Consider the following 69,715-nt stretch of genomic DNA (forward strand, 5'->3'; position numbering starts at 1 on the left):
TGTGTTGCACAGCTCCTCTGCCTGGCACCTACAAGCTATAGGATTTCTTTAGCACTCCATTACTGCAGTCGAGGTAACCCTTGGGTCCCTGATAGCTGACTCATTGTATGATGTGTTCTTGTGATCATCCCTGTGGGCTTGACTTGAGAGGTAGAGAGTGCATAGTCCCTGGTGTGCACATAGAGCCCTACAGCTCCAAAGCCTGTATTCCTTTCCATCTCCCCCAAAACTGCTAGAGCTTTTGAAGTCACCATGGAGATCTTTCTGACCCCCAACTTCTGTGCCTAGCTCAAAATCTATACTGGTAGTAAAGTGGGAACACAACTTTCTCCAAACCAGTACATGCCCCAGACCTCAGCGTAAACCTGATTCACTTTGGGAACAGGTGTTTATATTTATACACTACCAGGTGTTGCTTTCTTTCTATCTATCACAGCTTCTTTTTCTGTTTTTTAGAAAGTAGGGTCTTGATACTATAGCTCAGGCTAGCCCTAAACTTGTAATCCTTCTACCTCAGCCTCCTGGATGCTGAAATTACAGGCTGCAGCAGCACATCCAGCTTAACTAGGCTTTCATGCCACAGAACTCCCCGATGGTCCATCTCCAGACACCTGAGCCCAGCACTACTGTCCACATTTGGAATCTCAGGCCTCTGACAATCATCCTGCCCCAGGGAAAACAACCACAACTGGGATGGTCACGGCTACAAAGTCGGTGTATAAACTGAGGCGAGAGGGTAGAAAAGCAACAATGATTAGGCAGTTCAGGGTGCTTGGCAGGGGCCACTCTGCACAAGCTCAGTGCTGAGATCCAGACACAGAGAGAGCACATCTGTCACACTCAATGTTTTATTTCAACAGACATCCCTGGTTTTTAAAAATAAAATTAAAAAAAAAGAAAAAAAAAAAAAAAAACACCTGTGGGAGAGTTCATCTCATCATGACAGAGCAAAACTCCCAACCAAGAACTCAGAGCCTTCAGGCAGCACTCGAGTCTCTCCAGCCCCAGTGCAGAAAGGAGCTGGATTTTCTAACGTGTTAAGAAAAATCTATCAAATATGTTCTTTCTCCCAGAGGTGAGGGCTGAGTCCTCAAGGTACAGGTCCTGGACTTAGAGCAGCTGGGGTCCTGAAGGTGAAGCTGGGGGCTGGGCCAACTAGGCCAACAGGAAATCCTGGGCAGTCAGTTCCTGGGCCCTAGAATCCGTATTTGGCTTGGGTCTGCCGGCGACTGAGCTTGTTTTCTGACCAGGTATTCTTCAGCTCCAGCTCCCGCTCCTTAGCCTGGAATATGAAGGGGTAGGGGGTAGTCGTCACAGTGAGCAGCCTGACCACTGACAGAATGACTAGGAATCATACTCTTTGTTCATGCTAGGTTCACACTGCATCATTGTACATCCCAGACCCAGCCTTTTTTATTTGTTTATTTTAAGCAAGGCAGATAAAGTTGCTATTAAAAGAGCCTGCTTGGGTGACTGGCAAGATGGCTCAGGAGGTAGAGGTGCCTGCCACTGAGCCTGATGACTGAGTTCAATTCCTGGGACCTACATGGTGAACAGAGAAGACCAGTGAAAGCTGGGCATTGGTGGCACACACCTTTAGTCCCAGCACTTGGGAGGCAGAGGCAGGTGGCTCTCTTTTGAGTTTGAGGCCAGCCTGGTTTACAAAAGCTAGTTCCAGGACAGGCTCCAAAGCAATACAGATGGACGCTGTCTTGAAAAACCTGGGATGCTTAAAACTCTGTCTCAAAAAACATCAAAAGAATACTACAACAAATCATGTCACCTCTTACATAAGATAGTTTCTCTAAGCACCTGTACCAGGCAGAGTGGACAGATACTAAGGACACAGTCTCCCCCTAGTGGCCATATGGAGAATTGGGGACTTTTATTAGCTCCATTTCACATCCCCAGGCTTATTGCACCCTGTGAGTGGAGCCCTGAGCAACTTTACCTGATGAATCAGATACGTGATCTGGTGTTTCCTTCTCTGCTGGCCAGTTGGCTGCTCACCTTTCTTCTACAAGGAAAAACAAAAACAAAAAACACAGTCCTTAGTCCACAGACAGAAAGACAAATTTCTCCTGTGCCCAGAGCAGTGTAAGGATGGTGAACTGAGACGCTAAACACACAACCCAAATCTCTGGGGGGAAAGTCAACTTGGAGCTGTTTCTGTGTTTATATACTTTACAAAGCAGACATTTTATTGGTGCCACTATGAAAAACAAATCTAAGCTGAGAATACTTGCTAGAAATAGCCTGTTAATTCCCCCAAATGACTGGCTAAACTTTGAGGTCAGGACTGGGGTTACTTTGTCTCTGGTAACCCTACTCTACCTCTAGCCCAAGCTGTGGGTTCTGCCTGTGGACACTGGCCTGCACTAAGTCTAGGACAACTTTCATGTCATGGGCATGATCTGATGACCTCCTCCAGACCTCCTTACTACCCACTACCCCTCCATCCATCTGCCCCTTAAACCCTCTAATTTCTCTCCCCTTCTCCCCAGTCTGGCCACATATCTAGTCTGACTCCTACCTACCACTTAGCAAGCCCTTCCAACCATCACCTTTGACCCAAACTCTACGGTCTCGTCCTAGGACATGTCAACCACTTCCTTGGGGTTACAGAGTTCACAATCTCACTCTTCCTCGATCCATCTTCCAGCCTCCACCAGTAACTACATCTAACTCCAAACCACACTTTGATGCAAACGATTTACTGTCAAAATCTATACTGGTCTGAGCTTTCACTGTGTGGTTTTCTGTCCTCTGCCAGAGCTGTCTCAAGCTAGAAGCTTCCTTGCCAGCCCCACCCAACTCTCAAAAACTCCTCCCCAGAGTCTCCTCAGCACTTATGTAATCAATTTGCACTGTAATCATTTACACTCAAGTGTCCTTAAATCTCTTCCCAACTATGCTGTCAACTTCTTGGGGATCGGGGAATATATATTTTCTTCTCTTTTAAAAAACAAGCTCAACAAAATGAAATGGGACAAAAACCTGGAGCTGGGAAAAGACCAGATTTTAATTGCTTGTTGCTACTGAATGTCATTAAATGTTACAATTAAAGATGATATACATAAAACATTCAGTCCATTCCACAGTGAGCACTCATACCAGCAACTACTTGTGTAACGATGCCTCTCAAGCCCAAGTTAGCAGAGCCCTTTCTCCTAAGTGGTTTTTCCAGTAAACAGTGATAGATCTAAACTGCTCTAACCACAATCCTTTGCTCTATCCTGTATGACCGCCAACATTCAGTTAATATAAATGATGGGGGTCTGGATGGCCATCTGTGACCATAGAAACAAAGAAAAATCAAATGGGGGGAGGATAAAATCCTTGACCTTGGTGCTGCTGGCACGAAGCTCATACTCAGCCACCCCACCCATGGCCAACTCATAAGTGTCCACACTTGCTGTGTTCAGTTGCTAAGTGAAGACACATTCACCACACTGACTGAAGAAAATGAGCACAGGGAAGGCGGGTGGTGTAAGAAACAGGGAAGAGAACATTCAGAGACAGCAACTGGTTATAGTGAACTATGACAGAAGGTCTTCTGTGCTCACTCCCCTAAAACAGACTGAGCCAGTTCCCAGATTAACAGACAGAGACATGTAATTACAGGGAGAGCAGCTGTAGATTCTGGCCAGTGGGAAGAACCACACACACCAGAGACCTTCCCAGTGAGCAGGACAAGACAGTCTTATAACCTTCCACGTGGGCCACCCACATGGTCTTTCACACTTACTTTGCTGAAGGACTTCATGGTCTTTTCTTCTGTCAATGACTTGGTCATCCACTGCTGAGCTCCACTGAGTTGGTCATCACCTTTGATCTCCACAAAGTTGATTTCCTCCCTCCCTCGGTTCCTCTTGCCCTGCAGCCGCTTAAACTGAAAATAAATAAACCAATAAAAGCAGAATTACAGGAGTCTGGAGTGTGGGTGAGGAGAGCATGAGACACTGCTAAAGATCCAGAGTCTCTAGAGCGCCAGTTCTCAACCTATGGGTCCAGACCCCTTTGGAGTCACAGATTACATCTACGGCATAGCAAATATTTACACTACAATTCATAAGAGTAGCAAAATACATTTATGAAATAGCAACTAAACAATTTTACGGTTGAGGGTCACCATAATATGAGGAACTATATTATATTAAAGCATCCATTGCTCTAGAGCAACACCGGGACTGCCAGACACATGCCCTCTCTCTGTGAAATACTTCCTGTTCCACCCTGCCATCTACCAAACTTCCATGGTGCCAGGTGGCACGGCTGCTTCTCAGGAGGTCTCTTGGAGTCAGAGCCAAGAGTATTTGTAGAGACCCAGAAATACAAACCAGGTAATTAGCCCCACCTGAAAAGTCTATCGAAGCTTTCTTCCTGTCTGTGTTTGGACAAAACCACGATGGTCTCAAACTCAAAAATCCTCCTGCCTCAGCCTACCAAGGACTAGGATTACACTTTTTAAATTAAGAACCAAGGGTAGGCCAGGCTGCAGTGGCACACCCCTTTTATCCCAGCACTTGAAAAGCAGAGGCGGGTAGATCCTCGTGAGAGTTCAAGGCTAGCCTGGTCTACAGAGCTAGTTCCCAGGATAGCCACATCTACACAGAGAAACCTTGTCTGGAAAAAAGAAGGGAAAAAAGAAGGAAAAAAAAAAAAAAAAAAAAAAAAAAAAAAAGCGCTGAGGGTAAGGGGCTAAAGACATGGCTCAGCAGTTAAGAGCACTGACTGCTCTTGCAGAGGACCTAGGGTCAATTCCTAGCACCCACATGGTGGCTCACAACTGTCTCTAGCTCCAGGTCCAGATGACTGAAGCCCTCTTCTAGTGTCTATGTGCAGTGGATGTACACGGTGCAGACATACATGCAAGCAAAACACTCAAACACATAAAAATAAATAAAACCAAAAGTGTGTGTGTGTATGTGTGAGTGTGTGAGTGTGTGTGTGTGAGTGTGAGAGTGTGAGTGTGTGAGTGTGTGTGTGTGTTGCTGCTGTTGATATTTTCAAGGAATTGAAGGTAAACTGACTGATGGCTGACACCGATAGCCCCAAGTACTTGGGAGACAGAGGCAGGGGGTCATTTTGTTGTTGTTTTTATTTTGTTGCTGCTTAACATTCAAAACAAGGCATTCATGTGGAGATCTGAGGACAACTTGTGGGATCAATTCCCACAAGTAAAACTCAAATCATGAGGCTTGGCTACGGGACCTTGTACCCACTAAGCCATCCTTCTCATCAGCCCTGAATCCAGGAGTCTAAAGAATCACAGCCAGACCAGACCCTGAATCAAAAAATAAAAATCTACAAGATTTTTCCTGTGAAAATCAATCGTCTTTCAGGACTGGGGTGTGGTTCACTTACACAGTGTGCACTAGGCCCTGGTTCCATCCACCTCCCGGCACCACACAAACTGGCTCTGATGGCACACACGTGCAACCCCAGCATTCTGGAGGTGGGAGAATCAAGGTGACCCTGGCTACATAGGAAGTTCAAGGTTAGTCTGGGCTCCATGAGACACTGTCTCAAAGCTAAACAAAAAGCAGAGCCAGCAGCTTTCTTCCCACCCCTTCCTTCTCACTGAACTGGTATCATCCATCACCAGATTCCACCCCAAAGAGTCCACCAAGAAAGAGAATGTGGGCTGGATAGTGACAGAGCCTCAACTGGCCAAAGAATTCTCTTTAATATTCCTGTTCTTTTATCGTCTGGAACAAAGTAAGGGAAGAAGGAAGGGAGGGAGGGAAAGGTTAACTGAGATTAAGGAAAGTTAGGGAGAGAAGGAAGAGAGAGGCAGAGAGGGGTGGGGCAGGACAACCACCACCTGGGCACAGCAGTGCATGCCTGCAGTACCAATACTGAGCGCAAGGAAGGGGGACTGCCGGGACTTTAAAACCACAGCCCCAACTGGGAGAGAGAGGGAAGGAGGAAAAGCCCAGACCACCTACAACAGCGGTGAACTTGGGTGAGCCCCAGGACCAGGTCCGACCACTGGTGAACTTCTATGCTCACTTAACTATAAGAAACTGACCACGACTACTGAGTGCATTTCTGCTGCTTCCTCAGCTGAGAGACTGAAGGACCCAACCACTGAACTTGCCTAGAAGGCAATACCCAAGGGAGTGAATACACAGACTACCAATCAGAACACAGGTTAACAAAGGACAGACATACACCTTTCTGGGGCAAGCGAACAGAGAATTATTTTTCCTAAGAACCTCCATCTCTTTTTTTCTTTTTTCTTTTTTTTTTTTTGGCGGGGGTGGAGGGGGTGGGGGGTGTTGTTGTTTGGTTGGTTGGTTGGTTTTTGGAAACAGGGTTTCTCTGTGGGAACCTGTCCTGGAAATCACTCTGTAGACCAGGCTGGCCTCACATAGATCCACCTGCCTCTGCTTCCCAAGTGCTGGCATTAAAGCCATATGTCATCACCAACCAGGCCCTCCATTTCTTGTAATAAGCTGCAACTTCCCTGAAATGACAATCGGTCATACCTTGATTTTGAGCTGAAGGCCACAACACATACTTCATTTTGCCTGTCAGTCAAGTTAAACCCATCACAGCTGCCAGGTATCTTTCAAAATCCATTCTCCCCTTCTTTGGTGTAAATGAACCAGTAATCTGGCCAGATTATCATTCAACTAAAACTTTATTTCACCAGAACTAGATCTGACCATGAGAACAGACCCTTACCTAGGCATAAGTCGTAAGGACAAAAACCTAAGGAGTTTTAGAAGTCCTCACAAGAAAAAGGAAATATCTCTCCTTTCTTTCTGGCTCCCATGCAGATGTTATGGTAGGCATTCCAGCTGCTAAAATGAGAGAATCAAGGCCAGTCTGGAGACAGCAGCACAGCTCAGAAGAAACCAGATCTCTGATGATTTTGTGGGGCTGTAACACCAGCCCTGGCCTGCCTACCCCAAACCTTCTTTCATAAGGAAAAACTTATTGCCATTACACAAAATATTGTTGTTTTTTTGGTTTTTTTTTTTTTTTTTGGTTTTTTGTTTTTTGAGACAGGGTTTCATGTGTATTCATGGCTGTATTGTAATTAGCTCTATAGACCAGACTAGCTTCGAACTCAGAGATTTTTGTCTGCCTCTGCCTCCTGAGCGCTGGGATAAAAGGTGTGTGCCACCACCGCCTGGGCTCAAACTATTGTTTCTCACTCTCATGTTGCCAAACATAATCATAATTGATGAAGTTAAAAATAAGAATTAATGAAAATATTATAAAAATAAATGCAAAACTCAATTTAAAATGAAAAAAAAAAAAAGTTAAAAACAAATTTCCTGGGGCAGCAAGCTGGTTCAACCTGTGTTCTATCCCTAGAACCCACATGGTAGAGAATCAGCCCCTACAGGTTGCCCTCTGACAGCTGTGATGTGCATGTGTGTGCTAGTTACTTTATGTCAACTTAACACAAGGTAGAGCCATTTTGGAAAAAGAAGCCTCAATTGAAAAAAGAAGAAAGAAAGAAATCTCAGTTCAGGAAATACCCCACCAGACTGGTCTGTGGACAAGCCTATGATAAACTTTCTTGACTGATGACTGATGGGAAGGACCCAGCTCACTGTGGGTGTTGCCACCAGAGCTGAGCAAGCCATGAGGAACAAGCCAGTAAGTAGGCAGTTTTTCTATGGCCTCTGCAACAGCCCCAGTCTTCAGGCTCCTTTTCCTGCCCCGTCTTCCCTAGATGACAGACTACAAGTTATAAAGATGAAACAAACCCTTTCTTGCCCAAGTTATTTTTTCAGTCATGGTGTCCTATCACAACAATAGAAACACTAAAACAATGTGCCTATACATATAATGTACAACAACATAGATGTAATATTCTTTTTAATTAAAAACAAAATATCACTGATCGTGGCGATGTACGAATGCCTTTGATCCCAGCACTCAGAGGCAGGACGATCCCCATGAGTTCAAGGCCAACCTAGTCTACAGATCGAGTTCTTTTTTAAACATTTATTTTATGAATATGAGTGCTCTATCTGCCTGTACAACTTTATGCCAGAAGAGGGCATCAGATACCACTACAGATAGTTGTGAGCCACCATGTGGTTGCTGAGAATTGAACTCATGTCCTCTGGAAGAGCAAGCAGCACTCTTAACTTCTGAGCCATCTCTCCAGCGCCAGAGCTAGTCAAGGCTACACAGGGAAACCCTGTCTCAAACAAACACACAAATATATATAAAGAAATAAAATAATGCTAATAAACTCCTTATAATCCCAGCAGTCAGAAGGCTGAGAACAAGAAGCCTGCCAAGTTCAAAACCAGTCTGGTTACACAGGAACACCCTGCTGCCTCAAAATAAATAAAACCTAAACAAGCTTTCCTTTAGCTTCAGTTTTGAAACTTGGTGCCAAAAATTGTCATTTGTGGGGCTGGAGAGATGTCTCTGTTAAGAGTAAGTACTGCTTGCCAGGGAGGTGGTGGCATATGCTTTTAATCCCAATCCCAACACTTGGGAGGCAGAGGCAGGTGGATCTCTGTGAGTTCAAGATCAAAGCCACAGAGAAACCCTGTCTTGAAAAAAAAAAAAAAAAAAAAAAAAAAAAAGGAGTCAGGGAGTCAGGACCTACATTTAGTTCCCAGCACTCACTCAACATTAGCTCACAGCTGCCTATACTCACCTCACCTCTAAAGGATGCTGACTCCTCTGGTCTCTCCAGCTACCTGCACTTACGTGCATAACCCTGACACAGATATACAAACATATACATAACCAAAACTAAATTAAATCTTAGGCCTAAAAAAAAACTACTTGTGGCTGGCTCAGTAGTCCACTGTTATCCAGCATACACAGGCCTTGTGTTTGCTCCCTAGCACAGAAAACGAAAGTCATTTTGGCTATCTCCCTTAGGCTCAGGTATTTGAACATGGTCCTTAATTTGTAGCACTTATTGGGGAGGGTCTAGTCTTACTGGAACACTGGTGGTGGGTTGTGAGAGTTTAAATTCTGCCCCACTTCCAACTAGCTTTCTCTGTTCTCTGCTTCCTGTGTGTGAACAGAGATGTGAGCTCTCAACTTCCTGCCTGTCCCTACTGTGCGCTGCTTGATTCCATGCCCCTCCACCATGACTGTCTCCCATCCCTTTGGAACTGTAAGCCCAAATAACTCTTCTCTAGGTTGCTTTTGGCCATGGTATTTTCTCATAGCAACAGAAAAGTAACTAATACATTTTGTTAACTCACTGCTTCATCATCAATGAAGGAGGCATCTGGGGCAATTTCCTGGGGAGGGACCAGAGCCGGGTCCGGTGCAGGATAGTAGCCACCACTGTAATAATCCTATAGTCAAAACAGAAAACATACAACTGAAGGCACAATGAAGACAAAACAAAGCAAACTACATGGAAAGGGCAGGAAAAATACCCAAACAAAGCCCCTTAGATGAAGCAGCAGAGATCTGAGGGCTTTGATGAAGCAGCAGAGATCTGAGGCCTACCCTCTGGTTCACCAACAGTGCCTGCAGCTCCCTCCTCTGCACCATCCAGGCATAGGGGCATTTTTTAGGGAAGGGTGACAGAGAACAGACATTCTCTCCTGCTGTGCCTTGCTCTCTTAGCTACTTCCCAAGATAACTCACACCCCACCTCTCCAGTGCCCTTAGCCAGCCTGACGTGTTCCTAAGACCCAACAAGCGCTGCCATTAGCAGGGATGAAGAGGCCTAGCACGTTTCCTCCTTGCTGCTGCTGCTTGTTTGTGAGACAGGATCTTGATATTATATCGCCCAACTCCCTCCGTCTCTGCTTCAGGGCACCAATACACTCAAGTTGCTTATACTGTCCTTTGCCTGAAAGGTCCCTAAGAACATGCATCCTCTAATGAACTAAGTGGAAAACATCCCTCATATTCATCACACAAAAAAGTATAACATAAAATCCCAAAACAAAGCTGTGTGTGGTGGTGTCACAGCACTGGAGAAGTTGAGGCAGGAGAATTTGAACTCAAATTTGAAAGGACTATAAAGGAGGGGAGAAAAGAATGAAGAAAAAAAGGAGGAAAAAGAAAACACCCACTGTGAAAAACTCTTTTTTCCTATCAGTGCTGTTAGTCCCACGAGGGCCCATAGTCCCTAAACTTCCCCGTCTCTTCTCAATTAGCCAATCATATCAGACTGTGAAGCCGAGTGTCTACCAATACGGTAAGACACAAGTCACCACCTGAGTTAAAGACAAAAGACAAGGGGCCATCTAGGCATTGTGTGCTGGCTAGTTAGGTAGGCTAAAGGGCACACATTTTGAAAAACGAAACTGCCTTAAGAAGTTACTTTTCTGCCGGGCGTTGGTGGCACACGCCTTTAATCCCAGCACTCAGGAGGCAGAGGCAGGTAGATCTCTGTGAGTTCGAGACCAGCCTGGTCTACAAGAGTTAGTTCCAGGACAACCTCCAAAGCCAAGGAGAAACCTTGTCTCGAAAAACTAAAATAAATAAATAAATAAATAAATAAATAAGTTACTGTTCCTTTGTTCCTATGATCCTTTATGTGACAACTGCTACCCAGAGTCTTACACCAATCTTCCCTGTTCCTCAATATGCACATTCAAACAGGCATCTCTTAGTTCTTCAAAATGCTATGATTTGGATAAGTCACCAGCCTGTGGTACTACTGGGGAATGGTAGGACCTTTAAGACATGGAGCTGGGAGGAAGGGAGGAAGGGAGGCAGGGAGGCAGGCAGGCAGGGAGGGAGGGAGGGAGGGAGGCAGGGAGGCAAGGAGGGAAGGACAGACGAAGGGACAAGGGACGAAGGAAGGAAGGAAGGAAGGAAATCAATGATATGAAACTGTAGGAAATGGGATCCCAGCCCCTTTTCTCTTAGCTTTCTGTGCTACAGTCTCATGATACACTTCCCAAAAGCAATGGAGCAAAGCAACCATGAACTAAAGCCTGAGACCCCAACCAAAATAAACCGCTCTTCTCTAACAGACACCTCAGGATTGCTATCACAGTGACCGAAAGCTAACATGCAGAATGAAAGGTCAATGACATGTTTTAAGACCTAGTAGGTATAAGAAAACCAAGCAAAGTGACACAAAGTCATATCACTGGTTCAAATTCTCCTTCAGTGCCATTCCCAATAGTCTTGGGCCTGCCCTCTGTGTCCTTACCCACCTGATAATAAGCACCAGCGGCATTGGCATCGCCATATGTGGAAAACTGATTGTAGCTGTAGTCATCCCCAGGCTTCGGCATCCAGGGAGCCCCACTTGACCCTGCTGCCATCTTAAACTCAAGGGGAGCATTGGCGGCATCGTCCTGGAAAGCTGGCTCTGGTTCCGTGCCTGGAGGCAGCTCTTCAGGGACGGTGGGGACAGGGTAAGGGTATGGCTCAACTCCAGGTGGCTCAGCCTTGTCAGGGAGGGAGAAAAAGTTCTCAGGAGTAACTTCCTCATCACTGTCATCGTCCTCTTGTGTGATCTGCTTCGTCACCTGCAGGGCGGCACTCTTGGCAGCAGCCTTGATGGCAGAGGGTGATGGAGTGGTGGTTGTGGTGCCCAAAACAGGAGCAAGTGAGGCAGGCTTGGTCTTAGAAGCCAGTCTAGAGGGCTTAGCATCTGAGGAGACATCTGCGGGTTTCCGGGAGAAGGCATGGGGCAGGAGCAACCTGTTAGTCTCTTTCACAGTCAGGTTTTTAGGTTGGGGGAGCAGGGCAGACAAACCAGTCCCCTCGCCGGATCCCTAGTGAGCCCAGGTTTGGAATGAGAGGGAAGAAAGACAAGTGAGTGAGACTTTGTTATGCACTAGCAACAATGACAAACAAGATCATACTTCTGTGATCCCCTTCTCCTGAGACCCCACAGCCCCCAGGCTTTGTCATCCATGCACTCAGGCCCCCTGATCTGGAACTTACTGTAGTTGTTCCTTCCACAATGAGAGGCCATGTCCTGTCCCAGCTCTGTCCAGCCTAGTTCCACAATTACCTGCCACAGATACTACCCCAACTTCATGTCTTCAGGAAACACAGTGCCCTCAAATCTCACATTACCCCTCTACTTAAAAAAACTAAGTCTTGGTGATGGAGAGATGGCTCAGTGGTTAGGGACACTGACTGATCTTACAAAGGACTGAGGTTCAATTTCCAGCACCCACATGGCAGCTTATAATTGTCTGTAACTTCAGTTCTAGGGGACCCAACACCTTCACACAGACACACACGCAGGCAAAACACCAATGCACAGAAAATAAAAATAAAATTAAAAAAAAAACTAAGTCTCAAGGCCAGAGAAATGATTCAGGGATCAAGAGCACTAGTTCATCTTCCAGGCAACTAGGATTTAGTTACCAGCACCTACGCCACAGCTCACAATGTCTGCTAACTCCAGCTGCAGGGGATCCAATGCCCTTCTTCTAACCTCAGCAGGTACCAGGCACATGTGTGGTGCAAATATATATACATGCATGCAAACATACATACACATAAAATGAAAATAAATCTAAATAACAAAAAACAAAAAAACAACTGATACTCAACTTCTCCCTCCTTTGAACTAGTAATTATTCAAGCTTCCTCTGCCAACCCTCACAAGGAAAGCCCTCTACCTGCAGGGTACATCAACTGGCTAATGCCAGAGTCAAGCACTTGCGTACACTAATTGGCCCCACCCATCCAGAGTTCCTCTGACTCATATGAATTGCTTGGATTCTGCTTTCTGTATGCTGAAGGACCAGTTTGTCCTAAGTGTAGGGAGGTATCAATAGGAAAAGGAGTGTGGAATAAGGTCACTGTGTCACTGTCCTGGAGCACCAGGGTATCTTCTCAGCCAAGAAATGCACAAAACAAGTTAAACAAGACTTCTGAGACAAGCAGGTCAGGCAGAGGAGAGGTGTTCACTTGGAGAAAGGCCCTACTCACTGCTCTCTAAGTTTACAGTATCAGAGGGAGGTGCTGGGAGTGGCGGGTTGAGAGCGCTGCCTAGGCCACCTTAGAAGTGCTCGACTTCTTAGCACCATCCCTCTACAGGGCCAGGTTCCACTCTACTTTCATGGGAATCCGCTAGACACAGGTAAAACATAGGACGGTAACTGGTACAAAATAAGTGCTGTTTGAGTATCTATTTTCACGTTAGAAACACAACAGGAAGAACAGGCAATTTTACAACCCAAGAGCTCCTTATCAGTATCTGACCAACCTACTTACACCCTCCTTAAACAATTCTTCTGCCTGAAATGTAATGGACTGAATTAAGTTACAGTCCTGTTCCCACCATTGCCTGTCCTTCCAGAAGTCAATTCCATCGTGCTAATGCCAGGAAGAAATGAGAAAAAGAGGGGTGCATTTGTCTCAAAGCTACATCAGAAACCAAGTCAGACCAAAACAGTCCTCAAAAACTGCAAACGTGCAACCCTCAAATGAATACCTTTGGGTACTTCAAGTCCTATCTTTCTAGAAATAATACAGAAAGAGAAGAAAGAGCTTACCTGCAGGACAGTTTTCTTCTTTGCAGGTTCATCTTCCTCTGAATCTGACTAAGAGAAAAAGAACCAGAATAAAGCATAACTGTTTTAGAACAGTAGAAGAAACATTCAACAAACATCTATAAGAGACTGGACAACAGAGGCCATTATGTGTGTGCCCACCTCTGCAGAGCTGAAACCACGACAGCCCTAGCCAAACAACAGTGCTCTCCCTGGACACTGCAATAGCTACAGAGAGAGTTAAACTCTGTTAAACTGAGACTATTTCCTCCATTTGGTCCTTGGTGCAAAGAAACACTATACCTATTCTTATAAATGCATCCACCCACAGTCTCACCCAATCTCAGCCTCACTTTTAAAGCCACTCACACAGACTGCATAAACCACACAGCTAGGGAGCTCCAGTGGGATTAAGTGGTGTGTTAACTACTTCTCTATGAGGCATTAAAGGTCAAAATCGTTGGAGAAATCCATTCCCTCTCCAAGTATGATCTATTGTCTGTTAGCCACCATCACTCCTGGCTGGGAAGACAGGTTCTGGCTGAGAAAGGAAGCCACTAATGATAACCTTTGGACTCGACTGGACTGGGCCACACTGAAAAGACCTGCCAGAGCTTTTTGCCGAGTGTGATGCATGCCTTCAATCTCAGCACTCAGAAGGCAGAGGTGAGCTCTTAGCCTGCTCAACATAGCCAGAACTACAATAGTAAGAACCGGTCTCAAAGCAAAACAAAAACAAAACCTTTACCATGTTGTGGTGGCAAATACCTTTAATCCCAGCACTCCAAACGCAAAGGCAGGAGGATCTCTGAATTCAAGGTCAGCCTGGGTCTATAAAGGGAGTTCTAGGACAGCCAGAAGAAACCCTGCCTCAAACAAACAAAAACTTGAGTTTTTCATTTATTTTGAGACTGGGACTCACTATGTAGCACTGGCTCTCCTAGAACTCACTCTGCAGACCAGGCTGGCTTCCAACTCACAGAAATCTGCCTGCTTCTGCCTCCTGGGTGCTGCGATTAAAGGTGTGTGTGGTGTCACTACACCGGCTACCCTTGAGCTTTAATTAGCTCACTATCAGTTTCTTAGCACCTTCGTGTTGAGGAAAGATGAAAGATAAAGATGAATAGCAAAGGTTTTTACTTGTTTTTTAAGACTTTTACAATCTTGCCAGGCAGTGGTGGCATACACCAAGAGGCAGACAGGTGGATCTGTGTATGTTCCAGGCCAGCATGATCTACAGAGAAACTTCCAGGACAGCCTCTCTACACAGAGAAACCCTGTCTCAAAAAATAAAACGAAAGCCAGATACAATAGTGCACATCTGTAACCCGGCATTCCTACAGAGAGAATGGAGACAAAAGAATTGGTCTGAAGCTCCCAGGGGGGAGTACACTGTGCAGCAGCAAAACAACAGATACTTCCTCAACAAAGCAGAGACTACCAAGTTATTCTCTGACCTCCAATGAGTGCACACTGACACACACATATACACACTAACAAATAAAAATGATTAACTATGTATTACTAATGGGGGACACACATGCCATACTCACAGTGTGGAAGTCAAAGGACAACTTTCAGGAGTTGGTTCTCTCCTTCCACCTTTACACTGGCTCCAGGCATTGAACTCACTCAGGTCAGGCTTGCAGAGCAAGCACTTTACCTGCTAAGCCATCTCACCAGGCCCAAAATAAAATTTAAATTAAGGGCCAGTGAAATGACTCAGTCAGTAAACATGATGGTTACACAAATCCAGCAACCTAAGCTTGATCCCAAAACCTATGTTAAAGGGAGAAAATAGACTGCATGAAGTTGTCCTCTGGTCTCCACACACCTACCATGTGCACACACACACAAAACGAGCAGGACACAACTCAGTGGGATCTGCTCAGCATGTATAAATAAACTAATAAATAAGGGAATGAAGAGATGACTCAATTGTTAACAGGTGCTTCCTGCTCTTGCAGAGCACCTGAGTTCAGTTCCCAACACCCACATCAAGTAGCTCAAACTATCCGTATCACAACTCCCTGTAACATTCTTCTGGCCTCTAAGGGTACTGCACACCTACTCAGACACACACACCCACACACACACCCACACACACCTAAAAATAAAAAATAAAACACATCTGGTCAGGAGGTGGTGATGGTAGCATACGCCTTTAATCCCAGCCTTCAGGAGGCAGAGACGGGCAGATCTTTGAATTCAAAGCCAGCCTGATCTACAGAGTGAGTTCCAGGACAGCCAGAGCTATTACACAGAGAAATCCTGTCTCAAAAACACAAAACAAGCAAACAAAAATCTTTAAAATAATAAAACTTAAACAATTAAAAACTTCTTCCCAAATAAATAAGAATACTACCACCACCACTGATAACAACTACAACAATAAGAAAGGACTTTTCAAATCCACCTTTCCATGGTGTTGGTCCAGGCATCTGTAAAGGTGAGGCTGGACATGATGTAGTACACCTTTAATTCCAGTGCTTAGGAAGCAGAGGGAGGAAGAGCTCTATGACGCCAGCCTGACCATATTTTTACATTAAAAAAAAAAAAAAGAAAGAAAAGAAGTTCCCAACAACGGCCATGGCAAGGCCTAGGCATCAAGAGTTCTACACACTGGGGCTGGAGAAATGGTTCAACCCTGAAGAGAACTGGCCGTTCTTCCAGAGGATCCAGGTTCAATTCCCAGCACCCATATGGCAGCTGACACCTGTCTGCAACTCCAGTTCTGATACCATTGCACATAAAATAAAAATTATAAAATATTAAAAAGAGTATTAGACACTAATCCTCAAAGACAGAAGGTAGGCCATTTATTTTAATGTGCATAAGAATTTTCTATGTGTCATGATCTGCTCAAAAAGAACTTAGATGCCAACAAGCATGACAAGTAACCAAACAACTGTAAAATTAGGTAATTAAAAAAAAAAAAAAAAAAAAAAAAAAAAAACAGGGGTTCAAGCTTCCCTCTCTCAGTGAGGACAGCCATTATGGAAAACCATAGCACCTTGAATGTTTACTTGTGCTTTGTGAGGTAGCTCTTGCTATGTAACCTTGGTGGCCTTGAACTTGTAATGATCCTCCTGCTCCAGCCTATGAGAACTGGAATTATGGCTTCAGAAGCTTCTAATAAACTAAAAGCTCAGGGTGAGGTTAGAGCACATGGTCAGCACATGCACGGCCCTGGGTGTAATCCACACACCTAACAAGAGACCTGCCATCTATTCTGGAAAGCTGTGTATTGAAGAAAGCACACCCACGTCCACAGCAGCATCATCCACAATAACCATTACACAGACAACCTCAGTGCCCATCAACAGGTAAATGGATAAAGAAAATACAGTATCTATAAACAATAGATAGTAGCCTTTAACATAAAGGGCTGAGGGAGACAGCAAGATGGCTCAGCAAATAAGGGTGTTTGCCACCAAGGCTGATGACCTGAGTCCGAATCCCTGGGATCGATAGGATGGAAGAACTGACTCCCACAAGATGTTCTCTGACTTCTTTTGACGCTCACAAAACTGTTTCAGTCCTTAGCCAGGCCAAAAGGAAAAAAAAAGAAGGAAAAGAAAGAAGCAGAAAGGAGAGTGACCATTATAAAGTTGTGAGATGGGAAGAGAGGACAAATGATGATGCTATGAACTGAGTACTTACATTTCAGAACTACTAAAATAATAAACTTCACATCTCAACACAAAAATAAGTATTTGGCACAATGGGCATGTTAATTAGCTTGATTATATCACACTATTCATAAATTATGATATCCTATGCTTCAAATAATACATACAATTAACTATAAACTGTCATTCTGCAGTATTTTAAGCCCTTCCTGTCCTCACTAAATCCTGGTACCAAAATCACTGGTGGCTCTGTGTTCTTTCAGTATGCTTTGGTACCTTGTTCCTGACTCTGAGATCCCAAGGAGCCTCTTTCACTGAGTCCCTATGTCATTCATTTGTCTGCAGTGACATCATACCAACTTGCTCATTAGTGCTTACTGTGTAAATGTGACATTTTTCCACATTTTTCTGTCTTTATTCTGACAGCAATGACTGTCATCTTACACAGGAACACCACCACTTGGCGATGATAGAAGCAGTGATGTTAATTGCTAACTGGTGCAGAAACATTAAAAACAAAAAACACTTAAAAGGGAAACCTGTCTTAGACCTAAATGTGAAAATTAAAGGGCAGCAAAGGAGAGACCCACCACTGACCGGCCAAGTGCCTGCTATATATTACCAGTGACTTTTTGGTTTTTTGGGTTTTTTTGTTTTTCAAGTCAGAGTGTCTCTGTGTACGTTACTGTCTGTCCTAGAACTCATTTTGTAGACCAGGCTGGCCTAGAACTCATAGATCTCCCTGTCTAGTGCTGGGACTAAAGGCATGTGCCATCACTGCCCAACAGTGACTTAAGTGTGATCCCTCCAGTAATGCTTTGATCTTGTTTGTTTGAGACAGGATCTCATGTAGCACAGGCTGCCCTTAAATAAGTAGCCAAGGATGATCTTAAGTTTCTGATCCTCCTGCTTTCACATGCAGAGTGCTGGGATTACAGGTACGTCATCATGCCTTGTAAAGCATGTCCTAAGGTTAATAGAAGTGGAGGCCAGATCAGCAGTGAGAAGAAATTTAAATTTCTCTTTAAAAGTCACAGACTGTTTTCAATACACTGACAAGCTGAAGTTTTTATTATTTTTTTTTTGTTATTGTTGTTTTGTTTGGTTTTGTTTTTTTAAACAGGGTCTCTCTGTGTAGCTCTGGCTGGCCACAAACTTAAAGGTGTGTCACTATCGCTTGGCTCTGAATTTACCTTTTAAACCCATATACAAACCACCCTGAATGACTGACCGTTTCTAATATGCCACTATTTCTACATTTAAAACTTGTTGACTACTCATATACATCTTTCTCTGAGCTTCCACTGAGAGCCCTTTTGTAAGTTATCCTGTGACACAGATCACCCTGACAGACTCCCAAAAACATAACATCAAGGAAGTTAAATATATATTAAGGGGCTGGAGAGATGCCTCAGTGTTTGTCCATAACCCCAGCACGATGTAAAAAGCCAGGCACAAGTGCATGAGCTTGTAACCCCAATACCACTGGGAGGAGAGACAAGCAGTTCCTGGGAGCTTGCAAACCAACCAGCCATGCAAACACTGAGTGTCAGGTTTAGTGAGAGACCTTGTTTCAAATAATAAGATGGAATGTTGATGAGATGGCTTTGATGTTAGTATTCAGGCATCTGTACTGGCCTGCCCGTGGAGTTCTGAAAGATACACCCTCAGCTGCAGCCACTAAGAGCACCACCTGTGCACACTCACTATGTTCCCTTTAAAGGGACCTTACCCACCTCCCACCCTCTCTCCCTCTCTTTCTCTCCCTCTCCCCTTTTTATCTCTCCTGCTGCTCCTGTCTCCCTCCTTCCCTTTTATGATCCCTTTCCAAAAAGAGAAAACAAAACAAAAAAAAAAAAAAAAAAACCCTCAACCCCTCTGCTTGAACCCTGTCTCTCTTGAACTACTTTTCTTAAAGTATAGCATTAACAAGTAGAAGCATCCAAATACAGGCATACACACAGGAGTTGAACCCCTAAAGCACTGCAAAGTCGCAGTGTTTTTGAGGCAGGTAGAGAGATAAGTTTGCCTCTAACAACTGACAAACCAGGCTCAGAGGCACCATAGCCTCAAAGGAAGACCAGAGTACCGTAGCTGAGGAAACAATATACACACCTCCTGCCCCTTCCACAAACCTCACCAACCTGACCCCAAACATGGCTGCAAACGCCTGACTCTGTGGTACACTACAGAAAGAAGCTTAGCTGCCACCTGCCACTCAAAGCACTCCTGGGCATGAGGAAACCTGACCACAGACTAACAGGAAACAAAAGCACAGAAAGGAATTACCCCAACAACTTAAAAAAAAGAAAATAACATTCAGTGCCGGTAGTGACACATGCCTTTGATCCCAGCCTTGGGGAAGGCAGAGATCCACCTGTCTCTACCTCCTAAATCCTGGGATTAAAGTGCACCACCACCTGGCCTCACACATCAAGTTTTTAAAAACTTAACACATTTATTTGTATTTTTTTGTGTGTGTCACACACACACACACACACACCTCTCTACATATCCCTGACTTTCCTGGAACTCACTCCGTAGACCAGGCTGACCTTCTCTCCCTCCCAGTGCTAGGATTAAAGGCATGTGCCACCATGCCCAGCTCAACTTTTTTTTTTTTTTTTTTTTGGCATATTTTTAAAAAGACTAGCCTGGCAACAGTAGTAAATGCCTTTAATCTCAGTACTTGGGAGGCAGAGGCAGGCAGATCTTTGAGCTCCAAGCCAGCATGATCATTTCCAGGACATCCTACATAGAGAGATCCTGTGTCAAATGACCAAAAAATAAATTAAAAATAAATAAATAAAGAGCTCACAAGTTTCAGGAAGTTCCTGAAGTTTATCAAGTTCCCAAGACCACCATTCCCCAAGGTTATATAAACAATATAGATAGCACAGATTGCTACAAAGTAACTTTGTAACCTATGGCACCGCCCATAAGTCATACAGAGCTCTGGGTGTGAACTTTTGTGAACAGTGATGATGGGCTCTCAGTGACACAACTGCTTCTGAGTTGTGAACAGTGCCAAACCCCAGTAAAGCCAGTGATTTAGCAAGCGGAACGTTGGCCCTTTATTTGGTCTGTTGTAGGTTCCCTACTTGGGATAAGGAGACATTTGCTCACAATCCCCTAGGAATAACGTCAAACAACTGGAGGCCAACCTGGGCTCCACAATGAGCTCTTGGCCAGCTGGACTACTGAGTAAGACCAGGGCAGGGAGTGCTATTATTACATTTCTTTTTAGCCTCACAAGAACCTAAACCTCAGTGGCCACACTGTCCTCTCCATCTGCCAAGAGTGACACTATACACACCCAGAGACTGCTGAGCAAGGACGGAGACAGACACGCTCCATTAGGCTAGGTCCAGGGGGATCTTCTCATCTATAGTGCCTCCTCGTTCCCCACGGCAGCATCCCTCTTATCTTCTCAGGCTCTGGTTCTGAGACTCTCTCCAAAAAGCAATCACTAGCTATCAGGGCCAGGAGCCAAGTAGGAAATCAGGGTTAAGAACAGACACCCCACCTCTCCAGACTCCAAATGAATTATACCATTATCCCATTAGCTAGCGGATTCATCAACTTCTTTAACTCTTTGGTCTCTATTTGCCCTTTGGTTAGGATTTTGTTTTCTCTATTTTCTTTCTTGTCTGTCTTCCTCTCTGATTTCTGCCTGACCGTGGACCTTCTCCTTACCTTTTCAGTAAATACCAAGATAGAGCAAAGCACACCTAGGTTCAAATATAACCTCTGCCACTACTTCAGAACTATGTGGTCTGGGGCAACTTGTCTGTGTTCTCTAAACCTGTTTCCTTCTAGGTAAACTGGAGGTAAGAGCCTAGCACAAAGAGGCTGAAGCCGAGCATGCACAGGCTGGTAATCCTAACACCTGGGAGGTGAAGGCAGAAGAGGAGAAGCTGAAGATCATCCCCCACTACATAGGGGAGTTGTTGATAACCTAGATAGACTTTGTTTTGAAGGGGAGAGAAAAGAGCTATGCCAACACCTTCAGCAGGTTCCCACAAACATTAGCAGGTCCCAACCCCTAAATGTACTGTTGTTGCTATTTGAAACAAGGTCTCACTATGTAGACCAGGCTGGCCAGGAACTGAGCTCTACATGCCTCTACATCCTGAGTGCTAAGAATTAAAAGTGTGTGGCACCATGACCCACAAGGAACTGACCCTAAAATTTCTATTTGTGTTGGAATATACAATATGAGGGGAAAACTTTCATATTAGACTTGGTATACTATTTCTGTCTTTTTAGTATCTTCATTCCCTGGTCCTGGAAAAATTAACCAATGATATTTCAATAAGAACAAGAAGAGCAAGAAAGGGAAAAAACAGACAATCACCTATTCCATGGTTAATTTCCTACTTAAGTCAAGAGTTGAGACAAGTTGAGCTTGTGGGCACATACCTACAATACCAGCAGTAGGGAAGTTGAGGCGAAAAGACCTTGAATTCAAGAATAACTGGGAATTTGGCCATACATACACACAGTAAAACCCTGTCTGTCTGTCTCTGTCTCTGTCTCTCTCTCTCACACACACACACCGGGGAAGAAGAGAGGGGATGACAAGATGATTGAGGCTGGCTTTGGACTGGGCCTCTACATGCCACTCCTCTCCCCCTCGATCCCCATGATGTTGGACAATTGGGTAACCTGGAAACTAGAATGAGAGCTAGGCTACAGTTTACTCTGAGCTGCTCTATAAAAAGAAGGAAATACAAATCAAGATGCTGTAGGTGGCTTTCCCCTGCAGCAAAGGTAAGATTCACCAAATTATAAGAAAATGCTTTCTTTAAAGCAGTGAGCTTATCCCTGTGTGATGGTTTGAAAGGAAATGGCGCCCACAGGCTCATAGGGAATGACACTATTAGGAGATGTGGCCTTGCTAGAGGTGAGGCTTTGTTGGAGGAAGTGTGTCACTAGGCGGTAGGCTCATGTCAGTCCTAGTGAGTCTGTCTCTTCCTGCTGCCTACAGATCCAGCTGTAGATCTCTGGGCTATCTTTCCAGCACCATGTCTGCCTGTGTGCTATCATTCTTGCTGACATGACAATAATGGACTAAACCTCTGAAACTGTAAGTTAGCCCCAATTAAGTGTTTTCCTTCATAAGAGTTGCCCTGGTCGTGGGTCTCTTCATGCCAATAGAAAACCATCTCCACCCAGCTAAGAAATCCTGTCTTGAAAAAAAAAAGGGTTGGGGGAGTGGGGTGGGGGTCAGTCATATACACCTGAGCACCTTCAATATTCTTAGGCTGCCTTTCTCCACGAGTTATGTTCAAAGAACAAAACTACCAATTTGAATAGAACCAGCTAGGGGCTGGCACTCCAGTGGACAGCTCCATCCCTCCACACTTCAGAACCTGAGTGGGTCACATGAGTCAACAGTCCTCTTTCCTGACACTTTCACCAGCTTAAATGGGAGAGTCTACAACCTCTATCACAAATCTTTTTCTCTTTTTTGTGTATTTGAGACAGGGTCTTGCTATGTAGCCTGTTGGGCATTCACTGTGCCTCAGGCTCTCAAGTGCTGGGATTACAGGTGTCCCACCAAGATGCTCTCTCTGATGCTACCTTTGTGAAGAAATGAGCCTCTCCACAGCCATCACTGTGGAGAGAAGCTGCTGGCTTAGATGTCTCCATCCCTCATGCATTCCCCCAATATAACAAGCTGAGGCAGTCTGGGGAAAAGAGGGAATAGGAAAGCAGCAGCCAGACTGCGTTTCTGTTCCATTTAAGGATGGACCTTTCTTTGGCCTCAGTTAAATCAAGACCCAGGTTAATTTCAATGGCAAAACAGAAAGCTTTTGTAACATCTTAGACCAAGCAATGACAGATACTGTTGAAGGAGATTGGGAGAGATTTTAGGGGAGCTTTCCAGAAGAATTCATTTGAGTTCACTCATTCAGAAAATAAAATCTACAGAGTGCTCCCCGACATCAAGGAAATTTCTCTTTACAGCAGATGGAGACCACCACAGAAATCCACAACCAATCAAAGTGCAGAGTTATGAAGCTCGGATGGATACATCTACAAAACAACTCCTAATCTAAGGCTCAGAGAACATGGCAGAAGGGGCAGCTATGAGATGGTGTCTCCTAGTAAATACCATCAGAGCCTATACCCATAACGTTTCCCCTAAACATGAGCTGAACAAGGACAATAGCAATAACCCAGGAGGCCTCAACCCTACACAAAGAACTACAGGCAACTAAGGAATGTTGAGAGTGAGAGAACTAGTCTTCCCCAAGGAAGACCACACCCACGGTTGTCCAATACCAAATGGTCAACCCTAAAAACATGTACACAAAACACATACAGTCTGAGCAGGTCATATTTGGAAATATGTATTTATGAACATAAACACATATACATGTAACAACGATTAATAAAAAAGAGGTCATGAATTTGAAAGACAGCAAAAGGGTATTTATGTTTGAAGGGAGACGGGAAGGGGAAATTATATAATTATAATCTCGAAAATAAGAGAAGTATGGCGTTCTAAGTATGCACCAGGAACAAAACAGATTAAAAGAAGTAACCTCTGCTCTGCCTTCATGGAGTCTGTATATTAGAGGAGGGAGAAACGCTAAGTATATAAGCTACAGAGAAAAACAGAGCAGGGCCAGGCTACAGCAATGCACACCTTTGATCCCAGCACTCAGAAGGCAGAGGCAGGTGAATCTCTGAGTCTGAGGCCAAGCCTGGCCTATGTAGCAAGTTCCAGGCCAACTAAGGATACATAGTAGTACCCTGCCCCCCCCAAAAAAAAAACAGGGAGGGGGGACAAGTGGAAGAAAATTTGGATGCAAGCAGGTAGGCTAGAAAGTTTATTGGCCTTTTAAGCCAAGAGACAGAGAATGGTGAGGACACTGGGACATCTGCTGGGAGAAACTGAAAGAACGGCAAGTACAAAAACCAGAGATGGCCACAGTAGCGTGGGAAAGCTACAGAAATCAGTTACCAAAGCGAGATGAGGATGGACAAATTCATTTAGCAAAAGCAAAGGACTCTCACACTTTCTTCCCTAGGATTACTGTTTCCCTTGCCAAAAGAAGCCTTCACTCCAAGAGACCTTGTCTTTTTCTGCTCAGACATCTGAAACCATAAAGTCAGGCTTGGTAGCACACGCCTTTAATCCCAGCACTTGGAAGGCAGAGGCAAGAGTATCTCTGTGAGTTCAAGGCCTACCTGATCTACATGGTGAGTTCCAGAGCAGGCAGGGCTACATAGAGATCCTATCTAGATAAATACATATATCCACAACCTAAGTTTGACTGCCTCTTCTAGAAAGTATACCTTAGTGTCCAAACTCATCTAGACTTGACAATACCTAGATGGTGAAACTGAGATTCATATAGACCCAGTTCTCAATGTCTAATAAGATCTTGCACAGCAGACTCCAGTTCATCACACAAACAATATGTTAGGGCAGGATAAGAGTTGATAAGAGTGCTTGCCTAACATGCAAATCCTAGGCCTGGGGATAAACTGCATAAAGCAGGTGTGATGACGCTCACCTGTGCTCCCAGCACTGGTGAGCTGGATGAAGGAGGATCAAGAGTTTAAAGCTAACCAGCCTGGGTTACCCAGTCCTTCTGTATAGGCTGTAATCCTAGCTACAGGAGATAGGGCTGGGCCTGTAGCTCAATGAGAGAGTGCTTACCAAGCATGTGAGGCCACAGGTTCAACTAGTATTGGGGGGGACGGACATATATTCAATTTCTTAAGCCAAGGATGGTGTAGTGTACCTTTTCCTTTTTCCTTTTTTTTTTTTTTTTTTTTTTTTTTTTTTTTTGGTTTTTTCAAGACAGGGTTTCTCTGTATTGCTTTGGAGCCTGTCCTGGAACTCACTCTGGAAACCAGGCTGGTCTTGAACTCTGCCTCTGCCCCAGTACTGGGATTAAAGGCCTGTGTCACCACCACCAGGTGTGTAGTGTACTTTTTATCCGACACTAGGAGGCCGAAGCAAGAAAATCACAAACTGGGACCCAGAATGGGCTACATAGTGGCCCAAGGGAAGATTGGGCTACACGGTGAAGCTGTTTCAAAATAAACAAACATTCCATTTCTTCTCTAATTCCCCTCAAAAACAAATCCAAGGCCGGGCAGTAGTGGCACACGCCATTAACTGAGCACTCGAGAGGCAAGTGCAGGAGGATCTCTATGAGTTCGAGGCCAGCCTGGTCGGCAGAGCAAGAATAATATTCTTTACACCATCAAGCCTGATTATTTTAGGGATAAGGCTGGTCCTATATGTTAAACATGGGCACTGAAGTCCCATCAGCTGTCACTTCGGGTGCCCACGTTTTACCCTGACCTCAATATGGGAAGAGGAGATGCCAAAATGGAAAGAAGTGTCCCTATGCAGTACCTTGGCCTGTCAGCAGCAAGGGTATCATTTAACCCTTTCTGCAAGCAAGCCCAGGGTTCTAAAATGCCCCATGGCCAATACCCTAACTCCCCAAAGTTGACAAGTTCATCTGAATTAACCGCCTTCTAAGAGGATTCCAGCGGCCTTGAGTCAACTGATGAGTTTGCAGAGCTCCATTATGGCCACAAGTCCCTCCTACCCCTAAACTCAAACTCAATGGGACTCGCGGTGACCCCCTAGATACTCACATCGCCCTTACGCAGCTCCGGCGCCGCGATCCTCACCGGCTCGGTTCTCTTCTTTGGCTTGGGAAGCCCCAAGGGGGGTCCGACACTGCCCACAGCTGGGGGCAGACTGAGACCAGGGCCCTGGGACGATGGCAGCCCCAGCCCCTCCCCAACTCCCGCAGCTTCAGCGGGGCTCACTCCTGCAGGTGGCGGGAAGCCGCCCAGGCCGAAGGGCAAAGGTGGAGGAGGCTGCAGCCTGGGGTCTCCAGTGGGCGGGGGAAGCAACAGCGGCGGGGGAAAGGCTGGGGCCAGCATCTGGGGGGGCGGGGGCAGCATAGTCGGACCCTTGGGTGCGGGGAGAGAAGCGAACAGGCCTCCTAAAGCGGGCCCGGGCATAGGAGCCGCCACATCCTCTTCCTCCGGCTCCGGCTCCGGTTCATCCGGCTCACTCTCATCGCTGCTGGCATAAGCAACCAGAGACATGGCGCCTCCCGCCTTTGGGACGCCCTTGCCCGCACACTAGGCCTACTTGAGACCCGGGATGTCCCGGCGGCCTAGTAGGCCCCACTACTGGGCAAGGCGGGGAACCGAAAAGCGCCCCCTGCTCCGTGTTCTAGTGCTATCCTCGGCAGGAACCCATGGCCAGGGTTGATTTCCACCGGGTAAGAATTCCCGCTTCACTTAAGCTCCTAGCGCCAGGCAACTACACACAGCTAATGGCCGCCGAGTCACTCCGCCTACTACTCGCTTCACAAACTTAAGAACTACAATTCCCAGAGAACACTTTTGCAACAGCCCATTCTCTGCCTCAGGGAACTCAGTGCAAAGCATGGCGGGAGTTGTAGTCTGAAGGTGGAGTAAATGGTGCGCAGAAAGACTGAGAGACCCTCCTCTGACGCGAGGATCCCTGGGATTCGTAGTTTGTTTGTTTGTTGTTTGTTGTTGTTGTTGCCTTGCAAGTCCTAAGTTACTACAAGCCCCATGGATCAGTGCGGTAGTCACGTAAACAGAGCATTTCGGTACTTGAAGTTAGTTTCTCAGCGCACGTAAGGATTATGGGAGCTGTGGTACTCTTAGAAACTGCAAGTGTTGTCGGGAAAGTGATGGCGTCTGGGAACGTGGACGAGTAACTAATTTAAAGGGGAAGTTACCTGTAAATAAATGGTGACGCTTCAAAGTAGACCGTGGAGTTAGAACAAAGCACTCCAAGAAGAACCAAAGCCCGAGGGACGTGTAAGAAATTAAGTTGCAAACTAGAAAGAAAATGAGGCCGCAGGCATCTGAGGGCTCAAGTAAATGTGACATAAAAAGAAGATGATCTCCTTTGCTATGACTAGTACACATCCAAGAGCACATGAAGCCTGCCTACCTACCATGAAGTAGGGTTTGGGCTCCTTCCACAGCAACCAGTAAGACAGAAATGACCAAGGTGCGGGAAGCTAGGGTGAGGAGCCCAGGATTCATGACTTCACAGTAAAGGGACAGACTATGGCCCGGTACACTTCACAGCACTGAGTAATCAATCACGGGTGCCGCCCCCTAACCTAACAACTCTGCATGTGTGGGTGGCATTCCTCTAACGGCTGGACATGCTCCCTGTTCTGTCTTTATGTCCACCCACGTTTATGATAGGCTTTTTCACTTACTGTCTGCCGGGGAGGATGTGCTTTGCACCTGTTCTTCCCTGCCTACCTGTGATTCAGGACCGCTTTCTGCCACCCTGTAATAGCGTACCCTCTACTTGTCAGCCTGTGTGCGCGTGTACTCTACATCCATCTTTCTGTGGGTACTACCTCCCTGCTCCTAAGAGCAGAAAACTATTGAAATCAGCCAACGAAAGAGGTGCTGAGGTTTGGCAAAGAGGCTAAAAAAAGACAGAAAGCATGCTTTGAGAGAAGGCTAATTACAGTAAAGACCGAACTAGAGACAAGCCTGAGTGGTTCTTCCTCATCATCATCCTCACCATATGTCCAAATATTTGGCTTCATAGGCAAATTTATACTACTTCTTTAGACATCCTTTTAGATCTGCCCAGAATAACCTTTAAACTATACTATGGGTCTAGGCAGCTCAATGGTAGGTTGCTTACCTAATATATGAAAGGTCCAGAATTTAATACCCCACTGCTACCTGCTCCAAATGCTCCAAAACAAAGTTTAATGCATATGAGGAAAAAAGATAATGTGCCCTAGGAAAAATTTTGAAAACTACAAATTCTTGCTGAACATCATGGCCCATGCCTATAACACCAGCATTTGGGAGGTTGAGGCAGGATCAGGATTTGTCTACATAGCAAATATGAGGCCATCCTGACCTAAATGAGATCTGTCTCATAAACAAGCAGGACTTAGATACTGCAGTTGGTAAAGTGCTTCCTGATCAAGCACGAGGACCTGAATTCAGTCCCCAGCACCTATGTAGGAATGCCAAGTGCAGGACTTATAATCCCAGCTCCAGGGAGTGGAGACAAGAGGACCCCAGGAGCTTACTGGCTAGGCAGCCCCGCTTTGGTGAGGCCCAGGTTCCAGTGAAGGGACTCTGTCTCAAAAAGCAAGGTAGAGGGCTGGAGAGATGGCTCACTTAGTTTTTCAGAGCACTTGCTGTAATTGCAGAGGACCTGGGTTCTGTTCCCAGCTCACAACCATCTGTACTTCAAGTCACAAAGAATCCAAAGTTCTCGTTCTAATCTTTCAGGCACCAGGCACGCCTGTGGTACACATACATATATGTAGGCTAAGACTCATAAAGATGAAACAGAAAATCTTTTTTTAAAAAAAATGGGATAGTAAACCAGCACTCAGGAGGCAGAGACAGGGCAAATCTCTGAGTTGGAGGCCAACTTGGTCTACTGAGCAAGTTCCAGGACAGTCAGAACTGTTACACAGAGGAACCCTGTCTCAAAAAGAAATAAAAAAGTGTGGTAGCTGTTAGGAAATAATACCCAGCTGGGTGTTGGTGGCACACAACTTTGCTCCCAGCACTTGGGAGGCAGAAGCAGGCAGATCTCTGAGTTCAAGGCCAGTCTGGTCTACAGAGAGCCAGGACAGGCTCCAAGGCAATACAGAGAAACCCTGGAAACCCTGTCTCAAAAAACAAACAAACAAAAAAAGAAATAATACCCAATATTGAGTTCTGCTCTCTACATGCACCCTCTCACTCTCTCTCTTTCTCATATACCATGCATGAACACACACACACACACACACACACACACACACACACACACACCTGATTATGGTGGTAATCCCAGTACTGGGAGACTAAGAAGGAGGATCATTCGTGACCTGCCTGGGCTACATACTAGGTTCCAGTTCTATGGAGTGAGTGAGATACTGTCTGGAAAAAGAAAAAGAAAAAAACAGAGCTGGGTGGCTGGCAAGATGACTCAGTAGGAAAAGGCACTTGCTGACAAGCCTCATGACTTAGTTCTATAGCTGGACTTCATATAGGGGAAGGAAAGACTGACTCCTACAAGTCTACAAGTTGTTTTCTGACTCTCACACTTGGCAATGGGGACACACATATACAGAGACAAGTAAATATTTTGTTAAGGCAAATATCTGTACTCTGACCTAAGAGCTTCCTACCAAGTGGGGCTTGGCCCAAAAGTCTGGCTCTTTAAGAAATTTCTCAGTTGATTGCAAACAGGCATACAGAAAATTATACTGAGAAACTACATCATCAAGTCCTACCTCTCAGTGAATGTGTATTGCACAATGCTGACATCTAAGGCCTGCTCTGAGGTCCAGGCTCCTCAGCCTGTTCTCTGCCTGCTCTCTGGTGACCTGGGGCCAAGGTTTTTCTTCTCTCAGTCTCTCTCGTTTTCCTCCTTTGTTTTGTTGGTGGTGGTTTGAAACAGGGTCTCATTGGAACAGTGGTAACCTATATCTTTAATCCCAGAACTCAGGAGGCAGAGGCATCAGGTGGCTCTAAAAAGAAATCAGAGAGAGGGAAACTAAAGTGATTGGTCAAAAAACCGAAAGAGCGAGGTCCTCATGTCAAATGCTAGTGAAGGACTACTTCTAACAGCAGGAGGAAAAACCGCACTCCTTACATCTAACTCCAGGAGAAATGCAGGAAACGATTTCTTCTCCAAATTGGCAAAAATAAAGGTTTCCTCAATAGGAAAACCCAGGCACTGTCAAGGGCAAGGCCATACAGATAGCAAAGCAAGTGAAGCAACAGTCAGGGGCTGGGCTGGAGTCCTATAGTGCACTCGCCTGATATACAGAGAGCCCTGGGTACCAGGCCCAGCGCCAAAACTAACTAACTAAGCAAACGGCAATATGTACGCAGACACTAAAGCCTTCTGCCACATCTCTTCCAGAATACAAACTACCAGGACTTTATCCTCCAGAGAAAGTACTTGGAAATTCTTTGGAAAGTCTAGTCAACCTAAGAGAAAGAGCTTGGACACTCAGAACTCCCCTAGAAGCTTCCCAACCAGATTATTCAGACACAAAATTTTCAGTTCTCCAAGTAGGCTCGTAATAGTCATCCCAGCTCAGGAGACTGAGGCAGGAGGATTGCTAGAACTTAGAGGCCAGCCTAGGTGTTGCATAGTGAGCTCCAGGCCAGCCTGAGCTATATGAGAGCCTGTCTATAAATAAATAAATAAATAAATAAATAAATAAATAAATAAATAAATAAATGTAAGGAGCAGGGATGCAGCAGTTTGATAAAATGTCTGCTTAACAGACATGAAATCTTAGGTTCCACCCTCAGCACCAAATAAACCAAGCAAGGTGTTATACACCTGTAACTCCAACTCTCAGGAGAAAGGTGGAAACAGGAGGTCAGAAGTGCAGAGTCATCCTCCTCTTGGCAAAGAAATCCAGACCAGCTTGGGATACAGGATACACTGTTCTAAAAATAAAATCCAGCTGGGCCTAGTGCTGCACACCTTTAATCCCAGTGCTCAGGAGGCTGAGACAGGCAGATGTCTGAATTTGAGGCTAGCCTGATCTACACAGAGTTCCATGACAAGCAGGACTGACTACACAGAAACACTATTTGGGGGTGTGTGGGGGGGTGGGAATCCAGCCTAAAATACCACATTAGGCCCATAGAGTTTAACTTCTCCATTGTGGAGTGGTAAGCAGGACCAAGCGAGACCTTCTAAGATGTGAGCAGGTCAAAGGGCCCTGCCCCACATAGATTGATTATCGGCTTACCTTGAGAGTGAACTTGTCATAAAAGCCAGTTTGATCTCTGGGGAAGTGCTTCAGCAGGTAAAAGTGCTGGGCATGACAGCAAGAGAACCTGAAATCTGCATCCCTACACACAGAAAGAGCCAGGCATGGCTGCATATACCTGTAACTCCAGTTTTGGTGGGTGGAGACAGGCAGGTCCAAGATCCCAATAGCCAAAACCTCTTGATACCAAACATGCCCATGATGAAGATACATGTTGGCAAAACCTTCACATATAAAATAAAATGAGTAAATCTAATAATTAAAACAACAAAAACCTAAGTACAGAGCAATAGATGAAGTCACTGATGTCTCCTCTTGCCCCTGATATATGTGCACATGGACACACACACCCCCTTTAGTGCTGACTCTTGAATAGTTATTTGGGGGTTTTGTTTGTTTTGTTTTGTTTTGACTTGGTTTTTTGCAGTTGCTAGGATAGCACTCTACCAATGAGCTAAATCCCCAATCCCCTAAGCATCATTTTTAACAAATGATTTTTACTCATTTATTTTTACTTATGTGTATGCCTGTGTGTGTGCTTATCTCTGTGAGTGCCACATGCATGCAGAGCTCAAACAGACCAGATGAAGGCATCAGATCATCTAGAACTGCAGTTGCAGGCAGTTCTGATCCACCCAGTGTGGATTATGAGAACCAAATCTCCATCCTCTTCCAGAGCAGCAATGCTCTTGACTACAGTCCCTAAACATTGTTTGTTTGATAATTGGAGAGAAGTTCTCACTATATAGTTTTGGCTGGCCTGGAACTTAACTGTGTAGACCAGGCTGGCTTTGAGATCACAGAAATCTGCCTACCTCTGCCTCCCAAGTGCTGCAATTAAAGGCATGTACCACTGTCCGGCCTCTAAGCAGCATTTGTAAGAAGCAACTGACAGATGTGCTTAGAAAAGGGTTAAGTGTGGGGATGGAGTTTAGCATAAGATACAAAGCCTAATCCATAGGAGATCCTGGGTTCCAGCCCCAGCAATGAAAAGAAAGAGGATTGAACCATATGGAGAAAGACCTAGAATTTAGAAAATACAGTCCACATGCTGTTGTGAAATATTAAATTAGGCAAAGATGCGTTACATTTATTTATGCTGCATTTGTTTAATAATGTGAAGATGTGTTACATTTGTTTATTCTACATTTGTTTTACCTTGCCCAAAGCACCTGATTGGTCTAATTAAAAAAAAAAAAAAAACTGAATGGCCAACAACTAGGCAGTAGAGGGATAGGTGGGGCTGGAGGGGGGCAGAGAGAATAAATAAGAGGAGGAATGTAGGTTCGAGAAGAGAAAATAATGAGAGAAAAGAGATGAGGGAGGCACCCAGGGCCAGCCAGGCAGAGTAGGTCATACAGAAAGAAAGGTAGGTAAGAGGCCCGGAGGCGGAATGTAGATGAAGAGAAGCAGGCTATTTTAAGTTATAATGGCTAGTGGGACAAGCTTAGGGCCAAATATTCATAACCAATAAGTCTCCATGTCATAATAGGGGCTGGCAGGCAAAGGAAGTTTGAACCATGTTAAAAATGGGCCAGTGGCTTTGGGAAGGAGAGCTGCAAGAAATGCAGTAGGCAGGGTATCTGGTCTACCTAAGCATTTTCGGGTTGAAATGGTGAGTTCATACCTCACAGATCAGAGCCTAGAAAAGTGAAAAGCAAAAGGAAAAGAGAAGGCTCTGGGAAGACAAAATGTATAAAGGGATCAGGCATTGCTGCGCACTCAGGAGCCTGAGACAGGAGAGCCATATGTGCAAGACCAGGCTAGCTAAGGCCACACAGAGGGATAATATTTCCATGTCTCTAACTACCTCCTTCTTCCTTGTATACTGCCAGAGCAAGATGCCACTACAGTTTCCTTTTTTTTTTTTTTTAATTAAATAAAGGTCCTGGGTTCCATCTCTATTTGCATAAATATATAAATGCAATAATAAGTGATGTAAACTTTTTGTTTTGGTTTTTCAAGACAGAGTCTTTTAGTGTAGCCATGGCTGTCCTAGAACTCGAACTATATACCAGGCTGGCCTTGAACTCTCAGAGATATGCCTGCCTCTGCCTCCCCAGCGCTGGGATTATTACCACACCCTGCCATCCCCTTCCATGATATACCATGCTCCAGCAGACCCAGGGTCTGCCATCTAGCAGGCCAGGAGTAATTGTGGGAGAAGTGAATGAATGAATGAATGAATGAATGAATGACCAAGTGAATGAATAAAGCCCTTGAGCCCATGGGCAAAATATGGTCACAGAAATAGCCTTTCAATACCCACCACTGCTATCTGTCCTCAACAGAAACTACAGTCAACCTCCCGTAGCAACACCAGACTTTTGACCTGATGTCGGAAGAGGTCTGGAGAGGGAGGCAGAGAGCCCTCTAGGGCTCAGTATCATCAGTGCCTGTGACTCTCGCTCCCTGTCCCCACTATCTCTGCAGCAACACTCTGTAGCAGGCTTTCTCTGAATTGTTTTAGAACCTGTCCTGGAACTAGCTCTGAAGACCAGGCTGGCCTCGAACTTACAGAGAGACCTGCCTGCCTCTGCCTCCCAAGTGCTGGGATTAAAGGTGTGCACCACTAATGCCGGCTTTCTTTTGGGCCACCAACCAGCTCTCATGGCACAGAGACTTTGTTATTAGTCATGAATGCCTGGCTTTAATTTATGCTTGTCTCACTAGCTCTTATAATCTCAATTAACCTGTTTTACTTTGTGTACACTTTGCCCCAGGGCTTTTTACCTTTCATTCTGTCTGTCCTACTCATGTCTGGTTGGTTGGCAACTGCCAAGCTAGTTGACCCCAGGCATCTTCCTCTCTTCCCTCTCTCCTCTTCTAGTTCTCTCTCTCCTCACAAACCTAGATATCTCCTCTTACTTATCCTCTCTGCCTGCCAGCCCTGCCTAGCTATTAGCTGTTCGGCTTTTTATTAGACCAGTCAGGTGCCTTAGGCAGGCCAGGTAAAACAGCAACACTTCTTTACCTAATTCAACAAATGCAGCATAAACAAATAAAACACACCTTTACAAAGCTAAACTAATATGCCACAACACGACCCTTGGACGGAGAGTGTAGGGTGTAACCAGATGTGTCAAAGCCAACTGTCCTCCTGGCTCACTGCTTTAGTCTCCAGGGACCACGAGGAAGGCAGGGGGACTTGAGGGCTGTGATTTAGAGTGGTGGCTTCCATCCACTCTGTGGCACACCTGACAGCAAGCTCCTGTAAGCAGTGCTGCTGGAAATGACCTCAAACATTTTCTAGCTTGAAAGTAGAAAGAAAAGTGGCAGGAAGCCTCACTCCTGAGGGAGAGGAGGTGTATGGTAATATTCACATCCACTGAATTTGTCATTTAAAGACAAAGAAAGTAAACCATTCAGCCCCAGTTGAGTGGAGCTGGAGAATAACCTATAACAGACATGGCGTGAGCCATCGCTCCTATGTGAATGGAAGGTCTTCATATGTTCACAGGAAGGAATCTCATATGCATTACTAAGATGAAAAGAGGAAACGCAATGAATGTTTGCAAAAGAGTTCAAGGACAGGGTTGGACAGATGGCTCAGAGGTTAAGAGCACTGACTGTTTCTCCAGAGGTCCTGAGTTCAATTCCCAGCAACCACATGGTGGCTCACAATCATCTATAATGAGATCTGGTGCCCTCTTCTGGCATGCAGGCTTGCATGCAAGCAGAACACTGTATACATAATAAATAAATCTTAAGAGAGAGAGAGAGAGAGAGAGAGAGAGAGAGAGAGAGTTCAAGGACAGCCTGGTCTACAGGACAAGTTCCAGGACAGCCAGAGCTACACAGAGAAACCTCGTCTCAAAAAAACAAAAACAAAACAAAGAGACAACAAGAAAAAATGTACAAAAGAAATATTCATACATCTTCGTATCTCCTTGAAAATTAAGTAGCAAGGTTACCACAGAAGAATACACATGACAGAAGAATACACATGACATGGCATTGGTGAGCATCACATGTCTATAACTCAGATGGCAGAGGACTTGCCTACCATGTTCAAAGTGCAGAAGGTTGAACAGGCTCCATCAGGCAGTACTAGTGCTCGTGGGGACTCGGTGAGTCAGGGATAATCGATACTGTTTACTCTACCATAGCAACATTAGGCATGTAATGTCATTTAGAAGACAAATAAGCATTGTTTTTTTTTAATCTGTCTATGTGCCTGTTCAGGTGCCTGTACATGTGTGTGCATAAAGTACAGTTCAGATGGAACTTGGGGTATCATTTTCAGAAATACCATCCATCTTCCTTGAGGGCAGATTTCTCACTGGCTTAGAACTTGCAAAGTACTTTAGACCAACTGGACAGTGTGCCCCAGGGATCTGCCTGTCTCTGCCTTCCTAGCCTTGGGATTACAAACATAGGCTACCACCACAGCTTTTTCGTTGTTTTGTTTTGTTTGTGAGACAGGGTTTTTCTCTGTGTAGCTTGGAGCCTGTCCTGGAATTTGATCTGTAGACCAAGCTGGCTGTATGTGGTTATGTGCTTTACAAGCATGAGGACCTGAGATCAAACCCCAAAACCCACATTAAAATGCTAGATGTGGGCTGGGCAGAGGTGGTTCATACCTTTAATCCCAGCACTGGAGAGGCAGAGGCAAGTGGATCTCTGTGAGTTCAAGACCAGCATTGTCTACAGAGCAAGTTTCAGGACAGGCTTCAAAGCTACACACAACAACCCTGTCTCAAAACAACAACAACAAAAAAATTAACAGTCTCCTAATGAAACTGGCAAGCTTATATTAAGTCAAATAACGTTAGGTATGTCTAAGCACAGTACTGTGAATAGCAAAGATATAGCCTTGCTTTTTAAAATATTTATTCATTTATTTTTCATGTGTTTTGCCTGTGTGTCTTTGCCTGTGTAAGAGTATCAGAAACTGTAGTTACAGACAGTTAGTTATGAACTGCCACATGGATGCTGGGATTGAACCCAGGTCCTCTGGAAGAGCAGTCAGTGCTCTTAACCTCTAAGTCATCTCTCCAGCCTCTAGCCTTGATTTTTTACTTGACACATTAATTTGAAAACATATTTTAAGATTTCTGGACCAATCATATACCAACATCATGTGGCTAAGGTTTTTGTTTGTTTGTTTTTAATGTGTATGAGTGTTTTGTCTATGCACCACATATATATAGTAGCCTAGGAGTCTAGAAGGGTGTCAGATTCCCTGGAACTAGAGTTACAGATGGTCATGAACTGTCATGTGGGTGTTGGGAATTGAACTCAGAACCTCTGGAAGAGCAGACAATACTCTTAACCACCTAGCCATCTCTCCAGCCCTTTATCAGACTTTTATTGGGGCTGTCTCCTTACAGACACCCTGAGGACTCACTGAGAAGTGTAACTTCTTGCACTGAAGCAGACGTTCATGCATTCATTTCCCAAAACTCAAACATTTCCCTGGTTTATATTGCCATCTTTTCTCATGCATTTTTGTTTTGTTATTAGGATTTTATTCCATACTTTTTGTTTGTTTTTCGAGACAGGGTTTCTCTGTAGCTTTGGAGCCTGTCTTAGAACTCACTCTGGCTGGCCTCGAACTCACAAAGAACTGTCTGCTTCTGCCTCCTGAGTGCCGGGATTAAAGGCGTGCACCACCACTGTCGAGTTCTGTTTTTAGGATTTTAAAATTTCACTTATTTTTATTTTACATGCATTGGTGTTTTGCCTGTGTGTATGTCTATGTGAAGGTGTCAAATCCCCTGGAACTGGAGTTACAGACTTGTGAGCTGCCATATGGGTGCTGAGAATTGAACTCAGGTTCTCTGGAAAAGCAGCCATCTATCCAGTCCTGTTTTAGGATTTTTTTTTAAATATGTGTGGTTAAATATATGCACAGGTACTGAGAACTGGACTCCAGACCTCTGCAAGAGCAAAATAAGCTTTTGATTGCTGGACCCATTTTTACCAGCCCCCTTTTATTCTTCTGTAAGTCATGATCTCATGCCTCTCAGGCTGGCCTCAAACTTGCTATGTCTTTGAGGATGGCCTGGAACTTCTGCTCCTCTGGCCTCTACCATGGTATTCTATACCATTCCACTCTACCAACTGGACTATATCCCCAGCCCTCTTTTACTTTTATACTAAAAACAAAACGGAAAAACACGAATCAGTGAAGTTTTATTACTTGGACATGTTCGTTTTCATTAGTGATCATAAACTCGGGACATGACACTTTAAGGAGACTATGAACAAGACCTGTACAGTTAGAATTACTATGTGAGGACTTTTTTCCAACCTGTGATGGTCTTTGTCACAGGTTTGTTTATTTATAGACGAGGTCTTAACTGAAGGCCAGAGAAACCAAAAGGTCAGACACCCTGTCTCAGGGCCTAACTGCTCCAATTATGGCATTATGCATTGCAGCTCTGGATTAGAGCTTGTTAGAAACACACGAAACACACGCCTATCCCAAACCTGACAAATTCACGGTCTCAAAGAACAACAGGAAGCCTGAACCCCCAAGGGTCCAGGCTCTGCTTATGTTGTAACTGAGCCTCTGAGGCTTAGGGTAGGACAGCTGGGGGAGTTGATCTAAGAACTTGGATATTAAATTGCAACCAAAGCAGGGAAGGTTACTGTGACAAAAGGAACACTGCTTTGTGGCATGCTATCTGCATAGGTGGTTGAGGAAGAGGCCAAGGGGGCTGGTGTCACGACAATTTTTTCTTTGTTGTTAATGTGTGGTGCTGGGTATTAAGCCCAAGATTTCTTTCCCGTTCTGTCACTGAGCTCTATTCTCAACCCCAGCAAGAATTTAGAAGTCTTATTGACACCCTTCAACAAAGTGGAGAAAAGGTCAGGACCCTGAGTTTTAACTAAATTGGAAGGTGCATGATTTGAAAAGTTTTAAAAACATGTGAAATTCCATACTAGTAGAACAGGAAGGAAACTGTTGTGAAATATTATTGTAACTAGGCAAAGATGTGTTACATTTGTTTATGCGGTGGAATATGTAAAGGTGTGTTACTTTTGTTTCTGACGCATTTGTTTAACAATGTAAAGATGTGTGTTTAATTGTGAAAAGATGTGTTGCATTTGTTTCACTTTGCCTGCCTAAGGAACCTGATTGGTTTAATAAAGAGCCGAGCAGCCAATAGCTAGGCAGAGAGAATAAATAGAGGAGAAGAACACCTGCCCAGGGTAAGAAGCCATGTAGCTACAAGCCAGCCACACATAATGACAGTAAGCAAGAAAGAAAAGGTAAAAAGCCATGAGGCAAAAGGTAGGTAAAGAGAAACAAGTTAATTTAAGTTAAAAGAGCTAGCCAGAAACATGCCTAAGCTGGGCCAAGAATTCAAAACTAGTAAGTCTGTGTTATGATTTGGGAGCTGGTTGGGGTGGCCCAAAAGACAAAGCCTGATACAGGAATCTTGTTTACGAAGTTGTGATTAGGGCAGGAGAGGTGGCTCAGTGGTTAAGAACACGTGCAGCTCTTCCAGGAGATGAAAGCCGTTCCCAGCACCCATGTTAATGGGCTCACAATAACCTGCAGCTCCAGTGGATCTGAAACTCTCTTCTGTACACTCACAATACAATAAAAACTTAAAATAGCTTCAATTTCAGCACCTAAGAAGCAGAGGCAAGCTGATCTGTGAGTTCCAGGCAAGCCAGGGCTACATAGTAATACTGCCTCAAAAAACCAAAATCAGATAAATAAAAACAAAGAACCCATTCCACAAATAGAAATGTAATTACAACAAAAATCTTGTTTAGGTTGAGGTGTGAGGGCAAGTTTTGGTCCCATCATAATCTAAGAAGATAACCAAGGCAGGGCGGTGGTGGTGCACGCCTTTAATCCCAGCATTTGGGAGGCAGAGACAGGTGGATATAAATTCTAGGCCAGCCTGGTCTACAGTGTGAGTTCTAGGACAGCCAGGACTACATGGAGAAACCTTATCTGGAGCACTCCCCACCCCAATATATAACCCAGGACAGTATCTCAAAGACACTGCCTTGTCAAAGCCCTCTCAGATTACCAGAATTATAAATCTCCACACTGAATTTAGTAGTTTTCTACTGTATTTACCCTTTAGGACCTCCTCATTTGGGTGAGGTTAGCCGATGTTGTAGATTACTATTTTAAGATGTATGTTTACATTTGTTTATGCTGTGAAAACATTTTTAATGATGCAAAGATATGTTGCATTCTTCTTTGTTGCATTTGTTTAACTCTGTGAAGCTGTGTTACTTTGCCTGTTAAAATCAACTGATTGGTCTAATAAAGAGCTGAAAGACTAGTAGCAAGGCAGGAAGGGATGGATGGCCGGCAGAGAGAATAAATAGAAGAGGGAGAAGCAAAAACAGAGGCCGCTAGGGGCCAGGTACCCATGGAGTAAGAGTGAAAGTAAGATTAGGAAAAGGAAAAAGCCCAGTGGCAAATGGTAGATGGGATAATTTAAGGAAAGCTGGCTAGAAATATGCCAACCTAAGGCCAGACATTTTAAGTAAGAAAAAATCTCCATGTGTGTTTATTTGGGAGCTGGTTGGTGAGCCCCCAAAAAAGGCCATATAGTGAAAAAACAACCAACAAGCTCGTGTAATGTCCAGATCATTTACTAGCCAGCAGCATAGATTATTAGCATTTACTGCACTCCCAAAATAGCCAACCTCTTGTGCACCATGGGACTGTCAATTTCGATTCTCTCCTCTGTAGGCTGACCTAGTAGGTTTGGAACACACACACACACACACACACACACACACACACGTAGGCTGACCTAGTACCTAGTAGGTTTGGAACACACACACACACAGAGGTAAGCTGACCTAGTACCTAGTAGGTTTGGAACACACACCCCACCTAGTAGGTTTGGAACACACACACACACACACACACACCCCACCCGGCCAACAGAAGCACGTGTAAGCCCAGGATGGACCCTACACCACACACACACACACACACACACACACACACACACACGGCCAACAGAAGCACGTGTAAGCCCAGGATGGACCCTACACCACACACACACACACACACACACACACACACACACACACACACACACACACACACCCCACCCGGCCAACAGAAGCACGTGTAAGCCCAGGATAGACCCTACACCGCTATGTGGTTTCCACACCTCTCGCCTTATCCATCTAACTAGCTAAAAGACAAGGCGCAGAGCGTGGCTTGGGACACGGAACAGGTTAGGGGGACACTGCGCCACCACGGCCACAGTAGGCCTCGCTTGGCCCCTGCTGGAAGCGCCCCGCGGAGCCCAGGGGAGGGGCACGTGCAGCTGGTCCAGCAGGCGCCCGCTCCTCGCCGGCTGGCACTCAGCACCCGCCCGCACACAAAGCCCGCCCGGCGAGCTCGGCGCTCCACTGCTCAGGCCTGTGCTGCTGCGCTCCGCCTGCCGCTTCCAGGTTGGGCGCCAGGCCCGGACAGGCAGCAGGCGACGAGGGGCTGAGCGCATCGAACCGCCGCGGGCGGGAGCGCGAGGGGAGGAGTGGGCCGCGGGGGGTGGAGGAAGCGGCCTCGCGTTGAGGAGGGAGCAATTGAATTTCAAACACAAACAACCGCACGAGCGCGCCCCGAGCCGAGCGTTGCCCACCGCGCCCGCCCCGTCCGAGCGGCGCGCGGGCGCAGACGCCGTGGCTGCTCCGGAGCTCGCGCCGGGGGCCACCATCGAGGCGGGGGCCGCGCGAGGGCCGGAGCGCAGCGGCGCCACAACCGCCGCACGCGCAAACTTGGGCTCGCGCTTCCCGGCTCGGCGCGGAGCCCGGGGCGCCCGCGGCCCCGCCATGTCGCGATCCAACCGGCAGAAGGAGTACAAATGCGGGGACCTGGTGTTCGCGAAGATGAAGGGATACCCACACTGGCCGGCTCGGGTGAGCAGTGGGGCCATCGCGGGCCCTGGTGTGGTTGCATAACGCTCGGGAGGGCACGGTCGCCTTGCGCAGAGCGGGTGGAGGGGCAGGGGCACCGGGCCTGCTCGCCCTGGTGAGAGCCCACCACCGCTTACATAACAGAGGCGGCGGGGCCCGGCACCTGGCGGGCGGCGCCGCGTGCTCAGTCCGCCCGCAGCCTTCCTCCTACTGGCCGAGGCTTTGGGCGCACGGTCGGGGAGCGGCCCGGTGGCGTGCCGCTGCTTGTGCCTCGACTCCCAACCCCTTCGGGGAGCCCCGTTTGAGCCTCCGAGTCTCCATTGATAGTTGCTTCCAGCTCAGATTCCCCTGGCTGGGCAGACGGTTGCGAAGTGTCCCAGTCCACAGAGGGTTAAGTGGAGGTAGAGCTGGCGTCTAGCAAACTTTCTTAGAGCATTTTGTAGGAAGTCTGGAGTTGGGAGGGTCGCGGAGTGATTGGGGGAGACTTAAGAAATGACCTTCCTGGCTGGGTAGCTCTGCCACAACCCATTAGCCCTCAGTTCTACGAGAACATCCCTCCATATGCCACCAGCTCAGACTTGGAACTGTAGGGAGCAGGGGCCTGTGTGCCTGGGAAGTCCAGTACTGAACGCATTGGTGAGGTGGGGTATTTGTGGGGAGACCGAGCTGCCTCCGATTCTCACCAATGAGCTTCTCGAGCCAAGAGGCCCGTATCAGCCATGTGGTTGTTTCTGCCCGCCAACAGAAGGGCCTTCCCCATTCCAGCACCTGGCCAGGTGGGAGGGTGGGGCCGAAAGCCTGATGTGTTTATCACCTTTCCTCCAAGGAAAAGGTTAAGTGAGTGTGTGGGTGCTTCTGGCAACTTTTCAAAGTGAGTGGAGAAGGGGCCCTTGGTACTGGGTGAGAGCGTGACTCAGCCCCTTAGGGTGTTGGACTAGTGTGAACTGAAATCCTAGGGCAAAAGGCCTGGCGGAGGGCTCCCAAGCAGTGTTGCCTTGAGGCTTTGGCTTTTCCAGTATGGCTGACTGTTCATCTGACTCAGTACTGCTCTGAGCCTGGGAAGTTCCTCCATGCTCCATCCCTATTCAAGGGATACAGCCAATTGATCATTGAGAAAACCCAAGTGGCCCTCCAGACTCCCTCCCCCTCCCAAGGAGTGTTTCCAGTCCCACTTGCTTGAGCTCCTTGCTCTCTGAAACTTTAAATGGGTTGGATAAGGCCTGGCCTCTGGCTTGGGAGTGAAATGCAGAGAGAGAGAGACTGAGACTTTCCAGAGCCTTAGAAGGGCCTGACTGAAGTTAGGCTGTGTGTGCCCCATGTGAACACTCAATGTACTTTACCCTGCACCCTCTGATCCATTGGCTTCTTGCCTCAGGTGCTAAGCACTGATGGACAGGGTGAGAACTGAACCCAGGTCCCTGTCTCTTCCTCCTTGCTGGTAAACTATGCCTGAGGAAGGAGAAATACAATGAAATGTGGATTTAGGGATTGTCTGCTATGCCTTGTTCCCTGAGGCCTCATTGCCCTGTGAGAAAGCCCCTCGGTTTCTGATGACCCCTTGGAGCAGGGGTACCATCAGTTCCATTTCACTATGAGCTTCCAGGACAGCAGAGTAGGGCAGAGGCAATTTCTTCCTCTATGGAGGCCTGGACCTTTGAGATAACAATTGTGAATAGGTCTCAAAGATAGATATGGGCGTCCTGTCACTTAAAGGGGAGGGCTACACCCAGGGCTATCACCTTTCAGGCATTCCCCATGGCTCCCAAAAAGACAAAACTGAGTCGTTGTCGCCCCACCCCCAACTCTTTGGAACCTGTGTTAGCTCTTCCTGAATTGGAGGGGGAGGAAGCCTGAAGCCTGATGGCTGACTGCTCCAGGGTGTAACCGGAGTCCTAAGCCATGGTGCAGGCCACCACTTGTACCTTGCTTACCTCATTGCTGCTTCTGAGGGACTTGGTGACTGGGGAAAGACTCAAAAAGGGCCCAGAGTTTGAGATTGAAGGCACAGGCCCACATGGTAGCAGGACCTGACTGAAGAATGTGTTATGACCCCATCTTTTACCTTCTGCCTAACTTCCTGGAGGACCTGGGGGAGAGGGGGGTTTCCTCTCTCAATCCTGGAGAAGTTCCTGAACTTCTCCCTTCTTTTTTCCTTTGGCTTTGCCACACTTAACTTCCCAGCCCATTTGTCTGAGGTTCCTGCTGTCCTGGGCATTCTGGTTCCCCTAGGTTAAGTCAGCCAGGCCTTGGGTGTGGTGGTCAACTAGTATGCTCTTAGATTTCCTAAATGCCTTGCTTGGGCTCTTGAGTGCTGTGGGCATGGTGTTCAGTTCTCCTGCTCCTCTAAAGGCTCAAATGGCTTCGAAGGCCTCTGGCCTGGGCAGGATGGGATTTCTGGTGTTTAGGACCTGTCTGATGGAGGCAGGCAAATGCAGAGGAGTGGGCCAGGATGGTTAGGAAGTTTCAGAATTGCCTTCCAGTTGAAGTTTATAGAGTTTGGTCCCACCATGACTCAACTGTCCTTTAACTCACTAAGTTTAGTCAGTGTGGCTATAAAGACACCACCTAGGAGACAGTTTCAGGACAGATTTCTTTGAGACTTAGTTTACCTTACTCACCGTGGAAGAACCACCCATCACATCCAAGTTCCAGGAAAGAAAGTTCCTTTATAGCTGCAGGGGTTGGGGGCGCTGCCACAGAAGTGATTTCTCCTCTTTTGTTGGGGGAGGTGCTGTTGAGCAGAAAGCACTCCATCCCCCAACCTGCCTGCTGCACCTACATAAAATGGTTAGGGTTGTTGGGGAATGGGCCTCTCATTCCTCCACACCCAACCTTTATGTAGCAGGAAGTTGGCAAGACTGATGGAGTTGTTATGTTTCATTCCATCCAGTCTGGTTTCTGGGACTGGGCAGCTAGAGGCCTCCTGGGTCCCCTGCCACACGAGTTGGACTCTGCCTGTAGTTTGCTCTCCATGGGAAGCTGGGTGGCCAGTTGTCTCAGTATGTGCTCCTGCACCCCTTTCTTTTGGAGTCTCCTCTCTTCCCTTTCATTACACGTGTTACCAGACTGAAAGCTTGGGTGTGGGCACTCCTCCAGCACTCCAGCTTGGGCCCCCTCCCCCCTTTCCGGGCATAGGTGTCAGGCCTATGAGAGAGCCTTTGCTATCGTCATCCGTTGCCTGTCTCCTGGGATTTCTTAAACCCTGGAGGCCCTCTTCATCTTTTTTTTTTTTTTTTTTTTTTTTGCTAACACCTCTGAGAAGATGGTGGGGGCCAGGTATCCTGTCCAGGTCTTCCCGTCCCCACCCCTTAGAGCATCCCCCACCCCTTGCTTTCCAGACCTAGCTTGGTTTCACGTTCAGCCCTAGAGCTGCGTGCCTGATTACAGGCTGGGAGGCGGGGTGTGTGTTTAGTGTCCCTTCCTCCACAATCCTGGATGGAAGGCCTTGGGGGAGGGGTGGTCACATTCCTGGTTGCTGAGTGGCCCCGGGGGGCGGGGCTGAGTTGTCATAGTGATGGGGATCACGGTTGTGGGGGAACTGCGTGCCTTTCTACCGGGTTCCCACACCCCAGCATCTCCTGATTGTTGGGCTGGGCCTAGTTTGAGTTGTGCCTTCCTAGGGGGAGGGGCTGGACCAAAGTCCTCAGAGGCCACGGGGCGAGGGGGAGGGGCCCAGAAGCCTGAAGACTTCCAAATCTGGGGCAAGATTACCCTTCCGAGTCATGCTCACTGGGCTCATTCTAGTCATTCAGCCTCCCTGTCTCCCCAGTGCTCCCAGTTGCACCCTCTTCCTCTAACCACTGCTTGGTCTGTGTCTTAGGTTTGGGTCTGAAACCCCAGTCAACATGGCCACCTGGCCTACGGGAGGAGGCGGGCGGCTCGGGCTGTTGCAAGGATTGCTGGGAGTTGTAGTCCGTGCTCTAACAGCTTGCCTGGCCTGGACTTCCCGGACTTAATCCGAGTTTGGCTGGCTAGCTGTTCTCCATTTATTTCGAACTTGACCTTAGACCTCAGCCTTTACTGCAGAATTCCTACTGGCTCATAGGGCAAGGGGTCGCCTCAAGAAATTGGGTCTATATTGAAAAGATGTCTCTCTCAGTGGTTAAGAGTGCTGGCCTCTGTTCCATAGGACCCTGTATTCTATTCCCAGCATTTACATGGCTGTATTCCAGCCCCAGGGTGTCTGACATCCTCTTCTGGCTTCCTCAAGCATTCCTGAAGTACACAGAAATAACATTCAGAGAATGTTGTTACATAAACTTTAAAATTTATTTATTTATTTATTTAAGAAAGTTAGAGCTGGATGGTGGTGGTGCTGACCTTTAATTCCAGCACTCTGGAGGCAGAGGCAGTCAGATCTCTGAGTTCAAGGCCAAGGCTACACAAACACTGTCTCAGAGGGAAAAAAAAAAAAAACAACAAAAAAGGAAGATTAGACTTGAAATCTGGCCCTTTTTATATTGTGCCATGTTTTCTGGACTCGGTCTCCCCGTCTGTAAAAAAAAAAAATGACTTATTGTAGTGGCTTTCAAATTTTTCAGACTTATTTTAGCTGCCATTTCAAGGGCAGCCTGGTCTGCCGAGTGAGTTCCAGGACAGGCAGAGCTACAGTGAGAAACCCTGTGTGTATGTGTGTGTGTTTGGGGGGGGTTCTGACTGTCACATTGAAGAAGCAGGCCATGATCGTGACAGAAAGCATGGGCAGAGTTGATGCTTTGACATTTTGTTATCAGAGATGAGTATGTTGGCACATTAAGAGGCTGAGGCAGGAGGATCTGGAGTTGGACAGACAGTGCCTTGCTTTGCAGCCCAGTCTCAAGATACAAAGAAGTGACAGTATTGGTCTGGGAGTGGCAGAGGTGATAGCACTTTAGTCAGGATTGGACACTGGAGAAGACCTTCTCCGGTGAAGGGGAGGGAAGTAGTCCTGGGTTTGTCAGGCCTTCCTGTCTATAATTTAATTTGAACCAGTTGTACTGCTAAGAATGTTTTGCAAATTGGGTAATCTCTTGAGTCTTGTTCTGCCTGGGTTTATTGCAAATGTCACCTTGCCCCAGAATGGTGGCCTTGGGACTCAAGCTCATATTTTCTCTCCTTTCTTGCCTCAGATTGATGAGATGCCTGAGGCTGCAGTGAAATCAACAGCCAATAAATATCAAGTCTTTTTTTTTGGAACCCACGAGACGTGAGTGAAGGGCTTGCGGGGTGCGGGTGGGACACTGGGACCCCCATTGTGGGGAAAGCGGGGTAACACTATCTGTCCGTGTTTGGTGTTTACCTTGGGGGGCAGCTTGGGGCTTGAGAGCACAGTCTCCCATCTCTCATCAGGGCATTCCTGGGCCCCAAAGACCTCTTCCCTTACGAGGAATCCAAGGAGAAGTTTGGCAAGCCCAACAAGAGGAAAGGGTTCAGCGAGGGGCTATGGGAGATCGAGAACAACCCTACAGTCAAGGCCTCTGGCTACCAGGTAAGCAGTTAGTTGCCCCCTCAAAGCCCTAGAAAGCCAGGTATATTGCAGGCTCCAGGAGCCTTGGCCACAGGCAATGCTTAGCCTTCAGAATCTCTGAGTCTTTGGGGTGGTAGAGATGGAACTTCTTGCAAGAGGGACCTAGGGGGTGTGGGGTGACTTCTAGTCAGTGACTTTGAGGGCAAGAATAGGATGGAGGCGGTAAGTGGGGTAAGCCTTTGTTGGGCCCATCATTAAGAGGACATAGCCTTCCAAAAGGAGGTTCTTGTGAGCCGGGCAGGACAAGGCGGGAGGGCGGGGGGAGCGGGGGTTGTGGGGAATGGGTCCCAGATCCCTTTGGGAGAAGTTGACCCGAGGTTTTGCCTCCTGCTCCAGCCCTCCCCCCTCCTGCACAGAGCCCTGCCTGCCCGGCCTGTGGGTTAACCCCAGGGCTAATCCAACAGAGGTGGGTCTCAAATCACTTGTGAGACTGGGCACCTGGGTGGGGGTGGGGGAGAGGTGGGCAAAAGAAGGAGTGAGTGTCTAAGGGGGTGGTTGGGGAGGGACTAATCTCTGGTGCCACTCAGCCTCTGACGTCTCCACCACAGTCCTCTCAGAAAAAGAGTTGTGTGGAAGAGCCTGAGTTGGAGCGTCAAGTCCCTGAGGGTGATGGTGATAAGAAAGGCAATGCAGAGGGTAGCAGTGATGAGGAAGGGAAACTGGTCATCGATGAGCCAACCAAGGACAAGAGTGAGAAGGGGATGCTGAAGAGGAGAGCAGGGGACATGTTGGAGGTAACTGCCAGGATGTACCATGCGACATTTTCTGTGGGCTCTCTCTTGGGGCCCTGGGTCTGAGGTATACATCCGGTCCCTAGTTTCTGGGAATCCAAATGAGAGTGGGGCACAGGCCTTCTGGGGTGGCAGAGGGTAGCTGGGCAGTGAGAATCACCCTGGAAAGAGACCCCGAGGAAGAGTATAGACACAAGGAGGTTAGCTATTGACCTCCTGTCTCTAGCCTCAGTTGATGCCCTCTGATAATCTGCCTAGGACTCCCCTAAACGCCCCAAGGAGTCGGGAGACCATGAAGAAGAGGATAAGGAGATGGCTACCTTGGAGGGTGAGAGGCCCCTACCAGTAGAGATGGAGAAGAACAGTACTCCTTCTGAGCCAGACTCTGGCCAGGGACCTCCTCCAGAGGAGGAGGAGGAGGAAGAAGAGGAGGAGGCTTCCAAGGAAGGGGCTGAAGCCGAGGGCGTCAGAGATCATGAGAGGTGAGTGAGCCCCTTGGCAGTGGGCTGGGAGGGCTCAGCCACTTCTGGAGAGGAGGCGGATGCAGACAAGGGCCGGCCTGCAGAAGTAGTCAGCCTTTCTGGAGGCTGGGTGGGCTCTCCCTGAAGACCTGCACTGGCTGGGGTCAGGCCAGGCCAAGGCCACACCATTAACCCTTCTCCCTCCAACCCTCCCCTGCAGCCTGTAGCCACCAATGTTTCAAGAGGAGCCCCTGCCCCGTTCCTGCTGCTGTCTGGGTGCTACTGGGGAAACTGGCCATGGCCTGCAAACTGGGAACCCTTTTCCCACCCAACCCACTCTCCTCCTTCACTCACATTCTTCTTTTTAAGCCCACCCTTGGAGATTGGCTTGGCCCTCACCTCCAGGTCCCTGTACCCTGTGACCTGAGTCAGGGCAATGTGCCCTGGGATGATTGGGGCCATTATATCTCCTTAGACTTGTCTCCTAGGGCTTGTGTTGGGGTCTGGGCTCCTGTTTCCACCTCTTGACACCTCTGCCCTTCTGCAGGCATTCTAGACCTTTGGGCTGGGTTGGGGCAGGAGTGGGATGATGAAATATACAATTAGGTGTGGGTTTCTGGGTGGCATCTCCTGAGTCTGTCTCCTGCTCCCATCCATATTTTCCCATCTGCCTAAATTCAAGAAAAAGGGGACAGACACTATGTGGGAGAGAGGCTCCCATCCATAAATCCTTGGTGATTTTGAGAAAATTTTTTTCCTGACCTCAGGGTTCAAGGAATTATAGTTTAACATTAAGACTTTTGGAGTTTCCAAGTTGGTAGGGCCAAGGACCTGGAGAGAGTGGATAATCTGAAGGATTGACTTATCTGTTTGTATTGAGTAAATGTCTCTCTTTAGATCTCAGGTCAGAGATGAGGTAATGTGGGGAGACCCTGCTGCCTTCTTTCCTCTTCCCACAATGCTCAAGGCCAGCCTCCAGTCAGATATATCACCCAGACATAAAGGAAAAAGACACATTTTTTTAGGAAATGTTTTTAATAAAAGAAAATTACAAAAAAAAAAGAAAAAAAAAAACCAACCTGTTAATCCCCAAGCCTTTGTGTGCCCCCCACTACTGACCTGTTTCCGAGGTGCACTGGGAGGCTCCCTTCTGTTCAAGTGATGACTCTTTGGAGCTAGGGCTTTGATGTCCTTCCAGAGTTGGTCCTCTGGCGTTGTCACACATCCAGTTTGTAGCCCACTGAATACAGGGAAACGTACTCTCTCCCAGCCTCTTCTGGGGTTTCTTTGCCCCCTTCCTTCTCTTTTACTCCTATCCCTCCCTTGGGCTCTGAAGAAAAATTGCTGACTGTAGCTTTGGAAGTGTAGCTCTGAGAACCATAGACAATTTGAGTTCTAGGAAAATAAAGCCGTTGATTACTATCCTGGATTCTGACTAATTCTTTTGAGTGTCTGGGTTAACTGAAGAGAGGGAAAGGGAATCAAGTGACCTCTAGGTCTCTTCCTCGGATGAAGGGAGGGACCACAGCCTCCATTCCCACACTATCTATTCTACTCTTGCAAGCATTTGGGAAGGTCTAAAACATTTTTATTTAATTTTTAGGTATATTTTATTTATGAGTGTTTTGTCCACATTTATATACATGCACCACATGCAAAGCCTGGTACCTGAGGAAGTTGCAAGAGGCCATTGGGTCCTCTGGAACTGGAGTTAAGAATGGTTATAGGTTCTGGCAACAAAACCCAAGTGCTCTGCAAGAGCAGCAACTGCTTGTTGAGCCTTTTCAATAACTGGTCTAACATTTTTGAGCCAGGTGTGGTAGCATAAATCTGTATTCTCAGCAGAGGAAAGGCAGGAGGATCACAAGTTCAATACCAGCCTGGGTTGTACAAAAAGACCGTGTCTCAACACCCCGGCATCCCCCCCACACACACCCCTGTGTACACACAGAAAAAAAACTTGCATAAGAAACCCTAACCTAACACACCTCAGATGCTAGAATAATTGCCTAGTATGTACAAATCAGAAGTCCTGAATTTGGTCCCAAAGCGTGGCAAAAAAAAAGTAGGTGTAATGGATAGGTGCGTATAATCACCAGGAGATGGAGGCAGGAGGATCGGCTGGGTGGGTGTCCGCCTGTAGACACAGGAGACTCACCTGTCATCTGTCACCTGCCATAGCAATGTGGAAGCAGAGAACTGATTTTCTACAAGTCCTCTGACCACCCTAGGGGCCTGTACTCATGCAGACGAAGATTATTTTTTCAGAGCTGAGGACTGAAGAAACCAGGGCTTTTGCTGAGTTAAATCCCTAATTCCACTAAATAAGTCTTTAAAAGACAATTTGTAAGAAAAGAACACAAACCCACACTATATGATGATTGGAGAGTTGGATTAACAGTTAAAGAGCACTTTATTGCAGAGGACCTGCATTCTGTTGCCAGCACCTACCTACACTGGCCCAGAACCATCTATGACTTCAGTTCCAAGGGATCCAACATCTTTTTCTAACCTACCTGGGTAACAGGCACACATGTGCATATAATACATGGAGGCAAAATACACATAAACTTTTATTACATTTTACTTTGTATGTTTTTATAAAGGCCAAAGACAGTTTGCAGGAATCAGTTTCTCTTTCACCATGTGGGGTCCAGGTAATCATCTCAGGCAGGCAGATGCCATTACCCACTAAGCTGTCTGATGAAGAGGCACTCCCAAGATGAAATTTTCAGGCCTATGTGGCAACAGAAAGGTCTAGCCTCTTCTGAATGATTGAACTCCAAAAATATTTCATCTTACCAAGGTCCATAATCTAATTTGCATGTCTTACTGAAGAAGAGGGTCACATGCACCCATGATAGTCCTTTATTATGTATCATTTGCAATACACAATAATGCAAGAGCCTCGGGTGTGCCTGAGGCATCTTGTGACCAAAGTCATGGGATGGCTGCAAAGCCCCTCTTCAGAAAAACAAGGATTCTTCAAGGTCAAAGTACTTCTAAAAAGCAGCTATTCATTCTAATATCTACCCCTAGAGTGATTCTGCTAAAAACACAGGTACAGGTATCAGAGCAGACCAATAAACTTAATCACTTTAAGTCTGGTGGCCCACACCTTTAATCCCAACACAGTTGGGAGGCAGAGGCAGACAGATCTCTGTGAGTTCAAGACCAGCCTGGTCTACAGAGTGAGTTCCAGGACAGCCAGAGCTGTTACACAGAGATCCTGTCTCGAAAAGCAACCCCCCACACAAAAAAAAATATGTAAAATTTGTTTTAAAGTTATCTGCAGATATGCAGCAAGCTCTAGACCAGCCTGGGGTATACATGAGACCAGAGGTTCCATACATGGTCATGGAAAGTCTGGGACAGTCTCGTGTAACCCAGGATTATACCTGACAATGACCTTAAGTGGGTCTTTGAAGTGCTGAGATTCCAAGTCTATGTAGCCATCCTTGGTTTTTGTTTTTGAAATAGGGTCTCCCTGTTTGTTGGTCTCAAACTCATGACCCTTTTGCCTTAGTCTCCAAAAGTGCTGGGAAGACGTGGTCTGGTTCTAGAAAAATCTTGAACCTGCAAGAACAAGTCTAAATTTAGGGACAATTAATTAACCACTTAATGCTAGTTAGGTTGCTAGCCACATGTCTGTTTTAGTCAGGCATAGTGGTGCACACCTTTAACCCCAGCATTAGAGGACATGTAGGGATCTCTGAGCTTAAGGCCAGCCTGGTCTACATAGTTCTAGATTAGCCAGGGCTACATAGTGAGACTGTCTCAGTAAATAAGACAAGGCTCATAGGCAAGAATTTAGACTTAGTTGCAAAGTTCACTTGAAGGGCTACAGATGGCTTGGCAGTTGCAGAGGATCCTGGTTTGGACTCCAGCACTCACATCAGGCAGCTCACAACTACCTAACTCCAGTTTCAGGGCACCTGATACCTTTGCTGTCTGGTCTGCACAGACACAACCAGCACACTAAAATTATGGAGGCATGCCAGGTTGTGGTGGTGAACGCCTGGTGGATCTCTGAATTCAAAACCAGCCTGGGTCTACAAAGTAAGTTCCAGGACAGAGCTACACAGACAAACCCTGTCTCCGGGCCGGGGTGGGTGGGGGGAGCTGTTATTAAGGGACATACTCATGAAAAATAATAAAAAAAAGTTTTTAGAAGACAGTACCCTGGTGGGGGGGGGTGTAAGGGATGTAGCTGTTAAGGCACAGAGCATGGCCCGAGGTGGTGGTGCACACCTTTTTAATCCCAGCACTTGGGAGGCAGAGGCAGGTGGATCTCTTTGAGTTCCAGGCCAGTCTGGTCCACAAAGCTATACACACACACACACACACACACACACACACACACACACACACACACACACAAAACTCCTCTTAAAAAAAACAAAACAAAGAAACAGCAAGCTGTAAGCCCTGGAGCACAACATAAACCAGGCTTGATGCTGAAGCCCAGCACCTGGGAAGTGGAGGCCAGAAACTAGCAAGTTTGAGGTGAGTTTGGGCTACGAGAGACACTATGCTGGAAAACAACAGTTGAGAAGATGAACTCCAATTCCTTCTTGCTGGGAGGCTGGTTTGGGGATAGGTTAGGCGGTACTTTGAAAGTCTCAACGCCTAGAATGTTCAAACAGTAGTGGGTGCTTTCGCAGAGGTGGAGATTTGAGGTTAATGGAAAACATCTGGTGCTGATGGCTTCAGAAATACTTTCCTAGTTACATACATCCTAAGAATAAAGGTCATTCCACTAACGAAGTTCCTGACATTACAGACTGGACAGCTTACAGGGAAGAGCCGATCCAAAGTGTTCTCAGTCACTACCAGACGCATAGTAATGAAAGAAAGCATACTTGATCTGATCAAGGCCAACAGGTGAGTGAGTGGTCAAAGAACGGGTTGATCAAGGATATCTGGTCTCAGTGCTAGGCTTTGTTAGGGATGCCTGTCAGTCCATTGATGGTGGGAGGGCAGGTGGAATGAGTTGGGCACGATGGAAACCTCCCAGCATGCTCCACTTTATATAGAATGATTAGCTCATCTAGTATTATGTGGGGCGGTTTTTTAATCTGACCTGGTCCCTCAAACAGAGAAGAGCCAGGACATAATGGCTGTAATCTCAGCTAGAAATGGATTCCTTTGCTTTGAATAGGAAACTATAACCACCTAGAAAATGGAGCCATGTTCTCTGTGAACTACAACTCCCAGTGGCCTCCACGCAGAGCATTTAAAGGAAAGTACCCTGCGAATCTTTCGCCTCCAATTCCCGACATGCCTCTCACACTCGGGATTTCCTACTTTTGGCCAAGTTTCCTGTTTCAGGTCATTTTATAGCGACGGACTACAGTTCCCAGCAAGCTAAGAGGCACTCTTCATTATTGAGCGTCGCTCTGCAATTAGACTACATCTCCCAGAAGTGCGGTGGCGGAGACTACCAGAGATGAGCACTCACGTGCAAAGAAAGGTTGGGAAAGGTAAGGCCGCTCCACGCCAATGGTCATGGTCGTTGGAAGGCGAATGCGCGAAGTAACTTTCTTTTCCTAGTCGTAAACTGGGGCGCAGTCTTCCTCCTTGGGTTTCTCTTTACCGGGGCTATCCTCGGTCTGGGTGAGTCTGACAGGGGAAGTGCTTGAGGCCGTGCGACCTGTGGGCTTGTATTGAGACGAAAGCCCCGCTGCGGAAGTGGCGCTACTATTATCCAGTTGTGCAGGGAACCGCAGGGAAAGATGGAGGAGGTGTGTCCCGGCCTGCATTCTTCTCCCAGAGCCTCAGGCCTTAAACATTTTTTGGAAAAAACACACATGCACATACCCACCCACCCAAAGACGAGATTAGGAGCAATTTCGTCGCTGCTCTTAGGCTTCTGTGAGATGCTGCTTAGCATGGTACCAGGCTAGCAGCAGCTATTTAGAAAGCTTGCTGCATCTAGTATAACATTCTACATTGAGCCTTTTTACTTTGTTGTTTAGATTAAATAGGTCTCACCTTGTAGCCCAGACTAGTCTATAGGTTACTGTGTAGGGCAGGCTGCCCTTGAACTCATAGTAATCATTATGCTTCTGACTCCCAAGGCATGAGTCATCACACTTAGCATTTTATTTTGTTTGTTGAATCTGCCATCCAAGTGCTGGGATAAAAGGTATGTATGTCCTACTGCACTTATCACTGATATTTTTAAGGGTTTTTTGTTTGTTTTTAAATGTGTAGGAGTGTTTGTGGGTACACCATGTATGTTTCTGTCAACCATAAGGTCCAAATAGGGTATGGAATTGGTGTTATCAATGGTTCTCTACAAGACCATCAAGTGCTCTTAACTGTAGAGCTTTTCTTCCTCTCCCCTATTTAAAGAAATATTTAAAAGTTGGGGCCTGGAGAGATATCTCAGCATAAGTTAATTCCCAGCAACCACATAGTGGCTTATAACCATCTACAGTGGGATCTGATGCCCTCTTCTGGAATAAGGGGGTACATGCAAATATAGCACTCATATACATAAAATAAATCTTTAAAAAATATTTAAAGTCAAGGGTTTTTTTTTTTTTTGTGTGTGTAGCTCAGCCAGGCCTCAAACTTAGGGTCTTTTTGTTCTTTCTTACCAAGCATTGGTATTATAGGTGTGCACTACCACATCTGTGTTGGGAGATGTCATTCTGTGACTGGGTTTCTCTTATTGATTAATTAATAAAGCCCTGTTGGCCAATAGGAAATAAAGCCCTGTTGGCCAATAGGAAAGCAAGATAGGTGGGACTAGGAGACAAGGAGGATTCTGGGAGATATAGGAGGAGAGATTCAAGATGTAGAGACTTGAGGGAAGAGTTCTGAACCTTCTCTCCAGTAAGCCAAGACCACATGGAAACACTTAGATTAATAAAAATGGGTTAATATTTAAGACAGAGCTAGCCAATAAGAAATGCTAGTAACAGGCCAACAGCTTTATATCTAATACAGCGTCTCTGTGTGTTATTTGGGGTTGACGAGGCTGTGGGACCACGCTGGCGGGAAAGCTGATTGGAACACATCTGGCTTGTTTTGTCATTTTAAAAAATTGGATTTATTAATTTTTTAAATGTTTGCTTTGCCTACATATGTGTATATGCATTACTTGCATGCCTGATGCCTGTAGAGGCCAGAAAAGGGCATTGTATCCCCTGAAGTAGGAGTTACAGATGGTTGTGAAACACCATGTGGGTACTGGGAATTAAATGCAGGTTCTCTGGAAAAGGAACAAGTGCTCTTAAATGCCAGGCCCCCTTTTTTAATTTTTAAGATAGGGTCTCACAAAATTGTTCAAGCGGGTATTGAGCTTATGATCCTTCCACCTTCGCCACCTAAGGAGCTCAAAGGCCTGGCTTAGAGCACTTTTTACCAATTATTTCAGGAATCTGTTAATTTAGTCCACCTCCCAAATTAGGAGTCTGTTAGCATATACTTAGATAGAAAACTTAGGTGTCAACAACCTTAGAGTGTAGCCTTGGGGGTGCTTAAGTCTTATAGAAAAAGCTGTCCGTAGGGAGGAGTGGGTCTTTCCTGTGTGAGGGTAGAAGTTGGATAGGCGTTATTGGGGCAACCACCAGAGAAGACTGCTTGGACACAGGTTCAAGCCACTAGCTGGCTGGTGACTACATTGAGTGTGTGGGATCCTAGTGTAGCCCCAGGCGTTTCTCAAGGCGAGCTTCCCCCAGATAGGGTTTCTCTGTGGCTTTGGAAGCTGTCCTGGAACTAGCTCTTGTAGACCAGGCTGGCCTCAAACTCACAAGAGATCCGCCTGCCTCTTCCTCCTGAGTGCTGGGATCAAAGGCGTGTGCTACCACCACCCGGCCTCAAGGTGAATTTTTAAACACAAAAACATCCTGGTTGACATACTTCAGTTAACAAGAACAGTTAGCCAGAAGCAGAACTATAAAACAAAAAAGCAAGGTTAGTAAATTTAGAGACTTTCCCAGAACTATGGACTTTGATGGGTTAGGTCTTTGTTTTTGTTTTGGTTGGTGGTGCTATGTGCTGAGTTTTATGGCCTGAATATTTCCATCATGGAGTCAACTGGGGCCTGATACTTAGGGGCTATTTCCTCCTGCCCTGCTGTTCATGTACTCGTTTAATAACTGTCTTAAGTATCTTAAGTGCCAAGCTCTCTTGAGGTAGCAATTCAAGGAACTAGATAGAGTGGCCCTTGACCTCAGTGAATTGTGCCTCCCTCCCACCTCCAGAAAGTTTCTTTGTGTTGCTCTGGCTGTTCTGGAACTTGCTCTGTAGACCAGGCTGGCTTGGAACACAGGGATCCACCTGCCTCTGCCTTCCGAGTGCTGGGATTAAAGGCGTGCACCACCACTACCTAACAACTTCAGTGAATTTTTTACTTTGAAGTCAAGATATATCATCATGGATAATACATAACCTCATTGTTTTCTCATTTGTAAATATAACTTGTGAGAAGAGTCAATGATATGAAGTTCACTGCACAAGAGTTGTTACTTTGATAACATTCCTTGGGTTGTGTATGGTGATACACGCCTTTAGTCCTGGCTCTAGGCGAAGGAGACAGAAGCAGATGGATCTGAGAGTACAAGGCCAGCCTGGTTGGAATACATAGAGAGTTCTAGGTCAGGCAGATCTACATAGCAAGACCATCTCAAAAAACAAACAAGGCGCTGGAAAGATGACTCAGTAGTTAAGAGCTCTGACTGCTCTTCCAAGGGACCTGGGTTGAATTCCCAGCACCCACATGGGAGCTCACAACTCTCTGTAACTCCAGTTCCAGGGGACCCAACATCCTCACAGATATACACGCAGGCAAAACATCAATGCACATAAAACAAAAATAAATAAAAAACAAAAGTGCCTTCCTTACTTCAAATCCTCATTGTTTCTCTTGACTCATAGCTGACAAGAGTTTTTGAATCTTTCACTGGTGAGACTTCCCACATCTAACATGCGCCTTTCGGCCCTGCTGGCCTTGGCATCCAAAGCCACTCTCCCTCCCCACTACCGCTATGGAATGAGCCGTCCAGGCTCCCTATCAGACAAGAGGAAGAATCCTCCATGGAGCAGGCGGCGCCCAGTGGTGGTAGAGCCCATCTCTGATGAAGACTGGCACCTATTCTGCGGAGACATGGTGAGAGCCTCAACACCGAGAGACAGGAAGGCTTGCGGCAACAATTCCCTGCCCTTGTCCTCTCATCTTCCTTCAGGTGGAAATCTTGGAAGGCAAGGATGCTGGCAAGCAGGGCAAAGTGGTCCAAGTCATTCGGCAGCGGAACTGGGTTGTCTTGGAGGGGTTGAACACGGTGAGTGGGAAGGATGATGGCGAATTGAGAAATCTTCCCCATTTGTCCCTCTTTCCTTAAGAGCAGCATGGAGAGACAGGAACTGGCTAAGGGGCAGGTTGAACCACCGGGCTTGGGCTGAGTACGCTAAACAGTAGTAGGTAAATCCCCTTCACACACTGCTTTCTAATATTGCCTTCTCTTGGACAGCATTTCCGCTATGTTGGGAGAACCAAGGATCACCGAGGGACCATGATCCCTAGTGAAGCCCCGTTACTTCATCATCAGGTCAAGCTAGTGGACCCTGTGGACAGGTAAACACAGGGGCCTCTGGTGAAGGGGGCTTCTAACTCGAGTCCACACAGGTGTTGGGCAGACCCATTTGTCACATGAGGATGGTGTGTTGGATATGCTAGGATTGGGGTGGGGGGCTGTTTCCTTTTCTAGGGAATGGATGCGGGGAGGGGTGTTGTCCTGGCTGTCCTGGCACTCTATAGACCAGCTGGCCTGGAACTAAGAGATCTGCCTGCCTCTACCTCCTGACTGCTGAGATTAAAGGGGTGTGCCACCACTGCCTAGTAGGGTCTGTTTCTTGCACACAATTCTGTCAGTAACCCTGACAGAAACAAAGGTGGTAACCCAGGTGTTTTCCATTGTCTTCAATGTACAGGGATCTGGCTGTAAGTTAGACTAATTTTTTCCAGGAAACCCACTGAAATCCAGTGGAGATTTACTGAAGCAGGAGAGCGGGTTCGAGTCTCTACAAGATCTGGGAGAATTATCCCCAAACCTGAATTTCCTAGAGCAGATGGCATTGTCCCTGAAACATGGACTGGTAAGCTGGGGATGAGCAGGAAGAAGGCAGGGATGTGAGGTATAAGAGGAAAAGGAAAGTTGGTGGGGTTAGGAATGTAGCTTGGTGGTAGAGAGAGCACTTGACTACCATTGTGCAAGGTCATGGGTTCCATCCCCAACACTGAAAGAAAAACAGTTGGCAAACATCATTTCCTTTCTTTTGACTCAACAGATGGCCCTAAGGACACATCAGTGGAAGATGCTCTAGAAAAAACCTACGTGCCCCGGCTAAAGACATTAGAAGAAGAGGTGATGGAGGCAATGGGGATCCAGGAGACTCGAAGATACAAGAAGATTTATTGGTATTGAGCCTAACAGTGCTGCTTCTGCCTTGAGGGTGGGGGTAGGCTCCACTTCATCCAGCATCAATAAAGAGCCTTGAATGCAGCTGCTGTGTCCCAGGCTTCTTCCTACCCCAAGTGTTTGGATTTTGAGGAGCCCAGGTGCAGTACAGCTTTTCTTCTTGTCAGGATTGGTAGCTTTCCGATAGGCAGGCCCTTGCCCCTTTCCCTATTTACAGACATAGGAGCATAGGAGTTGAATCTTAAAAGTTTTAATAAATACAAATTACACAGTATATGACATATGAAGGGAGAGAAAGGGTATAAATCTGCAGTTTGCAGAGAGCCAGAATTTAGGTAAGATGCAGGCACTCCAGATGGTAAGATGTACTAGCCATATTGGCATTGTGGTTTTGAACTGTCAACTAGGTGTCTTCAGTCTCAAGAACAGAGAAGGCCTGACCCAGGGGTGTCTTGGTGGCCACCAGAACTAGATTTCTGGGAGAGAGTTCAGGGCTGAAGATGGGCAAGAGCTCAGCATAGAAGCCTAAGGAGAAAAAGGGAGGGTTAATTAGACGGGAGACTGAAGTCCAACCCAGGCTCTTTTTACCCATCCAGTAGCACAGCTCCTTATCCCCAAGAGGGAAGACACTAGCCTGATAGCCCTTGTGCTTTCTCAATGCCAGAGACAAACCCACATCACTAGAGGTGAACAGGGTTCAGCGCTTAAGAACACTTGCTGCTCTTCCAGTATGCTCATTTGATTCCTAATACCCACATTAGATGGCTTACAACTGTTTGCAACTCTAGTACCAAGGGATTGAACACCCAAAAAGCATGTGTGCACACATAAATTTTAAAACCAAAACCAGTCTGGGGGAAGGTGCTGTTGGAATCTACATTTGTTAACAAATGCCCCACACGTCAGGTGTGTCCAAGCCCTGCAACTGACCAAGGACTCACCTTGTTCCTGGAGATAGAGCAGCCGGTCTAGCAGAATCAGTGTCTCCACCAGTGGGGCCAGCAGGAGGGCCAAGCTAAAGAAGGCCACCACACGATTCTCTTGGGCCTGCTGGGCCCGAAGGGCAGCCAGATCCAGTGGCAGCTGGGGGTCCAGACCTATTCGTTGTAACCCTTGTTGCACATATCTGTGGGACCAGCCATAAGGCAATTAGTTGTAGAAACCTCCACCGCCCAGTTAAACTTGTCTCAGCTGATTCCTACTCTGATTTGCTTAAATAGGCATTTTATTTTTTTCTATTTTTGGTTTTTCCAGACAGGGCTTCTCTGTATAGTCCTGGCTGTCCTAGAACTAACTCTGCAAATTAGGCTAGCCCTGAATTTAAGAAATCCATCTGCCTCTGCTTTCCAAGTGTTAAGATTAATAAAGGCATTAAACACTATGCCTGCCTGTTTTGTGTTTGGGGGACAAAGTCTTCACTATGTATTCTAGACTGCCCTCAAAATAAAAATGGAAGCAGTCCCTGACTCCAGAGTCACAGTGCTGTGGCCACAGACATATGCCAGTACCTACTTTAATAATGCTTCTCAGGCTATGAGCTATCTGTTCAATAGCAAACAGCCCCAAAATTTATTTTCATTCTCTTATAGCCATACTTCTAGTAATCAGAAACTATTGTAGTTTCTGATGTAGTAGTTAGCTTATCAATAGAAGTACTTGCTTACCTAGCATGTTCAAAACCCTGGGATTTGATTTCCAGAGGTTAAAGGAGGAGCTTGGGCAACAGGCATTGAGTGGTGACACACACCTTTAATTCCAGCAGTTGGGAGGCAGAAGCAGGCAAATCTCTGCGTTTGAGGCCAGCCTGGTTTACAGGGCTAGTTTTCAGGACAGCCAAGGCTGTTTGCAGAGGAAATTTGGAACATCCTTGAAATGATGCTTCTGCTATCTCCCCAGTGCTAGGGTTATAGGTGTATGTCATTACCCTCGATTTATGCAGTGCTGGGAATTGAATCTAGGCTACCAACTGAGTTAACGCCCCTAGTCTTAAGAGGACAACAACTTTCAGAGAAATTTGGAGCACTGTCCCTGGTTAGGAGAGTTCAGGCCATTCTTCTGGGCTCAAACATTTTCTTTGGCTATGCTAACAAGTAGGGATAGGTGGGGAGCCTCCCCAGACCTCACTCTTCAATCTTGAGTTCATGGACCCTGGGGATTCCTTGCACGCCAGGCCTCCGAAGTTCAGGGCAGACATGTCGGATGACTGTCTCCAGTGCTGCACGGAAGCAGTGTGTTTGCAAGCCAGGGCCTGCTTTCTGTAGCCTTTCCGCATAGTCTTCCAGGGCATGGCAGGCCCCCTCCCGGAGCCTGTAGGGTAGTTCATGGCCAGGCAGCCCAGCCACCCACTGACTCAGTGGGTAGCTTCCAGGGTCGCTGAGTTTCATGTAGCAGCAGCCCACAGAGGCTAGGGCCACCACTTCAGAACAGCAGCAGAAGTGTCTCAGCAAGGCAACACTCAGATCCCCACAAGCATGGAGGCCCGTGAGTAGCAGGCGGGCACTACCTTGGCCTGATGTCTCCAGAGGAAGCAGAAGCTCCTCACACAGGGCTGTGGGGCTGACCCACTTAACCACGTGATGGGGGGAATGTCGGGGGCCTCTTTGTACCACCTAAGGGAAGAGAAAAAAAAAGGCAGATGTAAAGTTGGGTGGTTACCCTCAGGCCTCCTCTTAGTTATATGGGAGAAAAGCTGAGCACAAGAGAGCTAGACTCTGAACCAGAAGATGAGCCCACCATTTCAGCCAACTATCTGCATGGATCCTGTCCATGCCTCCCCAGTGCTGGGATTACAGGCATGTACCACCATACCTAGCTCAGGTTCCCTTTTGCTTTTGCTGGGGACAGAACCTAGGGCCTGATGAATGCTTAGACAAGTGTCTTACCACTAAGCTGTATCTTAGCTCTTCCATTTCTCATTGGCAATGAGACGGATATAGCTCAGTGGCAATGGGTTCCATCTCTAGCACAGCAAATACTAACACCCATCTGGCCACACATAGTTTAAAATGAGAACGTACTGGTGTGGAAATTACTTACACAAACTAGAAAGTGCCTTTGAGATGTGGGGATGCTTTGGGGAAAAGGGGCAAAATAGCAGAAATAGGGACCATCTCCAACTGAGAAACTTGGAAGTAGAAAATGAGTTTTAATATACAGTTCCAGCCAAGCACACTGCTCCTGTAGTGCAGGCAGCAAGAAGCTTACCTTTGGGTGCCTCTTCTCCATTTTGTCTAGAGCCTGCAGAAGCTCCTGGTCTAGGCGCTGGGCTCTGCTAACCAGCCTTTGATTTCCTTCAAGGCTCTTCACCATCAGCCCCAGCCCAAGAGACATGAAACGGGAGAGATGACCCTACAGTCATGAGGGAGGACAGCACCGTTCAGTGCCCTATCGACTGTCACCCTATCAGTGGTATGGACAACTGGGTCCCAGGCCCCAAAGGCTCCCCTCACCCCACACACACCTTAGGTCTGCTAATCTGCCTTCCCAGGTATCCTATCCTCATAATTCAAACAGACAATATGTTGAAAGTCTGACTCACCTGGCCTGAGCCCACATCCACAACCTGGGTGCAGCCAGTGAGATCACTCAGCTTCTTCACCAACTGAAAGAGGAGGAAACAAAAGTCTCTTCTTGGCATTGGCTCCTGACTCCTGAAGTCATAAGGATGGTAGAGGAGCCGAGGTGACAGAGGGAAACACTGAGGATGTCACAGAGACATGAGATGTCAATCCAGAACTGAGGATGATGGTAGGTATTTATTTAGCCTAGTCTGCTTGCCTCTTTAGTCAATGACCAGGAGCAAGAACCCTGTAGGCTGTGAAGTAAAAAACTGACTGCAGTGAACAGGAGTAAAACAGTCACTCCCACACAGCTGCCAACCAACTCAGAAAACAGGAAAGCCTCCCAGCACCAACAAGATAGGACCCTAGCATGCCCGCTAAGGAAGGGGACTTACAAAACTGCTGGTCCCTGCACGTGCAGTAAAGACCACACACCTCTATAACCCACAGGCTCTCAGCCTAGCCTCTTAACAGCCTCCTCACCTCTCCCAGCCTCCGGATCTCATGCTGCTTTTTGGGCTTGACATGTTTCCGAAAAGGTGCTGTTAGTCGGGAGCTTTGGCTGGGGTTCTCCAGGAACTCTGACGGGGTCTGAAAGCCAGGTGTCCGGGTAAAGGCGAGGGCACAGGCTGTGGACTTCAGGGCCAGCAGGGTGAGTGGCCACACGGACCTGTACCTGAGATAGTCCAGCCCAGGCTGCCAGTGAATAGCCCACAATCACATCCTGAGTGTACAAGCTTATGACCTGGCAGGCCAAAAGATGTAATGAGACTATCTACATAAGGCTCAATACATGGCTCAGTGCTCTCATTCCCCAGCACAGGGCTCCTCTGCTTGCACATACCTGATCTCCTCCCCTTCCCTGGGCATCCCCAGTAGCAGGGTGGCCAGTTGTGGTGGGTTTAGTCCATCCAGCGCTTCTTGCCATGAGTTAGGGAGTGTGCCCCACAGGCTGTCGGTGAAAAATTCCTGCAGGAGAAGGAGCCAAGCAGTCAGAAGGACTCTACTACTGTTCCCATTTTCTCAGCTCCATTTCAATGCTCCACCTCATCACCTGCCTTTTTCTGGCACTAGTGGCCAAGACAACCAGATGCCACCAGCAGGTCTCTCCTGTTCATCTATATCAGCTCAAGTCTGCCCCCAGCTTCCACTAGTGCTGGGGTGGTACAGAGATTGCATTCTGCACATACTTTTCATTTTATTAATGCCCCCATTTATTTGTGTCTGCTTTCTCCATTCAATTTCTTTTTTTTTTTTTCTTTTTTTCCTTTTTTTTTTTTTTTTTTTTTGTTTTGTTGTTTATTGGTTTGTTTGTGAGACAGGGTTTCTCTGTGTAACCATGGGTGTCCCAGAACTTGTTCTATAGACCAGGTTAGCCTATCCCTCTGTCTCCCTGGGATTAAAGGTACATCATACCTGGCTTTTTCTTTTCTTTTTTTTTAAAGATAGTCCTGAAACTGAAATGTATAGAAGGCTGGCATAGAATCCAGAGATCTGCCTCTGCCCCAAGGCAGACACCATAATGCATAATGCCTGGCTTGACCAATTTTTTTTAAATATCTGCATCCCTAGCATGATCAGTAACTGATACATAGCATTAACAAGTAGCCATTAAGTACCTGCTATTTTATGATATAGACAGCTGTGAATTTTAACTCATTCATTTGTTCTTTTTAATTCTGAGGCTTTGGGGGTGAACACCAAATGATCCCAGCAGGAATATATTCTCCCTTCTGAGAATAATCAACTAATTAAAAAACAATTTAAAAGCCTTAGTTGTTAGGGGAGTTACCTGCCAGTGAATCAGATTCTGGTCTCTACAACCCTGATGGCAAGACCACCTATCCTGTCTTCTGGTAAACAGTCTCCAGAAAATGGTTTGCAGCCTGGCATAGTGGCACACACCTTTTCCCAGCATTCAGTAGGCAGAAGCAAAAGATCTCTGTGAATTCAAGGTTAGCCTGGTCTATACAGTGTTCCAGGACAGCCAGAGTTATATAGAGAGATCCCCATCTAATAAAAAAATTCTGAGACTTTATTTATCCTTCAAAATCTATTCTAAACTTGGAGAGACAAGTGTCTTGTACATGCAGAATTTACTTTGTAAAATAAAATTCAGCAATAGACATTTAACTCAAAGTCAAGAACTTAATGAGGCATTCAGTGCTGGCACACACCTTTAATCCCAGCATTCTGGAAGCAGAGGTAGGGAGATCTCTGTGAGTTCAAGGCCAGCCAGGACTACACAAAAAGCCCATGTTTTGAAAAACAAACAAACAACACAAAGAATGCTTGATGGGGCTGGATAGCTCAGTGGTTAAGAGCGCTGGCTGCTCTTGCAGAGGTCCTGAATTCAATTCCCAGCAACCACATGGTGGCTCACAACCACCTGTAATGAGATCTGATGTCCTCTTCTGGCCTGCAAGCATACATGCAGACAGAACACTGTATACACAATAAATAAATACATACATAAATACATAAAGAGTGCTTGATGACTATGCACTTGATCTTGGGTTCCATCTCCAGCATTGCAAACTAATGCAAATAATGATTTCAGTTAACATAAATACTATATTCAATAAAATACCCATGAAACTATTAAACAGAGAGCTTAATGGACAACTACTTTAAACCTCATAGACCCAAAAAAAAAAAAAAAAAAAAAAAAAAAGTTTGAGCTGACACTTCAGTTCAGAGTTGTCATATAAAGAAAATACAAGCAAAAGTAAATTCACATATATTTTCACTATTCTGAAAATACCTAAGCAAGCAATTTGTTTACGTTTTTTTAGTTTAGAGGACTTACTTTGTTTGTTTTTTGAGACTGATCCTACTATGTAGCACTTCACTAGCTTGGGACTCAAGAGACTGCCTGCCTCTGCAATCCAAGCTCTGCAATTAAAGTGTCTCATACCACCACAGACCCTTCAATTTAAAAAAAAAAATGCCATATATACATACATACATACATATATATATGTATGCAGTAATTAGGGATTTAACACAGGGTCTCATAGCTAGACAAAAACAAAAACAAAAAAAACAAACAAAAAAACCCCCAAAAAACAACAACAACAAAAAAAAACTTTGTGTAACAGTCCTGGTTGTCCTAGAACTTTGTGGACCAGGCTGGCCTTGAAATCAGAGATCCACACACTTCTGCCTCCCAAGGGCTGAGATTAAAGGTATGCCCCACCAATGACTAACACAGCATGCTTTTAACTACAGTGTCATCTCTCTAGCCCTAGACAAGCATTAACTCAAAAGCAGCAGTTCTCAACCTCTGGGAGTCACATATCAGGTTTCTTGTACATCAGATATTTATATTATTATTTCTAACAGCAGCAAATTTATAGTTACAAAGTAGCAATGAAATAATTTTATGGTTGAGGTCACCACAACATGAGGAACTATATTAAATTATCTAAGCATTAGGAAGGTTGAGAATCACTGCTCTAAAGTTACAGCTCCCTACCAACAAGCCTTTGTAGGAGCTTTTCTATGTGTTTGGGGGTGGGGATGGGAGGAATCTCAAAATAGTTTGAGCTGGCTGAAAAATAATCAAGGCAGTTTACCTGCCTCTGTCTTCTGAAGGGTAGGATTACAGGCAGGCACCATTATGCATGGCTGACCTGCTTTTCTTTTCTTTAAAGTAAAGTAATCCACTCTAGGCTGGTCTGGAACTTTTTGTTTGTTTGGTTTTTGAGACAGGGTTTCTCTGTGTAGCTTTGTAGACCAGGATGGCCTAAAACTCATAGAGATCCATCTGCCTCTGCCAGGATCCCTCCCAAGTGCTGGGATTAAAGGTATGCAAAACCACTGCCCGGCTGGAATTGTTTTGTAGCCCAGGTGAAGATGGACTCCTGATTCATCTGAATCTAGTTCTCAGGTGCTAGGATTACAGGTGTGCACCACATCTGGCCAAGTACTTCTTCATCAATACAGTTTTACTGCCTTTTAGTGGAGGACCATTCCTGACAGCTCAATGACTGCAGAGTAGTCAAAGTGGGAAGAGAACAAAATTTGACAGAGACAGAGAGGCAGCAGACATTAGATCATGTAGACAATGGCAAGGAATCAGCATTCCATTAAAGCACCTAAGAAACAAGAGAGTCTGGAGAAATAGCTCAGGAACTAAGAGCACTTGCTGCTCTTGCTGAGGAACAAAGACTATAAACCTCAGCTCCAGGACCCAACATCCTGGCCTCATTGGGCACCCACACATAATAAAAAATTTTTAAAAATTTAAGAAGCAAGGTTGTGTCATGCACAACCTTGTGTGTGGCACACACATTTAATCCCAGCACTCAAGAGGTAGAGGCAGATGGATCTCTGAGTTTGAGGCCAGCTTGGTCTACAGAGCAAGTTTCATGACAGCAAGGTCTATCTTGAAAAACCAACCCTCCCCCCAAGAAAAGAACAAGGTTTTACAATGAGAAGTTATATTGTTAGCTGGGTGCGGTGCCTCATTCTTATAACCTCAGTATTTAAGAGGCTGAAGTAGGAGGGTCAGCAAGGGTTCAGACTAGCCTGAAATAGAGTGAAACCCTGTCTCCAAAACAACAAGGGGAGGAAAAGGGGGATGAATTTCCAATGCATTGGGAAGGTAGAGGCAAAAATGTGAATGCATGGTGGCTTGAGAAATTCTGAAGATGGTGACATGGATATGTTATCTCATTCCTTTCCCCAATATCCTCCAGTTAGGGATCGATTTTATGGTCAAGAAAACCGGCATAGGGGTGAAAGTGGAAAGAAATAGTTCAAAGTCAACAGTAGAGGCAAATTCTAGTTCAGCTCTGTCTGACATCAAAGCTCAACTGCTCGCTATACCACAAAACCAGAAATATATTCAAAGCCTGAACATGTATGCTCTGGAACATCTCGTGCTTCTAGGAAAGGTCAACGCAATTGCAGCACAGCCCAAATGTTGGTTCTGAAGGTTATAGAGGAACTTAAGTACTAGAGAGAGAAGGCTGGGAAAGGAATTATTCTAGTCTTCAGTTTTCCTGTACAGGCTGAAACTCAGAAGAGACAAAAGCTGTCTCCAGATCTCCTTTGTAGTAGCTTTCTAACCATCCCCACCACCAGAAGCGCCTGCCCTCAGCCCAGTGGCCTCACGATGATGTAGGCGTCCAGGATGGAACGGTAGAGCGCCAGGACGCGGGTGATGTTCACAGCCAGCTGTCTTCTCTCCTCATGAGAGAGGCCACGGGCTGAGACGCCAGGCATCTTGGGGCCCGACTGCCAGTGCAAGGAGGGAGGAGGTGAGATCCAAGGTCGGAACCACAGGGGCGTGAGACCCGAGCCGGGGTCAACTCTGCAGGCCCAAAGCGAAGCAAGAACTCCGAAACCGCCCTACAACAACTCTTCCCGAAATCGCGTCCAGGTTGAAAACACAAGGAGCACTAGTCAAATGTCACAGATTCCACCGAGGAAGGCCATTCGCGCTGGAGGCGCGAGGGGTCTCGGTGACGTCACAGAGGCGCGCCCAGTACCGGCTCATCGCGGGGCGGCCAGCTGTAGGTCCCGCCCTCCCTCCCGGAAGTGGGGCCACGGTTCCGGCGCGCGCTGTTCCGCTTCCCGCGGCCCACCACCTTCGAGTTGTACCTCCACGGGGCCCGAGGGGCCGGGGAGCGTATCCCGCCCCCGCCCCCACCCACGCCACCGCCGCCTCCTCCGCCGCTGCCGCTGCTCACACACTCGGAGTCGCTGGCCTCGCTGCCTGAGGCGGGGGCGCTGAGGGCGCGTGTGCGCCGGCCGCCTTCGCGCTGCCACCCGCGCTCCTGCCGTCCCGGCGGTGTACGTCGGCGTGCGCCTGCGTCCGCATCCGGCTCCGGACGCTTGCGATCTTAGTGGGACCCAAGCTGCAGGTAGGCGTGCGGGGTGGTCACCTCGCGGACCATCAGAGTGTGCTGGACGAGGTGGTCCTCCTGGATTCTGGAGTCTCCTCCACTCAGACCTTGTGGCGATGTGAGGTGTCACAGGTCCTTGCTATGGGGCGGGGGCCGGGGCGGAAACGACAGGTGAGGGGCGTGAGAAGGTCGCCCCCACGCGGAGCCGAGTGAGAGCTCTTCACTTCTGGTCCCTCGCTGAGGATGCCCTGGGTAGTCCAGAGGACATCAGTGCTGTATCCTCTCACAGCTGGCAAACGTACTTAGGAGTTTCGCTTCTCTGCTGTTTGCAGAACACTCTTGTTTTGACTTCATAGACCTGGCAGAGTTGGGACTCCGTGGGCTCCACAACCCCTTTTTATCCCCAGCCTCAGCATCTTTATATTATTAGAACTTTTATTTGTGTGCTTTGCTTGCATGCATATATATATATATATATATATATATATATATATATATATACACACACACATATATGTCTATGTCTATGTCTATGTGTACCGTGTAAGTGCCTGGGGTCTGCAGAGATCAGAAGGCATCCCCCTGAAACTGGAGTTATGGATGTTGTGAACTGCCACATGCGTGCTGGGAACTGAACCCTGTGTCTCTCCCAAAGCAGCAAATACCCTTAACTAAGTCATCTCTCCAGCCCCAGTATCTCCATTAAAAATAATAAATAAGTAAGTAAAGACACTTTGATCTGGAGAGCGGAAATATATCCCTTTTAAGATCTACAAGAAAATGAATTGTAGGGCTTCAAATAGTATCGGCTTGCCTCAGTATCTCTCTTTCTCTCTTTTAAATAAATTGTTTATTTTCATTTTATGTGCATTGGTGTTTTGCCTATGGCATCCTCTGGGACTGGTTTGTGAGCTGCCATGTAGTTGCTGGGAATTGAACTGGTGTCCTTTGGAAGAGCAGTCAGTGCTCTTAACTGCTGGGCCATCTCTCTCTAGCCCTTGCCTCAGTGTCTCTTAATCCTTCCAGAATTGGTCTTATCTTTTTTTCCCCCCCAGGCCTATGGTGAAGGTATCAGGATTACTTTTGTCCCCAGGGCTAATTGCAGACCTACACATGTGTGGACTATGGGATTCTACAGAGAATGAGCCCCTCAGCCTTCTTCCATCAGTAAGCCATTCTTCCCAACTGCTCTCCCAACATTCACTGTCCTCATGTCTACCATACTCCTGAATTTGGACTTTGGGGAACCTCCAAAAAAGGCATTTGGAGGAAATGCCAAGCACCAACGTTTTGTCAAGAAGCGACGGTTCTTGGAACAGAGAGGATTTCTGAATAAAAAGAACCAACCTCCTAGCAAGGTATCTAAGTTGCACTCAGAACCTCCAAAGAAGGGGCAGTCTTCTTCAAGAGTAGATGGCATTTTGAAGAAACTTCCAAGCCCAAAGAAGAAGGAGGCAGCTGCCTCCAAGAGGGAGTCAGAGCAGTCCACAGACAAGAAAGCATCATTGTCTTGGCTGACCCCTGCTCCTTCAAAGAAGACTAATTCTGTTGTGGCTAAAATAGATTTGCTAGGGGAGTTTCAGAGTGCCCTTCCAAAGATTAAGAGCCATCCATCTCACACCCAGAAGAAGGGCTCCAAGAAGCCCTTAAAGAAAAATGCAGAGAACTCCAGCCAAGCTCATTCAGAGAGTAAGAGTTCCAAGAAGCCCTCACAGAAGAGTGCTACACAGAACTCCAGCCAAGCTCAGTCTGAGAATAAAGGCTCCAAGAAGTCCTTGAAAAATGCTGCACAAAATTCTGCCCAAGCTCGTTCAGAGGAAAAGTGCCTTAAAGTATCCCAAAACTTGCCGGGGAAGATGGTGGCAGTGGACTGTGAAATGGTGGGCACAGGACCCAAGGGACGTGTGAGTTCCTTGGCTCGATGCAGCATTGTGAACTACAATGGAGATGTGCTTTATGACGACTACATCCTCCCTCCCTGCCATATTGTGGACTACCGGACCAGATGGAGTGGCATCCGAAAATGCCACATGGTTAATGCTACACCCTTCAAGATTGCTCGGAGTCAGGTGAGGAGCGTGGGGCTAGACAGTAGTGAGGGGTTGGGAGAGCCCTTCAGCAAGTGATATTCTGGGGAGGTGTCGAAGGATTGTGAAGGGAGGGAGAATAACGTCACATGAGTAAGGTTTCCTACTGGAGTAAGGAATTGTTTTTCTGGTGGCTGTGACAAAATACCTGACCAAAGGATTTAACAGATTTATTTGCCAGTTTAAAGATACATTCCATCACAGCATAGAAATCATGGCAGCAAGAGCAGGGTGCTGCTATTGAGCAGTCAGGAAAGCAGAGAAATGAATGCTGAGTCTCTGATTCTTTTTCATTCACCCTAGGAATGAATAGGTTAACCTCAGTTAACCCAACCAAAAAGCTCACACGCACACTCAGAA

The 69,715-nt window shown here is 46.5% G+C and overlaps 5 protein-coding genes across 9 annotated transcripts in view; 3 read left to right on the forward strand and 2 right to left on the reverse strand.

The window, feature by feature from the left end:
* Nucleotides 1–834: 834 nt before the first annotated feature.
* Nucleotides 835–26,440, reverse strand: Prcc (proline rich mitotic checkpoint control factor). The gene is made up of 7 exons (XM_051198751.1): nt 25,697–26,440; nt 13,434–13,481; nt 11,127–11,693; nt 9,204–9,299; nt 3,749–3,892; nt 1,952–2,017; nt 835–1,282 (listed from the first exon to the last, which is right to left on the reverse strand). Exons 1-7 carry the CDS (start codon nt 26,156–26,158, stop codon nt 1,196–1,198), a joined length of 1,470 nt encoding a protein of 489 aa, XP_051054708.1. The 5' UTR covers nt 26,159–26,440; the 3' UTR covers nt 835–1,195.
* A 13,903-nt stretch (nt 26,441–40,343) lies between these two features.
* On the forward strand, nt 40,344–48,845 carry Hdgf (heparin binding growth factor). The gene is made up of 6 exons (XM_051199513.1): nt 40,344–40,728; nt 45,834–45,910; nt 46,054–46,192; nt 46,780–46,965; nt 47,221–47,444; nt 47,644–48,845. Exons 1-6 carry the CDS (start codon nt 40,642–40,644, stop codon nt 47,648–47,650), a joined length of 720 nt encoding a protein of 239 aa, XP_051055470.1. The 5' UTR covers nt 40,344–40,641; the 3' UTR covers nt 47,651–48,845.
* A 7,455-nt stretch (nt 48,846–56,300) lies between these two features.
* On the forward strand, nt 56,301–57,902 carry Mrpl24 (mitochondrial ribosomal protein L24). The gene is made up of 5 exons (XM_051199043.1): nt 56,301–56,544; nt 56,621–56,716; nt 56,906–57,009; nt 57,400–57,530; nt 57,723–57,902. Exons 1-5 carry the CDS (start codon nt 56,362–56,364, stop codon nt 57,857–57,859), a joined length of 651 nt encoding a protein of 216 aa, XP_051055000.1. The 5' UTR covers nt 56,301–56,361; the 3' UTR covers nt 57,860–57,902.
* A 185-nt stretch (nt 57,903–58,087) lies between these two features.
* Mettl25b (methyltransferase like 25B) lies at nt 58,088–66,718 on the reverse strand. Of its 5 annotated transcripts, none has more exons than XM_051199478.1 (8): nt 66,535–66,718; nt 62,258–62,382; nt 61,897–62,089; nt 61,392–61,454; nt 61,058–61,201; nt 59,978–60,462; nt 58,795–58,979; nt 58,088–58,378 (listed from the first exon to the last, which is right to left on the reverse strand). In XM_051199478.1, the coding sequence occupies exons 1-8, from the start codon at nt 66,643–66,645 to the stop codon at nt 58,257–58,259; spliced, it is 1,428 nt and encodes a 475-aa protein (XP_051055435.1). In that variant the 5' UTR covers nt 66,646–66,718; the 3' UTR covers nt 58,088–58,256. The 5 variants fall into 5 exon arrangements, with proteins under 5 accessions (XP_051055435.1, XP_051055439.1, XP_051055437.1 ...); XM_051199482.1 differs by having other exon boundaries at nt 61,897–62,004; nt 66,535–66,701; XM_051199480.1 differs by having other exon boundaries at nt 61,897–62,109; nt 66,535–66,701.
* A 108-nt stretch (nt 66,719–66,826) lies between these two features.
* Nucleotides 66,827–69,715, forward strand: part of Isg20l2 (interferon stimulated exonuclease gene 20 like 2) — a 10,467-nt gene continuing 7,578 nt past the window's right edge. Inside the window, exons 1-2 of the mRNA XM_051199483.1 lie at nt 66,827–67,286; nt 68,324–69,337. Coding sequence (XP_051055440.1) covers nt 68,480–69,337 — 858 coding nt within the window. The 5' untranslated portion in view covers nt 66,827–67,286; nt 68,324–68,479. The remainder of the gene's footprint in view (nt 67,287–68,323; nt 69,338–69,715) is intronic.

The sequence above is a fragment of the Phodopus roborovskii genome, unplaced genomic scaffold, assembly GCF_943737965.1.
Source record: "Phodopus roborovskii unplaced genomic scaffold, PHOROB, whole genome shotgun sequence".
Lineage (NCBI taxonomy): Eukaryota > Metazoa > Chordata > Mammalia > Rodentia > Cricetidae > Phodopus > Phodopus roborovskii.

Coding starts and splice junctions, on each gene's coding strand:
- Prcc (XM_051198751.1), bottom strand. CDS start 26,158: ATGTCTCTGGTTGCTTATGCCAGCAGCGATGAGAGTGAGCCGGATGAA. Junction 13,482..25,696: donor CGGAGCTGCGTAAGGGCGAT/GTGAGTATCTAG, acceptor TTTTTCTCTTAG/TCAGATTCAGAGGAAGATGA. Junction 11,694..13,433: donor AGAAGAAAACTGTCCTGCAG/GTAAGCTCTTTC, acceptor TGGGCTCACTAG/GGATCCGGCGAGGGGACTGG.
- Hdgf (XM_051199513.1), top strand. CDS start 40,642: ATGTCGCGATCCAACCGGCAGAAGGAGTACAAATGCGGGGACCTGGTG. Junction 45,911..46,053: donor TTTTTTGGAACCCACGAGAC/GTGAGTGAAGGG, acceptor ATCTCTCATCAG/GGCATTCCTGGGCCCCAAAG. Junction 46,193..46,779: donor TCAAGGCCTCTGGCTACCAG/GTAAGCAGTTAG, acceptor TCTCCACCACAG/TCCTCTCAGAAAAAGAGTTG.
- Mrpl24 (XM_051199043.1), top strand. CDS start 56,362: ATGCGCCTTTCGGCCCTGCTGGCCTTGGCATCCAAAGCCACTCTCCCT. Junction 56,545..56,620: donor ACCTATTCTGCGGAGACATG/GTGAGAGCCTCA, acceptor ATCTTCCTTCAG/GTGGAAATCTTGGAAGGCAA. Junction 57,010..57,399: donor CTAGTGGACCCTGTGGACAG/GTAAACACAGGG, acceptor AATTTTTTCCAG/GAAACCCACTGAAATCCAGT.
- Mettl25b (XM_051199478.1), bottom strand. CDS start 66,645: ATGCCTGGCGTCTCAGCCCGTGGCCTCTCTCATGAGGAGAGAAGACAG. Junction 62,383..66,534: donor TCCTGGACGCCTACATCATC/GTGAGGCCACTG, acceptor CTTCTCCTGCAG/GAATTTTTCACCGACAGCCT. Junction 58,980..59,977: donor CATGAACTCAAGATTGAAGA/GTGAGGTCTGGG, acceptor CTGGTCCCACAG/ATATGTGCAACAAGGGTTAC.